Source organism: Boleophthalmus pectinirostris, unplaced genomic scaffold (genome assembly GCF_026225935.1).
Source record: "Boleophthalmus pectinirostris isolate CB_2022bp ecotype Guang Dong unplaced genomic scaffold, ASM2622593v1 HiC_scaffold_14, whole genome shotgun sequence".
NCBI lineage: Eukaryota > Metazoa > Chordata > Actinopteri > Gobiiformes > Gobiidae > Boleophthalmus > Boleophthalmus pectinirostris.
The window spans coordinates 32,982,067-33,054,155 of NW_026571047.1; the positions used below are offsets into that span (position 1 = coordinate 32,982,067).

The following is a 72,089-nucleotide window of genomic DNA, read 5'->3' on the forward strand; positions in this document are numbered from 1 at the left end:
ATCCATCCATCCATCCATTTTCTTCCGTTTATCCGGGCTGGGTCGTGGGGGCATCAGTCTAAGCAGAGACTCCCAGACTTTCCTCACCCCAAACACTTCCTCCAGCTCCTCTGGGGGGACCCCGAGGTGTTCCCAGCCCAGCTCAGAGACATTGTCCCTCCAGCGTGTCCTGGGTCTTCCCCGGGGCCTCCTCCCGGTGGGACATGCCCGGAACACCTCCTGAGGGAGATGCCCAGAAGGCAACCGGAACAGACGCCCGAGCCTCAGCTGCTCCTCTCAACGTGGAGGAGCAGCGGCTCTACTCCAAGCTCCTGCTGTGTGACTGAGCCCCTCACTCTGTCTCTAAGGTAGCGCCCAGACACTCTGTGGAGGAAACTCATTTCGATTGCTTGTATCCAGGATCTCGACAGGTCTCGCCTTCCACAGATCATAATTTAAATTTAATAAGTTTTATTTATATATTCCCATAGAAACAAGCAGCTCACAAACCCTCCAGCAGAAAAGTTCCATCGAGCACTTTTAATTTGATCAGTAAAGTTAGAAAGTTTTCATTTTAAATATTCATTCTGTTTATGTAAAAAGGTGAAACTAAGGTCACATCCTTTGACCTTAATGAAATCAATGTCTGTGAGGTTAAAATGAGCCTATGGACAAATCTGACATAATGCAGCAGCTCAATACAAAAGCATTAGGGAAGTAATGTTAACTACATCCTATGCAGTTATTGATTAGTACTACTACTGCTACTGCTACTAATAGTACTGCTGCTACTACTAGAGGAGTGAAAGTGCACACACACACTTCTCAGTCCCTCTGTGTGTCAATCAAAGGTCTTAGTTCAGTTTAAGAGGAGGACTGGTTGGGAGGGTGAGCAGATCTGTGTCAGAACAGTTTGAGGAGAGGAAGAGCCCTCTGGACAAAAGTGTCTCTCCTTTGTAAACACAACAGGAAAGGCCTCGTTCTCACTGTTGTGTTCGTTGGCGATGAAATCGTCTGTTCCCTCAGTGTATTTCCTCTGGAAGGTCTTCTACCACATTTGGTGTAAAAAGCCTGTAGAACCTCAAATGTCTATAGTTATCTCCTCAGCTCTTGTGTCTCTTGTGTATAAACTACTACTGGTACTGACTACTGTTACTACTACTTCTACTGCTGATACTACTACCACTCCAGAACCACCATTACTATTCCTACAACTACTACCCCTTAGCATCTACTGTTACTACTAGGGGTGCACAAAAATATCGTATTGTTTAATTTGATGATACAGTATCGATATCATGGCCTGTTGTATCGATATATAGCCAGAAGTATTTTTTGGTATATTTTACTAAATAATTTCATTACAACGCTACAGTTTTATTGCTTATTCAGGAGAAGGAAACTCATTTATGTGACACATTTGACATTTTCACTGTTTTGATGATTAAAATGGGTGTTTCATATGAACTTTACACAAGAAGCGGTTTAACAAAGACTTTTAGAGCCAATCCCATGTCTAATTTCTACCCTTTTCCCTTCCCGTATCCTTTGAAAATGAGCAACAAGGGGTAGGGGTTGAAGGTAAACCCCTACAAATTGGGACACCCCTTCAACATTCACTTACATCATCAGTAGTCTCCGCCAGATGCAACGAACTTTTGCCAGAAATCCAACATGCCGTCTGCAGCTTGTGAACTTCTTTGGCCTCTGTGGTTGTGGTAGAAGCCATTTTGCCGGTGATTCGCAAGGCATTCTGGGAAATCGCTCATACCTCTCCATCTGGACTGCGCCTCTGAAAAATCTTCGTTTGGAGGGGTATAGAGCCTTACCACTTTCCCCTACCCCTCTGCCATAACGGTAACTGGGACACCCCTACCTCAGTTAAGGGGTGTAATGGGATTCAGTCTTAGTATCACAGCTGTGATTTTGCCTTTTTTTTTTTTATTGAATCAATTTGAAATATATCCTATCGAATTGAAAGTGTACTGTATCGAGATATGTATCGTATCAGCAAATTCTTAATGATACCCAGCCCTAATTACTACTGCTACTACCCTACATCCAATACTACTGCTGCAACTCCAGAATTGCTGTACCACTCTTAGGCCAATTAATGTCAACTAAATTTTCTGTGATTAACCAGAAAAATTCTACTATTCTAAGATTCTTAAATTGTCTTTCAGACCAGTCCTGGACATTACCTGAAGCTTTAAGTCCATAAACCCTCCCTGTTCCTCCAGAGCACTTGTGTTTAACTCTCTGGTCGTAAATGTTTATAGAAATCATCTTTAATTTAATGTTATGTTTCTGTTTTTCCTGCATTGGTCCAGTGCTTTGGGGCGGTTTTACCATCGAGGCCGCAGATGATATTTCCTGGTCCGGTGATTAAGGTAAGTTTCAGAGTCTGTTTTCTCTTGGTTTTATCTCCCTACACTGTAAACATATGTGAGGAATGACTTGAACTGAATTTCGTGATTTTGCGCTTTTTCTCTTTCATATTATGATTATGTTATACTACCAAGCTATAAGAGTGACTCTTTGCCCGCACTTGTAAATAGTTCATATGGTTTGATGCAAAATGCCTGAAAAATGCAAAAGAAAGCTCATTGTGTTAGATTAAAAGAGTGAGGGTGGGATTAAATCAATTTTCTTCTTCCCACTTCTTTTTGGTCAAATTTTTTGTTGTGTATTTTCATTTCTATTATGATTTCACTTATGTTATATAATTCCATTGTATAAGAATGTAAATCTCTACTTAAATACAGAAATGATAATAATAAAAAAATAATGCTCTCAGAATAATTCATTGCAATAAACAGGGTTCCCACTCTCATTTCAAAAATGTTTCATGACTTTTCCATGACCTAAAGTACATTTTTCATGACTTTACGGCACCTACATGTATAGAACTGATCAGACTTTTAGGGCTAAATATGAAATGTTAACTCTTTCCACTCACTTTATAGTTTGGGATTATAGATTTTTAACTAATTCAAAATCCTGTCAGTGCATTTATTACCGTCTCTATTAAACAAAAGTCGCAGACGGTCAGAAATAATCAGAACAGCCTCATGAGAACTTAACAGAACGCTGGAGTTGCATGAAAGAGATACAAAAATTCCTTGACTTTCCCAAAACTTTCATTGAATTTACAATAATCCCACGACTTTTTCAGGATTTCCTTGATCGTGAGAGCCCTGAATAAACTTAAATAACTTGCACTGTGTAACTTTTATGGTGGAGGGTCTGTTTACCTTCTCGTCTCCATGGAGATGTTGTTGCTTTGTCCAGAATGCTCCACAGTATGGCATTAAACGTATCCATCTTGAAGGAGACAAAAAAGTGACACCACAAAGCCAAGTTCCACATCAGATCTTTTATAAGCTTTAATAAAGACACCTGTAGTTAAATAAATGCGAGATAAGATACGTTTAATGCCATATTGTGGGACATTTCAGGCAAAGCAATAACATCTCCATGGAGAAAAACATTTGACGGACCCTACACCAGAAAAGTTACATAATGGTGGAGGGTTCATCAAATGCTTTTCTTCTTGGAGCTTGTAGTTATTGCTTTGTCTGGAATGTTCCGCAGTATGGCATTAAACATTTCTATCTTCATGGAGACCAAACCAGGCCAAGTTACGGGTCAGATCTGTGGAGAGGCGACCCCGCTCACAGTCAGAATGTTGATTTTCTTGGTATTTTTGAGCTATAAAACCACCTGTAATCGAATAAATGTAAAGTAAAGATGTTTAAAGTCACACTGTGGAACATTCCAGGCAGAGCAATGACGTAGCCATGGAAACAAACAGGTGACGGACTTAAAAACAAACAATAAACAACAAAATTCATTCCAACCATAGTTTTTATTTCAACACAGATAAAAACATTCACTATAAAACACACTGATGCAAAACAGAACATGCTAAAAACATGACATCCTTTCCTCTTATTGTGAAGTTGGCTTGAAATCCCAAAGTGCTTTTATTTTGAAAGTCTCGTGCGTGGATGATGTTTCCTGAAGCCGAGCGTTCATTTCATTTCCTGCACTGAAAATTCCTGAGTCCTACATTCGATCACTGCAAAACTTATAATGATGTTACGAAAAATTGTTGTTTGAATTAAGAATAATCTGTGTGTCATTCGTTCATTTGTTTTTCAAAATAAAAGCAAAAATAAGACAGCAAAAAAAAACAACAAAACAACAATTTTCTTAAAAAAACAAACAGATAATGATTTGTATTTTTCAGTTTTTGATTTTGTGTTTAAATGAAAATGGAAAAAACAGATAACCAGGACTAAAACAGGACTGAACCAGGACTGAACCAAGTCGGGGACCAGACCAGAACCAGACCGGGACTAAGACCAGAACTGAGACCCGGATTTAGACTGGGACCAGGACCAGGACTGAGACCGGGACTGAGACTGGGACCAGACCAGGACTGAGACCAGGACCAGACCAGGACTGAGACTGTGACTGAGACCGTGACCAGACCGGGACCAGACCGAGACCAGACCAAGACCAGACTGGGACTGAAACCGGGACCAAACCAGGGCCAGACCGAGACTGAGACCGGGACCAGACCAGGACTGAGACTGGGACCAGACTGGGACTGAGACCGGGACTGAGACCCGGACTGAGAGTGGGACCAGACCAGGACTCAGACCGGGACTGAGACCAGAACCAGACCACAACTGAGATCGGGACTGAGACCGGGACCAGACCATAACTGAGACCAGGAATGAGACCTAGGAACAGGATCAGGACTGAGACAGGAACTGAGACTGGAACCAGACCGGGACAGAGACCGGGACCAGACCAGAACTGAGACTGGGACCAAGTCAAAGTCTCAAGTCCTAAAAATATTGACTCAAATCTGACTCGAGTCTAAATCATGACTTGCAAGTCCCATCCAGACTAAAAAAAGAGTTTATTATCAGATTTTTTGTTTTGTTTTAAGACTATTAAATACATAAAACTGCAATAGATTTTTATTTTTAAATTTTAAGCAGAAGTTTGTTCCAGCAACTGAACACAATTAAATATTTTTAGCCATAAAATACCAAAAATATCTTGTCAAAACGACTCAAATCGTTACTCTTAATTCAAGCCATTCTCTATTATTATTATTATTTTTTTCTTTATTGTTTGCAGTGAAAGAGCATTTGCTGCATTGACCTGCTTTGAAAAACGTAGAAAATTGTGCGTTTGAACGTGACATAAGACAGACCTGTTTCGCTCCAGGTAACGCGGGTAAACACGGCGAGCTTGAGTACGACATAATGCTGTTTCAGGTAGAAGAACTGCCACTCAGAGCGATAACATCTGGACGCGCGGCTTCTTCTATTACATTAACCAAGGCACTGGTACATGAGATCGGGCTAACCTCATTTGGGACGCCGCCAGACGCCGTAAACGCGATTGTTAGCTGTTAGCGTAGCTGCAGCAGCCCGCTAACTGACGCGGGACAGGCTAGCGCGCGGTTGATTAGCGCTAATGTTGTGCTAATTTGAATACGTTACAGTCTTCGTAAGTGTCGGAGGTTTTAATAAAGCTCTGTACAGTTTGAACGCGATCGGAAGAGTCCAGAAATCTTTTTACAGAACAGTTACACAAATCCAAACAAAACAGTTAAAGGTGCACTGTGGAACTTTTCTAGCGGAGAGTACGCTACATAATCTGTGAATCATTCGTTCATTTGTTTTTCAAAATAAAACCAAAAATAAGAAAACGAAAGAAAAAACAACAATTTTCTTCATTATTTGTCTCCAAAACCAAAATGAAAGAACAGATAATGATTTGTTTTTACAGTTTTCGATTTTGTGTTTAAATGAAAAATGGAAAAAAAATGGATAACGGACTAAAACAGGACTAAAACCTGACCACGACTGAGACCAGGACTTAGACCGGAACTGAGACCTGGAACAGGACCAGGACCGAGACCGGAACTGAGACCAGGACTTAGACCGGAACTGAGACCTGGAACAGGACCAGGACCGAGAACGGAACTGAGACCGGGACCAGACCAGAACTGACACCGAGAACGGGACCAGGACTGAGACTGGGACTGAGGCCGGGACCAGACCAGGACCAGACTGTGATTGAGACCGGAACTGAGACCGAGACAAGACCAGGACTGAAAACGGTTTAGTCCTGGTTTAGTTCTAGTTTAGTCCTGGTTTAGTTCTGGTTTAGTTCTGGTTTAGTCCTGGTTTAGTCCTGGTTTAGTTCTAGTTTAGTCCTGGTTTAGTTCTGGTTTAGTTCTGGTTTAGTCCTGGTTTAGTCCTGGTTTAGTTCTGGTTTAGTTCTGGTTTAGTCCTGGTTTAGTCCTGGTTCAGTTTTTTCCACTTTTCATTTAAACACAAAATCAAAAACTGAAAAAAACCCAAATCATTATTTGTTTTTTCATTTTGGTTTTGGAGACAAATAATGAAGAAAATTGTTGTTTTTTTTATTTTCTTATTTTTGAAAATGAACAAATGATACACAGATTCTCCACCAACAGTTTGTCTCCATGGAGATGTTGTTTTGCTTAAAATGTTACACAAAATGGCATTAAACTCTGGCATATCCATGTTTTTGACTTGCCTAAAATGTTCCTTAGTATCTCATTAAAATTATCTATCTCCATGGAGACAAGGTGATGCTATCAGGTCAAGTTACAGGTCAGATCTCCGGAGAGGCGACCCGGCTTACAGTAAAAATACAAGATTTTTGAGGTATATAAATCAATAAAAACATCTGCAACTGAAAAGCAAGTGGTGTACTACAAGCCAGAAAAGTTACGTAATGCATCTTTAAACAGCAAAATAACTGTAGAAATAAACATGGGCCTGCCATAAAAATACAAGACAAACTAAATATATATATATATATATATATATATATATATATATATATATATATATATATATATAATAAAAAGCTACTTTTGCAGGCCTTGTACAGAAAATGTCTCCTCTACTTAAAGTTTCATAACATTTGTATTTGACTATAATTCATTTTAAAGGGCCCAGATTAAACTATTTTCTGATGTTTTAATGTCGTTTCCTCGTCACAAACAGACCTGGAGTTGTGTTTTGTTTTGATTCACAGATGTTTAACACACAAACACATCCGCAGATTTAGCCTGAGTTCTTTTCTCAAACTGAAAACACTCTGTTCCAACTTGTGATGTCATGTGGTGATACAGGAAACTCTCCACTGTGATTTTAAACTCCACACACCTTCACTAGAATCATTTGGATGATTTTGACTCTGGGATTGCCAATCTCTGTTAACTTTAAAACTACAGCTTCATGACATCACAAGGTGGAACAGAGCATTTTGAGTTTTGGAGATGTACAGATGAAAGACTAATAATGGATTATGTTTTGTTTCATTTACACAAAAATGTGTAAATTAAACAAAACACAACTCCAGGTCTGTTTTTGAGGAGAAAACAACATGGTAATACTGGAAGTGCTCCACTGTGTTTTTAAACTCCATACATACACCTTCAGTAGAATCATTTGGATGATGACAATTCCAGGGCTCCAGGTCACACCTCCAAAGCTCAAACGCTCAAATGTTCCACTTTGTGATGTCATGAAAAGGTAGTTTTCAAGTGAACAGCTCATTTTACCTTTAGTTCAGTAGACAGGGTTCCCACTCTTTTCCATGTACAAAATTTCTAAAGTTTTCCATGACTTTTCCATGACCTAAAGTGAATTTTCCATGACTTTACAGCACCTACATGTGTAGAATTGATCAGACTTTAAGGACTAAATATGAAATGTGAACTCTTTCCAATCACCTTATGGTTTGGGATTATATTTTTTTTACATCAAAATACTGTCAGTGCATTTATTGTCGTCTCTTCTAAACAAGAAAAAAAAAAAAAGTCACTCAGAAATAATCATAACAGAACGCTGTAGTTGCGTGAAAGAGATACAAAAATTCCATGACTTTTCAAGGATTTCCAAGAACGTGGGAACCCTGAGTAGAGATTGGCAATTCCAGGGTTAAAAATCTACAAAACAAAAGGCAAAGAGGAGCTGTTAACTTGAAAACTACCACTTCATGTAGAACAGAGCATTCTGAGCTTTGCAGATATAGATAGACTAATAATAAAGAGTCACTCAAACGTGTGAATGAAAAAAAACACAAGTCCAGGTCTGTTTTTGAGGAGGAAACATTAAAACATCGATCAGAAAATGTCGTAATATGGACCCTTTAAGTTTTAAGCTCTTTACACATTAAAAAAAGAAATTACAAACATGAGTAAAAGGCACTTGAGGTGAAAAAATAAGATACCGTTTAAATAATTTTAGTGTTTCGATTTAGCGGAAACAAAAACACAAAATGAAAAACATACAAAATATTTGACTTTTTTTTTGGCTTTTCAAAACTCCAAAACAGACAATTTCTCATCTTTATAGTACAGTCCTTCATTATTAAACCATTCTGTCCGTTCCCTTTATCACATGATTCTAGTAAAAAAAAAAAAAAAAACACTGCAAAAATAGAAAGTAGAATCCACTTTAAGTTAAAACGAGTAAAATTAAGAAAATCGTTAGATAAGATCCGACAAATACAGAAAGTCATTTGGAAATACAGATGTAGATTTGACTTTACAATATTGTTTTCCTCTATTTAAAAGGTGCACAGTGTAACTTTTTTTTTGCTTGTCTCCATGGAGATGTTATTGCTTTGCCTGGAATGTTCCACAGTATGACTTTAAACATTTCCATCCAGCATTTATTCATTACGGGCGTTTCTGTCGCTCAAAAATACAACATTTCCTTCTGTGAATAGGGGCGCCTCTCCACAGATCTGACCTGTAATGTAGCCTAGTGCTATAACCTGCTTAGATAGGTTTACTCTACACTGCTTAACATTCTAGACAAAGCAAAGGCGTTTCCATGGAGACAAACAAGTGACGCAGTGAGTGAACCTTTAATGACCAAAAATGTTTGCGTCTTGATGATTAATTTCCTTTTTTAAGTACTTTAAGGAGGTTTTGTGTAACGTGGAGCCCTCTTGTCTTCATGGAGATGTTATTGCTTTGTCTAGAATGTTCCACAGTAGGGCATTAAACGTTTACATTTCACGGGAGACAAGCAGAAGACGGCACGATGCAAACGTACACGGCAGAACTATGGATAGGCAAGCTTGGTTTTTTGTTTGAATAACTGAATAAAAGAGGAGTTTAATGCCGTACAGTGGAACATTGCAGGCAAAACAATAACATTTGGTTCAGACCCTCTTCCAAAAAAGTTGCGTAATAAAACTTTTTTAAACCGACGTGTCAAAACTAAGATCAAATTCTTAAAGATGCAACTTTTTTGGTCACGTCAAACGCTTTTCTCCATGAAGATGTTATTGCGTTGTCTGGAATGTTCCGCAGTATGGCATTAACGCTTTCTATCTTCACGGAGCCCAAACCAGACCAAGTTACGGGTCAGATCTGTGGAGAGGCGACCCCGCTCACAGTCACAATGTTTGTTTTTCTTGGTATTTTTGAGCGATAAAACCACCTGTAATTGAAAAAAAAAAAAAAGTAAGGCAGAGCTGTTTAAAGTCACACTGTGGGACATTCCAGGCAGAGCAATGACGTATCCATAGAAACAAGAAGGTGACGGACCCTGAATCGAAAAGTTACACAGTGCACCTTTAAGTTTTGTCGTAAAATATTGATAGACTTTGCAGTAAACCGTGAGGCAGGTTGAATCCCTTCTTTGCTAAATTGCACACAGTAGTTTGTTTGTTTTTGTGTGTGTTTGTGTTTGTGTGTGTGTTTTGTGTGTGTGTGTGTGTTTGTGTGTGTGTTTGTGTGTGTGTTTATGTCTGTGTTTGTGTGTGTGTGTGTTTGTGTGTGTATACTGTGGTCAGATGCTGAGGGTGATGCTGTGTATGGTGGTCGCCGGGATCTTTGAGTCCGTCTCGTCCCCGCAGACTCTGAAGACGACGCAGGAGGACGAGGGGATGGAGGCGGTCGCGCTCACCGTCTTCCCCGACCAGAAACCCTGAGCTCCACGTTTGTACATCTTTACTGTCACCTGGAAAAGAGAGACGGAGGAGAGAGAGGGAATGAGGGGAGGAGGGAAGGGGAGGAAAAAAAAAAGAGAGTGAGAGGAGAGAGTGTGAGAGAGATAGAGAAAGAGAAAGAGAAGAGGGAGGCAGAGAGAGAGGAGAAAGGAAGGGACCAAGAGGAAGAGAAGAGAGAAAGGGTGAGAGAAGGAAAAAGAGAGGAGATAGAAAAGAAGGGAGGAAAAAGAGAGAGAGCGAGGGAGGAGCATTAGTCAAATACTGAGTGAATTACACAGATTCTCCGTTTGGCATGGTCCCTGTTAGTGGTGTGTGTGGTTCAGGTTCAGGTAAAAACAAGCAAAGTTAGGAAAGAATAGTTAGAGCAGATTGTTCCATTTATAAATCGATAAACACATTTTCCCAACCCCAGTATTTCAAAAGGTGCAACGCCCCTATCAAATTACTCACAATAATTAATCGTGCTATTTCCAAATTCATTCAAAATGTATCTGATAAATAATTTTAAAATCATAGTTTTTACAAACATGTTCTTGTGAAGACATGTAAAGATGTACTTGACTTAATATTGGAGTTAATTAGTGATAAATCAAAATATATGTCCTTTGTTTTAGTATCAGGATGCGACAGGCATATTGTGATATATGTCATATTGTTTCGTGGCAATGCACATCCCTACTGCCTGATTCATCAGCTGGTTTCACTTCGTAGAAACCGTCTGACCTCGCAGCATTAGGATTCGTTCGCTCGACAGTAGGTGGGTACTTTTTTATTTAACCGATCGCTGCTGTTTGGTCAGGACGTATGTAATGCTCCAAATCCCGTAGGAAGAAGGACAATAACGTCTTTCCCCTTGATAAAATTCACCAAACATTCTCTTTGTTCCAGCTTTAAATCCTCCACATACAAAATGTTCGCTGCAAACTCCGGATGATTTCTTAGGCAGTCAAGTTTCCTTTTTGGTCTTTCCTGTGGATCAGTCCTGCCTATCGCCTTCACCTTTCACTATTTTTCAATTCCGTTGGGAAGGGAAACAGTTTGAACGGAAGTTTGCAGTCACACACATCTGATTTCCTTTTGCAGTTATGGAGTTTGCAAACAAATTTCTCGAGCCATTTTCCGCTGTTAGGATCCAACAACCACACAATTGTGATGTCCGAATCCCAAAACTAAAATATGACAATATCAGAACCAGAAACAAAAGTGATATGGTTCAAAAGACTTGAAAAGATTGACTTTGTCAATAGACACATCCCACTGGGAAAACAAACATGGAGGTTTGATGCTCACTTTTTTGGAAAATCCGTCCCAGTATGGATTGTGCAATGACCGGAAGTCCGACATTCTTGATGCGTCTATTATACCTGTGTATATAATATATATTATAACTCTGCACATAATAGACATATATGTGTTGTTGTTAGATTTGTACTGAAATGCAGGTACTGTAAATTATAGCTTATATTGTACAGGAAATTAAAAGTCCATATGTTCTTAGTTAATTTGGGCAGGAGAAAAAGGGGTGAGGTTAAATAAGTATTTACTTCCTCCCACTCCTTTTTTCGGACACAAGTAAAACATTTATTTTCGCTTATTATTACAGAAAATAAATATTTACTTTATGTGTTATATCTAAGTATTTATGTTCTCCATGCATGTTCTATGTATTACTGTCCCAATAAACATTCATTCATTCATTCATTCTTGTGACTAAACTCACGTCTCTACATTATTTGCTAATTTCCTTTCTCATACCTGAGTGTTTTAAAACAGCTGTAGTTCATAATACATTTTAACATCCAAACCTGCTTCACACAAAAGCAGAATTTGGACATTTTTTGGTTCGACTTTTACATGAAAAAATATCTTGGTTTCCTTGTCGTATTTGTCCGAATAACAAAATACCTCCCTGGCTTCTCTATGCTCCCATTTTCTTCCAATTTAGCATTAGCCATTTTTTCAATTACCCCTTTTTTGTCCTCCTCTTTCATCCTTTCTTTCTCTTTTTTGTCCTAACGCTCTGGGCTTTTAGTTAATGCTTTTGACTATGTTTCTTGCCCATTTCGTTGTGTCATTGTAATATGATTTTCAATGCTGCTTTTCACATCAAAAAACGAGATTAGGTATTAGTGAAAAATACCCCCTCCTTTTGTGCGGGGCCATTGTAAGGAGGTATTTTAATAGCATGTAGCACCCCCGTTAGCGCAGCGGATGCTAAAGGGACGGCACTTGTGGCTAACCCAATTATATGACAACAAAAGGAGAAAGAGAGGGTTTAGGGCATCTTTGGAACCCTGTATTTTACTTATTATATTGAAAATAGAGCAGAAAAGGGGGGATAGTGCTGTGAAGAAGTATGTGACAGAGACAGGAGGGGACAATACACACTTCAGAAACAGAAGATGTGTTAATGTGTGGAGAAAATAAAAAAAATAACACATATTGGTGGTAAAACACGAGGGGAAAAAAGACAAAATAATAGAAAGGTAGGTTGGTAGAAAGTGTTATGTTAAAATGTTGATATAAATGTTATGATATAATATGTTAAAGTTGTATAATTAAAAATGGTATGATATAAATGTTATGATAAAATGTTAAGTTATAAATATTATGTTCAAATGTTATGTTATGATAAAATGTTATGACAAAATGTTAAGTCATAAATGTTATAATCAAATGTTATGTTATAAATGTTATGATAAAATGTTAAGTTATAAATATTATGTTCAAATGTTATGTTATGATAAAATGTTAAGTCATAAATGTTATAATAAAATGTTAAGTTATAAATATTATGTTCAAATGTTATGTTATGATAAAATGTTATGTTATAAATGTTATGATAAAATGTTAAGATATAAATGTTATCTTAAATTGTTGTTATAAATGTTATGTTAAATGTTGTTACAAATGTTATGATAAAATCTTATGATATAAATGTTATGATAAAATGTTGTTATAAATGTCATGATAAAATGTTATGATATAAATGTTGTGACAAAGTGATATGTTATAAATGTTATGTCATGTTATGTTAAAATGTTATGTTGTTACAAATGTTATGATATAAATGTTGTGTTAAAATGTTATGTTTAAATGTTATGTTACAAAGGTTATTGTTACGACCCGGGTGCATCAAACATATTAAAGAGGATACAGGAGGCGAAAAGGTTACAAAAGTAAAAGTTTTTATTTTTAAGTTAATTTTAATTTACTTTAAAACGCTAAAACCCCTCCCGTGCCCCAAAAACAAAGTAACAACTAAAAGGTGGACCTGGTGAACCATCCAAACAGAAGAAAATCATGCGGCGCTGGACCAACCCCGTACAGAAAAAACGTATCCCCAAAACTAACCTTACTAACAAAAGGTTAAAACAGGACAGCCGGTCCCACCAGGTCAAACACAAAAGGCTAACAGCAACTAACAGCCACGCCACAAAACATATATAATCCATATACAAACAATATATATCCATATATTAAAAAAGGGGCGCCAGTACGTAACAGTTATGATAAAATATTATGTTAAAATGTTGTTACAAATGTTATGTTACAATTGTTATGTTAAAATGCAGAATGTATTACCGTATTTTCCAGGCTATTAGACGCGCTCTTAAGCCTCTAACCGCATCAAAAAACGATAGCACCACAATCCAGAGCACCCTATACACGAATCCACTCGGGTGTCGCAGCACGACTTCAGTAAACTACAAAGGTGCACCACCCGCAGAACACACAAACACACACGGAGCAGACAGCGACCGCACAGCGAAACACACCCACGGACACACTCATCACTCCACGCCGACGAGGAACGGAACGGAGGAACGAACCGAAAAAGCGAGTGCAATGTGCCACTTCTAGACACAACTGAACAACTGAGTCACTGCGAACACGCCGACAATCCGTTGGTCCCAGACAGCACCCTCCCTACACGCCACAACTGAACAAAGCCCAGAGTCACCGTGAACGAACAAACAAACAAAACCACTCACCCATCACACTGTTGTGTTTCATTTAAAGTCCGGTGCGGTTTATTTGTGAAAAAAGTTCGAAAATAGGCCATTTAATGACAGTGCGTCTTATAATCCAGAGCGTCTAATAGCCTGTAAAATACGGTAAACATGCATTGTGTAACTTTTCAGGACACACCACCTGCTTGTCTCAACGGAGATGTTGAATAATAATTTTGCCTTCAGTGTTCCACAGTATGGCATTAAACTAACCTATCTGTCCTATACACTGAGGACTATTATTATGAAGCAAAGCAACAAAATCTCTCATGGAAACAGACAACAGATTATATTTATTCATGTTTTGTGAAGAGAAAGTGCACAGTCACAGATATGATTACTGTGGGATTCAAACCTCAAACCCTCGGGTTAGTGGACGACCGCCAGAAAACATTTGCGCTCTAGCCAACAATTTTAATTTCTTCTTTAATCTTTAACTCTTCACCTTGAGTTTATGATCTTGTTTTAATCTAACCGCACTTACACTTCGGAAACCATACACCATATACTCGTTTAATTCCCCTAAATGAGTCCTAAATATCAGGTATCGTGTAAATTCTTTCTGCGTTTTATCTCTGAGCGACTGTTCACATCAGCCCGACCCTCCTCTGACCTCAAACTGAACCTGACATTTACACTGCACTGACTGGAGTGACCGGAGTGACTGGAGTTTGAACCCTGACGATCGCAGCCTCGTTATTACAAGTTAATGTTTTTTTTTTTTTAGTAAAATGATTCGATCAGGAAGGAAGCTCAGACTGTTCAAAGTTCACGTGTGGGGTCCAGACCTGCTCACGGTAATGTCACTGTATTTGTTTTCATGGAAATAAGTCTGAAAATTATTATTATTTTATCTGTTCAAGTATTAAGATGTGTCAGAACATCACAATCTGTGTATCATTCGTTCATTTTTTTCAATATAAAACCCAAAATAAGAAAACGAAAAAACAACAGGTTTCTTCATTATTTGTCTTCAGAACCAAAATGAAAAAAAGGAAAACGATTTGTTTTTTCAGTTTTTGATTTTGTGTGTAAATGAAAAATGAAAAAAACATAACGACCGTTTCCTGTTTACGTGACTTAAATTGCAATGCCGGACTAAACCAGGCCTGAACCAGGACTAAAACAGGGCTAAACCAGGTCTGGGACCAGACCGGAACCAGGCTGGGACTGAGACCAGGACTTAGACCTGGACCAGACCAGGACTTAGGCTGGGGCCAGGCCGGAACTGAGACCGGGACGGAGACCGGGACGGAGACCGGGACGGAGACCGGGACGGAGACCGGGACGGAGACCGGGACGGAGACCGGGACCAGACCAGGACTGAAAACGGTTTAGTCCTGTTTTAGTCCTGGTTCAGTCCTGGTTCAGTCCTGTTTTAGTCCTGGTTCAGTTCTGTTTTAGTCCAGACTCAGTCCAGGTTCAGTCTTGGTTCAGTCTTGGTTCAGTCCTGGTTCAGTCCTGTTTTAGTACTGGTTCAGTCCTGGTTTAGTCCTGGTTCAGTCCTGGTTCAGTCCTGTTTTAGTACTGGTTCAGTCCTGGTTTAGTCCTGGTTCAGTCCTGGTTTAGTCCTGGTTCAGTCCTGGTTTAGTCCTGGTTCAGTCCTGGTTTAGTCCTGGTTCAGTCCTGGTTCAGTCCGGGTTCAGTCCGGCATCGCAGTTTAAGTCACGTAAACAGGAAACAGTCGTTATCAGTTTTTTCCATTATTCATTTAAGCACAAAATAAAAAACTGAAAAAATGAATCATTATCTGTTTTTTTTTTCATTTTGGTTTTGGAGACAAATAATGGCGTAAACAGTTGTTTTTTCGTTTTCTTATTTTTGGTTTTAAATTGAAAAACGAATGAACGAATGACACAGGGATTCATCACTGTTATTCATTTAATATATTTTATTTGTAAAAATGATTTACCTTTATGATGTGACCTTTTACTTTGCCCCAGAAAGTAATAATTAAGTAATATATTTAAAGCAACGCCGTATAACTTGGACGTGGCACTTCAGTTATACCGTTCTATTGAAACACGAAGTTAAAACTCTACTTCAGAGCATTCTACATGGGATAGATGCGTTTTACACCATATTTTGGAATATTATACGCATGCTTTTTGTAATAAAAGCATAAATAAAAGCTTTATTTTTGTCTATTTTTTGTCTAAAAAGTTACACAGTGGGGCTTTAAGGCTGACAAGCACAGGGTATAGTTCAATATTAAGGATGGGACGAGACACAATTTCCACAAGACTAAATGAGATACAAGTTTGGCTCCACAAAAACGAGACAAAACGAGATTTTAACATCATTCCTAATATAGAAATTTCACGATTCGGTTTCCAGTTTTGGCCTCACAATGTTGTATTTATTTTATTTCATATTTTTGTTTCCATTCTAGTGCTGCTTTCTGGAAACTGTTAAAAAGACGTAACTCACCAACACGTAACCCTTTTTTGTCCAATCCAGATGTAAACACTGGAAAAATCTCACAAGATAATTTTTCTCATGTGTGCACGATCTTGTGGCCAGTGAGGGTTGTTGAACTTCTGGTTATGTCCTTGTTGGTTGAAGATTTGATGATGGGGCACATTTATGAAGCTGGTGGAGAATACACGAGACATTTCCACAGATATTCTGCCCTTGAAAACCATTCATCGGAAGTTCTGCAACCCTACAGCGCGGCACTTCCTGTCAATTTTGTCTGATGAGATCTTGCACCATCCCTATTCAATATACAACACTAATGATACAAATAATACCACAATAAAGCAATATGCAGAAAAATAGCCTATGTAAATGTAAAAAAAAAGTCAAAACTAAAATTATGAAATGACCAAATTCACTCCTGCAAACTCATTTTTTGTAGTGTAAAGTCAGAGCCAGTTCAGATCTGGAGTCATGAACTTAAAGAGGAGGTCGTTCACAGGTTCAGATGTAACAGGATATTTTATAATTATTGTATTTTCACTAAAGTTTGTCAGAAGAAACCAAACTTGACTCCTGACAAGACGAGACAGGCCCCTGCTGTTTGAGAATGTCGTTTAACGCAGAGAACATTATGTCTGTATCTTAATAATTACAGCTTTTATGATTTTATAATTGTACCAACTCAACTTTGGTGTAGTTCTGGTTTTCCAACTATTTTTTTTTTTTTTTTTCTTGCTCTGGGACACTTCTCCATTTGCTCGTTTTCCGTGAATATTGGCTCTTGTCTCTTTCACTGCTGGATTTTCTAACTTTCTTTTGCATGAATCAACAATTTTGTAGAGATTTTGGGCTTTGGACGAAAATAGAATTGAGTAAAGATCAGATCTACTTCGACCTTCGAACATTTTCCGAGAGGGACAAAGTTGAAGAAAGTATTTTTACAGTTGGATAAACAGGAGCAGATCCCGAGGGCTTCAACTGGTGTCAAACTGAAGTATTTAGTCTCAGTTTCAAAGACTTCTACCTTTCCCCTCTTTCTCTCTCGTTTTCCGTTTCTTTCTCCTGTTCTCTCTCTCTTTTTCTGTCTCTTTCTATCTCTCCCGCTTATCTCCCCCTCTCTCTCACTCTCTCCTCACTCCTGCTCCTCTCTGTTTCTCTTGCTCTCTCACGTTCTCTTGTTTCTCTCTCTCTTTTCTGTCTATTTCTGTGTCTCCCTCTCTCCTGCTCATCCTCCCCTCTCTCTCACTCTCTCCTCATTCCTGCGCCTCTCTCTGTTTTTTTCTGTCTCTTTCTCTCTCTCCTGCTCATCTCTCTCTCTGCTGCTCCACTCTCTCATTCTGTCTCTAGCTGCTCTCTCTCTCCCCCTCTTTCTGCTCCTCTCGCTCTCTCCTCCTCTTTCTGCTACTCACTCTCTCCTGTTTCTGCTCTTCTCTCTTCTGCTCCTCTCTCTCTCTCTCTCTCTGTCCTGCTCCTCACTCTCTCTCCCCCTCTTTCTGCTCCTCTCTCCCTCACTCTCCCTGTTTCTGTTCCTCTCGCTCTCACTCTCCCCTGTTTCTGTCTCTCTCTCTTCTGCTCTCTCTCTCTCTCTCTCTCTCTCTCTCTCTCTGCTCCTCTCTCTCTCTCTTCTGCTCCTCTCTCTCTCTCTCTCTCTCTGCTCTCTCTCTCTCTCTCTCTGTTCTCTCTCTCTCTCTCTCTCTGCTCTCTCTCTCTCTCTCTCTCTCTCTCTCTGTCTCTCTCTCTCTCTCTCTCTCTCTCTCTGCTCTCTCTCTCTCTCTCTCTCTGTCTCTCTCTCTCTCTCTCTCTCTCTCTCTCCTGTCTCTCTCTCTCTCTCTCTCTCTCTCTCTCTGCTCTCTCTCTTCTGATCTCTCTCTCTCTCTCTCTCTCTGCTCTCTCTCTCTCTCTCTCTCTCTCTCTCTCTCTCTCTCTCTCTCTCTTCTGCTCTCTCTCTCTCTCTCTCTCTCTCTCTCTCTCTGCTCTCTCTCTCTCTCTCTCTGCTCTCTCTCTCTCTCTCTCTCTCTCTCTCTCTCTCTCTCCTGCTCTCTCTCTCTCTCTCTCTCTCTCTCCTGCTCTCTCTCTCTCTCTCTCTCTCTCTCTCTCTCTGTCTCTCTCTCTCTCTCTCTCTCTCTCTGCTCTCTCTCTCTCTCTCTCTCTGCTCTCTCTCTCTCTCTCTCTGCTCTCTCTCTCTCTCTCTCTCTCTCTCTCTCTCTCTCTCTCTCTCTCTCTTCTGCTCTCCTCTCTCTCTCTCTCTCTCTCTCTCTCTCTCTCTCTCTCTCTCTCTCTCTCTCTCTCTCTCTCTCTCTCTCTCTCTCTCTCTCTCTCTCTCTCTCTCTCTCTCTCTCTCTCTTCTGCTCCTCTCTCTCTCTCTCCTGCTCCTCTCTCTCTCTCTCTCTGCTCTCTCTCTCTCTCTCTCTCTCTCTCTCTCTCTCTCTCTCTCTCTTCTGCTCTCTCTCTCTCTCTCTCTTCTCTCTCTCTCTCTCTCTCTCTCTGCTCTCTCTCTCTCTCTCTCTCTCTCTCTCTCTCTCTGCTCTCTCTCTCTCTCTCTCTCTCTGCTCTCTCTCTCTCTCTCTCTCTCTCTCTCTCTGCTCCTCTCTCTCTCTCTCTCTGCTCTCTCTCTCTCTCTCTCTCTCTCTCCTCTCTCTCTCTCTGCTCTCTCTCTCTCTCTCTCTCTCTCTCTCTCTCTCTGCCTCTCTCTCTCTCTCTGCTCTCTCTCTCTCTCTGCTCTCTCTCTCTCTCTCTCTCTCTGCTCCTCTCTCTCTCTCTCTCTCTCTCTCTCTCTCCTGCTCCTCTCTCTCTCTCTCTCTTCTGCTCCTCTCTCTCTCTTCTGCTCCTCTCTCTCTCTCTCCTGCTCCTCTCTCTCTCTCTCTCTCTCTCTCTCTCTCTCTCCTACTCCTCTCTCTCTCCCTCCTAAACTTCTGTTGCTTTCTCTCCCTCCTGCTCCTGTCGCTTTCGCTCTCTCTTCTGCTCCTCTCTCTCTCACTCTCTCCTGTTTCTCTTCTGCTCCCCTCTCTCTCTCTTTCTCTCTCTCTCTGTCCTGCTCATCTGTCTCTTTCTCTGTCTGTCTGTCTGTCTCTCAGTCTCCTCTCTCTTTCTTTCTTCTTTTTTTGAAAAATGTCATGTTTCAGATTTCCCTCTTTCTCGCACTCTTTCTTCTGCTCCTCTTTCTCTCCCTCTTTTCTCCCTCTCTTCTCTCTTTCTCCATCTCTCTTCTTCTTTTTAAAAAATGTCATGTTTCAGATTTCATCTTCTCTGTGTGTAAAAACACGCCTCGGGATCCTGCTTCACCTTTTGGCCCCAAACCTCAACACTTCATTCATAAAAACGACTCTTTACAAACACGACAAAGTTAAAGTCACAACAGAGACGAAGAGTTCGGTGATCGTTTTCCTGTCGGGGAATTCACAGCACAGATTTGTGAAATAAAGTAACCTACATTTGGACAAAAGAGCGTTTTCTATTGTTTTCTACAGTCACACGAGTCTCACACTTTGTTTTAATTGATTGTTTTGACAGTGTGGGAAAAAACACGTTTCTTGCTGTTTTCATAAAGTAACAAGACCTGGGTTGGACCTGGTGAATTCCCGGTTTAGATTTGGTTTAGATCTTGTTAGTCCTGGTTATATCTCTATATTTTTTTGGCCTGTTCTGCTGTTTTACCCTCCACAAAAGTTACACAGTGCAACTTTACATTTATTTACTTGTGAGTTTAGTGTTTTGTTCAGTGATTCTGCTGAAATCTGTGATGTTTTTCAGTCCCATGTGATTTTTTTTTTCTTTCTTTCCTTTTTCCTCGTAAACAGTCGTATTTGTTTTGATGCAGATGAATCATGTTTGTCTCTGATTGGCTGATCCACCTGTCAATCATGCCCATGTGAACTCATGCCAGTCACATCTTCATAAACAACTGGAGAAGGGTCTAAACCAGGTCTAAACCTGGTCTAAACCATGTCTAAACCAGGTCTAAACCAGATCTGAACCAGGTCTGAAGCAGGTCTAAACCAGGCCTAAACCAGGACTAAACCAGGTCTAAACCAGGTCTAAACCAGGTCTAAACCAGATCTGAACCAGGTCTGAAGCAGGTCTAAACCAGGCCTAAACCAGGACTAAACCAGGTCTAAACCAGGTCTGAACCAGGTCTAAATCAAACCAGGTCTGAACAGGTCAAACCAGGTCTAAACCAGGTAAACCAGGACTAAACCAGGTCTAAACCAGGTCTAAACCAGGTCTGAACCAGGTCTGAACCAGGTCTGAACCAGGTATAAACCAGGTATAACCCAAGTCTAAATCAGGTCTTAACAAGGACCAACCCAGGTCTAAACCAGGTCTAAACCAGGTCTGAACCAGGTCTGAACCAGGACCAACCCAGGTCTAAACCAGTTCTAAACTAGGTCTAAACCAGAACCAACCCAGATTTAAACCAGGTCTAAACCAAGTCTTAACAAGGACCAACTCAGGTCTAATCCAGGTCTGAACCAGGTCTAACTCAGGACTAACTCGGGTCTGAACCAGCTCTTAACAAGGACCAACCCAGGTCTAACCCAGAGCTTTACCATGTCTGAACGAGGGTCTAAACCAGCTCTAACCCAAGTCTAAACCAGGTTTAATCTAAGTCTAAACCAGGTCTCACCCAGGTCTAACCCAGGTCTAAACAAGGTTTAACCCAAGTCTAAACCAAGTCTGAACCAGGGCTAACCCAAGTTCAAACCAGGTCTTAACAAGAACCAACTGGTCTAAACCAGGTCTGAATCAGGTCTAAACCAGGACTAAACCAGGCCTCTTGTAACAGGAAACCGCTGTGAGTAACTTTAAATACATTTCCCACTAGAGCATTAAAACATTAAAACATGAACGCACTGAGTCTCTTCTTCTCAACGGGTCTGGTCTGGTCTTAAAAGGTTACGATTTTCGCCTGATTAAATTTTTGTTTAACTTTATTAACCCCGAGGCGCACAGACTGAACAATGAGCGAGTGCATTACGGAGGGACGGGGGGGCTCTACATGGACGTGCTCCGCAGAATCACAGCCGCACAGACAATGGGACAAGTGTGTGATAAACAGTTTATGGACATTTAGGCCAAAGTGAAACAGATGGTATGACTCTCGAATATGAAGTGGAGCGGGTAATGGACCACACACAAGCCCAAAATCACATCTAGAAGAGTTTAAAATTCTATAGCTCCGTGAATATATGTCATAATTTAATAATAAAAAAGAAATCTTAAACAAAACTGACTTTTTTGAGCTTTCTACCATGTTATAGTGTTGTTTCCTCATCAAAAACATGTCTGAGTTGCCGATACGATACATACCTCGATGCAAAGGCCACGACACGTTAATAATCTTGATACAGTGCACTTTCGGTTCGATATGATATATTTCAAATTGATTTGTTATGGTTCAGTAAAAATAATAGCTATACCATGGCTGTGATACAAAAAGTCTTTGTTAAACCAGTTTAATCATCAAAAACACAGTTCCCTCTATCTTTTTTTTTTTTTTTTTTTTTTAGCTATACAAGCATCACGAATTTTGGACTTCTGGTCATTGTGGAATGCAGACTGGGAAGGATTTCCCGAAAAAAGTGAGCGCCATCAAAGCAAAATCCCGATCCCTCGCTCAACCTCGGTTATGAATTTAAAAAGTCAACGCCAAAGCGAAAGGCACCAGCTGTTCACCAAGAAACATCTTCCACTGCAAAGAGACCAAGACGTGATGTTGCTGTAAAGTCAGTCGAACAAGAAAGTGCAGCTCAGTCTGTTTGTCTTCTGCATCTTTCCATTAACAAACGGGATTTTGCTTTGTTGTCGCTCCACATACAAAATGTTCACTGCAAACTCAGGATGATTTAGGCAGTTAAAGTTTTCCTTTTTGGTCCTTCCTGTGTAGGAAACCTGCCCATCGCCTTCAATTTTCACTATTTTTAAATTCTGTTGGGAAGAGAAACAGTTTGAACGGAGGTTTGCAGTCACACACATCTGATTCACTTTTGCAGTTACGGAGTTCACAAACTTCCGAAGCCCATTTCTCGAGCTGTTTTCCGCTGTTAGGATCCAACAACCACACAATTACGATGTGCGAATCCCAAAACTAAAATATGACAATATCAGAACCAGAAACAAATGTGATATGGTTCAAAAGACTTGAAAAGATCGACTTTGACAATAGACGCATCCCACTGGGAAAACAAACACGGCGGTTTTATGCTCACTTTATCGTAAAATCCTTCCCAGTATGTATTGCGCAATGACCGGGAGTCTGAAATTCGTGACGCATGTATTGTTGCACCATAACTCTTAATTTAAGCAAAGACACTTATAATTCAATATATTGTGATGGTCCACGATACGATATCACGATATTTCGGTTATTGTTACACCCCTACTAATAAATGGATAATAGTTTTATGTTTTATAGACCTCTAACTGTACAACATCCAAGCCTTGCCTTCTTATATCGACTTGAATTTCTTGCGACCGCTAAAACGAGTAGCTCTCTGGCATTTTCGTTCTGTAAAGGAGGCTCTTTAAAGGCCGTGATGTAAACTCCTTTATTTGATTTAGTCTCTTTTCTTGTGTAAAAGTGAATTGCTCAGATGAACCGTGATAATAGAGATCCAGATTAAACTCATGAATAAAACACGGCGAGGGCAGACACTTCATTCTATCTGAAAAGCCATTGTGTTTAATTGAGGAGATTAAAACTGAACTGGACAAATTTAGACTCTCTCTGTGATAATGAACTCAGATTCAGCGACAAAAACAGCCGTGGACGTGATCGATTTGGGTTAAAATATGTCTTAAAGTTAAAATTTAAACACGTACAGAAACTTCAGAGACTGGAGCAGAGTCTAACGACGACTAGCATGCTAACGTGCACTTCCTGATTATCAGACATCACAGTATTTTGCAGTTAGACACACAAAACACAAAACTAAACGAATCCAATAATACGTTTGTAGTTTGTAGAGGTTAAACTACAGGGTTAGCAGCTTTGTTTATGTTACTTAAAGGTGCATTGTGTAACTTTTTTTTACTTATTTCCATGTTATTGTTTTGCCAGGAATGTTACACAGTGTGGCATTAAAGAGCGAGTACTTTGCTTTACTTTTTAAATCACCAGTGTTACATTTTATTGTTGAAAATGCTATAGTCGTATTAAAATGTTTACGTTTCACTTTCGTTTTTGGAGCTCCGAGTCTGTTCTCCTTTTGCTCTCAGCGCTAAGTCACTCCCCCTTCAGAGCGCCATCACAACGCAAATCAGCGTAAAGAGACTCCTGCACATCACATCAGGTTTGTGAAGTCGCAGTGTACAGTTTTGAGTCATGTTTTTGTATATTTACGGAGATTTATTGTCATGTGGGAGCGTGGGTGATGTAGGCTTGTGGGCGGAGCTTCGTACAGAACCATACAGCTAAACGTAAAGAGGGTTTGAATAGGGCCTGGGAGAGATCGCTATATTACTCAAACATGCATGGATGACTCTAATAATAATTTGAATAATAATTAACCCGAATAATTTTAACTGGATCTGATGCTGATGCTTGCGCCGTATATGGACTGAACCAGGACTAAACCAAAACTGAACCAGGATTAAACCAGGTCTAAACCAGGACTGAACCAGGACTGAACCAGGATTAAACCAGATCTAAACCAGGACTGAACCAGGACTAAACCAGAACTGAACCAGGATTAAACCAGGTCTAAACCAGGACTGAACCAGGACTGAACCAGAACTGAACCAGGACTGAACCAGAACTGAACCAGGATTAAACCAGGTCTAAACCAGGACTGAACCAGGACTAAACCAGACCTGAACCAGGATTAAACCAGGTCTAAACCAGGACTGAACCAGGACTAAACCAGAACTGAACCAGGATTAAACCAGGTCTAAACCAGGACTGAACCAGGACTAAACCAGACCTGAACCAGGATTAAACCAGGTCTAAACCAGGACTGAACCAGGACTGAACCAGAACTGAACCAGGACTGAACCAGAACTGAACCAGGATTAAACCAGGTCTAAACCAGGACTGAACCAGGACTAAACCAGACCTGAACCAGGATTAAACCAGGTCTAAACCAGGACTGAACCAGGACTAAACCAGAACTGAACCAGGATTAAACCAGGTCTAAACCAGGACTGAACCAGGACTAAACCAGACCTGAACCAGGATTAAACCAGGTCTAAACCAGGACTAAACCAGGACTGAACCAGGACTGAACCAGAACTGAACCAGGATTAAACCAGGTCTAAACCAGGACTGAACCAGGACTAAACCAGGATTAAACCAAGTCTAAACCAGGACTGAACCAGGACTAAACCAGAACTGAACCAGGATTAAACCAGGTCTAAACCAGGACTAAACCAGAACTGAACCAGGATTAAACCAGGTCTAAACCGAGGACTGAACCGAGGACTAAACTAGGACTAAACCAGAGCTGAACCAGGACTGAACCAGGTCAGAGCGGAGTTCTACGCCGGTCCTTTCGCCCGCGGTCACCCGACGGTCTACATGGGCGCTTCTCCGGCGTTTTACCGCAGCTGATTGATGTTGATATCGCGGTGATTTTAGCTAATTTGTATGAAGAAAAACTAAAAACCCACCACTTCAATCCAGGTTAAAAAAGCTTTGTGACGTGCGTTACTCACATTTGTACAGAGTAAAATATTATTATTTTTTTCCCTGTAATGCTGTAACATTACTGCGTTACAGCAAAAAGCAAAACATTACAGTAATTCATTACTTTTATAACATGTTACTCCCGACACAATAATCCAAAAAATAACAAAACATCATATCGAGGCACTTTGATATCGTTACATCCCTCGTTATACAGCATGTTGCAAATTCATAAAAGTTAATTCCCAGTGAAAACATATGCATGAGGTCCTCTTATTTACTCTTGGCAATATAACGATACAGCAGCCCATGATATCGATACTGTATCATCACATTAAACGATACGATATACTGATATTTCAGTATTTTTGCGCACTCCTACTGAAGAGGTTTTAGAGTCATCCATGAATCCGTGTATCAGTCGTTCATTTGTTTTTCATTATTTGTCTCCAAAACCAAAATTAAAAAACGGATAATGACCGTTTCCCATTTCTGTGACTTAAACTGTGATGCGCCACATAGGGACTGAACCAGGACTGAACCAGGTCCGAGACCAGACAGGAACCAGACTGGGACTGAGACCAGGACTGAGGCCGGGACCAGACCAGGACCAGACCGTGATTGCGACCGGGACTGAGACCGGAACCAGACCAGAACTGAAAATGGTTTAGTCCTGTTTTAGTCCTGGTTCAGTTCATATGCAGCACAATAGTTGCAGTTTAAGTCACGGAAATAAAATGCTTGCAACACAATAATCTGAAAAATAACAAAACATCGTATCGAGGCACTTTGATATTGTTACATCCCTCGTTATACAGCTTAGCGCTTGTTGCAAATTCATAAAAGTTAATTCCCAGTGAAAATATATGCATGAGGTCCTCTTATTTAACAAAATATTCAAATGCAGAGGCACCGTGTTTGCGCTATAGAGTTAAGTACACTGAACTGAATTAACAAAAGAGGAAGTGAAGAGCTCTCAGCGGTAACCAGGCGGCCATTTTACCTCCAAACTCACGTCCTGCGAGAGTCCTCCACCAAAACACGTCCAACACAACTAATCAAAGCTATTACACAACGCGGCGTACGAAATGTCTTCTCCAATTTAACGCGGATACTTGTGATGCTACGAGTGTCCGTTCCTTGTAATTGAATGGTTGGCGTCGCCGTTACACAAGCTCTTCTGGAAATTATTAGCGATTCCGGGCGTCTTTTTGAGAGCCGCATTACAATTACAGAAATCGAAGCAATTTTCAGCCGGAAAAATGGTCTCGTATGAATCAATTTGTGATAAAAAACTTTGCAGGACCAGCTTCATTTGGTTCGATTATTTTTCTATCAGCGTTAACGGGACTTTTGATGGAGCGAAATCGAGGAAATTTTCGAGTTTTGTGGGAAGGTTTGGGGTAATTGGAGAAGTTGGTTGGATTCGAGGGACATTACGTGAAATAAGACGGCAATTTGAGATAATCGTTATAGTTTAATAAAGTTAAATTAAAAGTAAAACGAGGCAGGAGACTCGAAAGTGCAAAGAACAGTACAATTCTGAATATTGGCCTTGAGTTGTGTAATTCTGAGTTATAGTTAAAGTCACAATATGTAACTTTTTTTTTTTTTTTTGCCAAAATTAGATGAAAATAAATGCTTTTAATTAGTTCTAGTTCAGTTCTGGTTCAGTCCTAGTTTAGTCTTGGTTTAGTTCTGGTTCAGTCTTGCTTTAATTTTGGTTTAGTCCTGGTTCAGTCTTGGTTCAGTCCTTGTTCAGTCCTGGTTTAGTCCTGGTTTAGTCCTTGTTTAGTCCAGGCTGAATCCTGGTTCAGTCATAGTTCAGTTCGGGTTCAGTTCTGGTTTAGTCCTTGTTCAGTCCTGGTTCGGTCCTGGTTTAGTTCTGGCTCAGGTCTGGTTTAGTTCTGGTTCAGTTCTGGTTCAGTGTTGGATCAGTCATGGTTCAGTCCTTGTTCAGTCTTGGTTTAGTCCTGGTTCATCCTGGTTCAGTCCTGGTTTAATCCTGGTTCCGCCATGGTTTAGTCCTGGTTTAGTCCTGGTTCAGTCTTGGTTCAGTCCTGGTTCAGTCCTGGTTTATTCCTGGTTCAGCCCTGGTTCAGCCCTGGTTCAGTCCTTGTTCAGTCCTGGTTTAGTCCTTGTTCAGTCCTGTTAGTCCTGGTTTAGTCCTGGTTTAGTCCTGGTTTAGTCCTGTTTAGTCCTGGTTCATTCTGATGCTGCAGTTCAGAATAAAAGACAAATGTTTGAACAAGAAGAGAGGAAGCCATTTTGAGAACAATGACCGATGTTACCGCGGCAACAAGTCTTATTATTACTATTATTATTATGAATGCTCATTTTTGGGATAACGGGTCAGACGGGTTTTAAATCAGATGGTAAAACTGGGACGTATTGTTGAAGTTATTGTAATTACGTAACATTAATTTCCTGCTTTTGAACTTGAAATGAAAACTCTCTCCTCCTGAAACATGTTCTTTTGTTCACTGGTTTAGTTCGTCCTGGTTTAGTCCTGGTTTAGACCTGGTTTTAATCTGGGTTAGGATTTGTTTAGTCCTAATTTAGTCCTGGTTCAATTCTGGTTTAATCCTGATTCAGTCATAGGTCAGTTCTGGTTCTGATTCAATTTTAGGTCAGTCTTCGTTCGGTCTTGGTTTAGTCCTGGTTCAGCCCTGGTTCAGTCCTGATTCAGTCCTGGTTCAGTCTTGGTTTAGTTCTGGATTAGTCCTGGTTCAATCCTTGTTCAGTTCTGGTTTAGTCCTAGTTTAGTCCTAGTTCAGTCCTGGTTTAGCCCTGGTTTAGTCCTGATTCAGTCCTGGTTTAGTCTTGGTTTAGTCCTGGTTTCGTCCTGGTTCTGTCCTAGTTCAGTCCTGATTTAGTCCTTATTTAGTCCTGGTTCAGTCCCGGTTTATTCCTGATTTAGTCCTGATTCAGTTCGCATTCAGTCCTGATTCAGTCCTGGTTCAGTCCTGGTTTAGTCCTGGTTTAGTCCTGGTTCAGACCTGGTGGTTCAGTCCTGGTTTAGTCCTTTTTCAGCCCTGGTTTAGTCCTGAATTATTCCTGGTTCAGTCCTGGTTTAGTCTTAACATAATCAGATGTTAAAACCTGAGCAGCAGTAATATTATATTCATTGTTTATTGGAGTAAAAATGAAAATACTCTCTATGTCTTACTTTCATGATTTTATGGAGGAGTGACAGTCAAACAAACACTACTGGTACTATGTATGACCAGTTACTGCCACCTGCTGGTTACTGATAGAAAAAATAGATGTGCAGTTAAATGTAAGTGTTTAAATGAGGTTAAAACAATATCTGCTGTTACAGTCCAAGAGTCACGAGCTGTTTTCAGATTTGTGCAATCTGAAAACCACCAATGGGTAGTTTGGTTTTATTGGTTCTAGACTGTGATAATAATCGTAGATGAGGGGCAAGGTCCAGATTTCCATATTGTTTATTGTATTTTGTATTGTGTATTGTATTTTACCATGAAATATTCAGAAGGTAAAGTTGAAAATTTTAAATTTCTATTACTGACTAGACCCACGAATTCACTATTACAACAGAAATCTGCATTTTAATAAAATTCAACTCACCTGTTACCAGAGGAGGGACCAAGACATTGTTTTGCGAGTCTCAAGTGAGTCTCGAGTCTTTGACCTCAAGTCTGAGTCAAGTCCCAAGTCAAATACAGGCAAGTCCAAGTCGAGTCTCGAGTCACTGGCCCATAAGTCCAAGTCAAGTCCAGGTCGTCTGCTTTGAGCTTCAAGTCATTTCAAGTCTTTAAACCAAAGTACCAAATATAGATTGGATTTTTGCAATTTATATGAAGTTTAAACTAAATTGTACTTAAAAGTCATGGTATATTTATATATAAGTGTTGTAGAAAATGCAAATTTTTCCTTTTTAAATGTCTTGACAAGATCTTAGTGTGAATCATTATGGTCGGAATAGAATTAATTAAGATTTAAAAGTGCTAATTATCAGTTATTTTGTCATGAAGGATCATGTTCTGTGTAGTTCCCTCTGTTTTACTGTATTGTACTGTATATTACTGTAGTACTTTTGAGGATACCGCATCACAGTACTTCAGTTTCATCCAAAGTAACAAAGAGAAGTGGGAGGGACATGTTCCAGTTTGTTCCTTTAAAATTAATCACCACATTTATCAACTGTAAAGAGAAAAGTATTTTCTAAAAACATATATTTTTTTTAGCAGAAGCATCAAGTTTTCTCAAGTTGAAGGGCTCAAGTCCGAGTCAAGTCCCAAGTCACTGACCTTCAAGTCTAAGTTGAGTCCCAAGTCTTAATCCATTTTATCAAGTCAAGTCTCAAGTCCTAAAAATAGTGACTCAAGTCTGACTCGAGTCAAGTCACTCTGCCTGTTGCCCATTTATATTAATTAATACTAATTACTGGCCTAGTACAGCATGTTGTGACGTCATCTGAAAACCAGCAGTTAATTCTACCTCCACGTTCCTCTCGAGTTCTCACCTGCGGCGTGTGCCCGAGCAGAGCCCACAGAGAGTCCGCAGACAGGGCCTTGTTTCGGCTGAACTCGATGCTTTGAGTCTGGGTCCGGTCCAGAGCGATGAAGGGACAGTCCTGGAAGTCGCCCCTCAGCTCCTCTCCGCTCTGCAGCTTCAGCAGGTCCCAGGTCCCCACACGAGACAGAACCGAGCGCACGGAGCCCAGCTGGGAGTAAGACAGGTGACCTAGACGAGAGAGGAACGACATTATGAGATCAGACTTTAAAGACGCACTATTTTATGTGACCCAGTAATCAACACAGATGGGTGCAGTTATAATGTAGATGTATACAGTAAGTTCTTGGGTCTAGTCAGTAAGAGCTTGTAAATAATGTGTGAATTTGGATATTTCATGGCAAACTACAACATAATTAATAGAGGGTATGATGTAAAAAAAACACCACAAAATTACATAGTGCACCTTTAAGTCTTAATTCTAGCTATTGCATCTAATTTAAAATGTTGTTTACTTATTTTATTTTATTTATCTCCATCGTACCAGAGATCCATGATGGCGTGAGAGCGTCTGAAATCCAGCCCACGTATCCCTCTCTGAAGGAGCAGAGGAAGTCCTGGACCCGGGTCTGGACCAGGATCTCGGTCTGGTTCTGCAGAGTCTGGTCCAGGTCCAGGTCTGAGGACAGGAAGAGGACACGAGGGAAAAACAGACGATCACGGACAGAGACGCCGCTGCGCCTCAGGTGAGCGACGAGGGACTGAGTCTTCTTCTGCGGGGACACAAGAGGACATGAGCGTGAGATTTAAGGCGCATTGTGTAAGAGTTTTGATTGGAGGTCCATCACCTGTTTGTTTCTATGGATACGTCCTCGCTCTGCCTGAAATGTTCCACAGTGTGACATTAAACAGCTCTACTTTACATTTATGCAATTACAGGTGGTTTTATAGCTCAAAAATACCTAAAAAAAACAGACATTCTGACTGTGAGCGGGGTCGCCTCTCCACAGATCTGATCTGTAACTTGGTCTGGTTTGGTCTCTATGAAAATAGAAATGTTTAATGCCATACTGTGAAACATTCCAGACCAAGCAATAAAATCTCCATGGAGACAACCAGAAAAGTTACACAATGTACTAAAAAAAAAACAAAAAAAACCCCCACAGAAACTACTACTACTACAACTACTACTACCACTCCTACTATAACTACTACTACAACAACTACTACTACCACTACTCCTACTACTCCTACTACTCCTACTACTACTACTACTACTACAACTACTACTACTACTACTACTACTACTACCTACTCCTACTACTCCTACTACTCCTACTACTACCTACTACTACTACTACTACAACAACTACTACTACTACTACTCTACTACTCCTACTACTACTACTATAACCACTACTACTATAACTACTAATACAAATACTAATCAATAATCCAAAATACAGGGAAAAAATCTATTTTTTTTGGGATTGCACTATTCTGAAATCTTATTGGTCACAGATTTGGAGTCATATAAATCATGTTTTTGGGTCTAAACTGATGTTTACTTTTGAGTGTTTATACTTGGGAGATGTTAATGTCCAGAATTGGAGAAATGATGATACAAAGTTATTGGCAACCCTGTTTGTAGCAAGCAAAAAAAAAAAAAAAACATGACAAGAAAACAGCAAAGGGTGGATCCTCCATCAATAGAGGAGTAGAGAGAAAGAGTCTATGAAATCTACGTGATGGAAAAGAAAAGCTGCGTTTCACCCTTCGGACCCAAAGAGACTCTTTTTACGAAATGGACCGAGTATGTGAAACTTATTAGATTGGACTTTTTCTGAAAACTAATAAACACATCTCGATCGATATTTCAATGAACGACTGTAACAGCACTCTTTGTATTATTGAAAAATGTAAAAAATTAAAAATTACAAAATACAGGGAATAATACAATTTACACATAAGGAAGGCATTTTAAACCTTCATTTAACAGAATCAAGGTGTTCAGCAGATTTCTGAAGGATTATTTAAAAAAAAAGATTTATTTTTGTAATAATTTGGGACAATATTACCCTCTCATTTTTAATTTTAGAAAGTAGAAATGTAGCTTTTCAAAAAGTGAGATAAAAAAGTATTAATTCAATGCCTGAGCTTTTTAAAACTGCTTTATTTGACTCGTGTTTGGTTTTTGGTTTTATCATCAGGTCAAATCTATAAGAGAGAAAAGTCAGTGTGTCCCGTATGGAGACAGCTGTGTTTATGCACCTGCTCCTCCCCCAGGAACATTTAAAGAACATCAGACTTTCAAATTAAGAGCCCCGTTTAACACAATCACACTCTTTCAAATTAAGAGCCCCACTTTAGCTTTAGGAAATGGGATTAAATTTACATAAAAATGACAGAAATTACACAGTTCAGTTTAGTCCTGGTTTAGTCCTGGTTCGGTTCTGGTTAAGTCCTGGTTTAGCCCTGCTTTAGTCCTGCTTCAGTCCTAAATTAGTCCTAGTCCAGTCCTGGTTCAGTCTCGCTTTAGACCTGCTTTAGTCCTGGTTTGGTCCTACTTTAGTTCTGATTCAGTCCTGCTTTAGTCCTAAATTAGTCCTGGTTCAGTCCTGCTTTCAGTCCTAGTCCTTCAGTCCTTTAGTCCTGAATTAGCTTTAGTCCTTTAGTCCTGCTTTAGTCCTGGTTCAGTCCCAGTTCAGTCCTGGTTTAGTCCTGATTTAGTTTAGTCCTTAGCTTTACCTGCTTTAGTCCTGCTTTAGTCCTAGTTGCTTTAGTCCTGGTTTAGTCCTAGTCCTTTAGTCCTAGTTTTCAGTCCTGGTTTAGTCCTTTAGTCCTGGTTTGTTTAGTCCTGTTTAGTCCTTTAGTCCTTTAGTTTTCCTTTGTCCTTTAGTCCTGGTTTAGTCCTGCTTTAGTCCTGTTTAGTCCTGTTTATTTAGCTTTAGTCCTGGTTTAGTCCTGCTTTAGTCCTGGTTTGGTCCTGGTTAGTCTCTGTATTCACCTTTATGGCTCTGACTGGATCTTCCGTCTGTTCGATTCTCGTGTTGGTGAAGTTCGTTTCTTCTTCTCTGACTTGAATTTGCCATTTTGAGTTTTGCACCGAGACTTTTCCGCTCCACGTTTTCACATCGATGCAGAAGATCCCATGACCTAAAAGAGAGTAAACCGAAAATAATAATAATCTGAAATGTTAAAAGTGCAGCGTGTAATTTTTCTGATGTAGGGTCTGCTGCCTGCTCGTCTCCTTGGATGTTCCACAGTGTTGCATTAAACATTTATCCAGCATTTATTTAATAACAGGTGTTTACATGTCTGTCTCCATGGAGATAAATAAGTTTAATGTCGCACTGTGGAACATTCCAGGCAAAGCAATAACATCAGGTGGCGGGTCCTACACCAGTAAAGTTATGCAATGTGCCTTTAATCTTATTCAAACTAATTTTAGAAGTATTTTAATATAAAAACCTGTACATATAATCACTTCAATGGACTAAAAAAAACATACATATTACAATTATTGCTCCAGAGACTTGAAATTGTGAGATAAATAAATTAATTAATTCCATCCAAACAAAGGAAAAATTTACACACAAGGAATTTCTGACAGTTTAAACTAATTTTTGAAAATAATGGGACTCGGTGATCTGGCCAAAAAATAAAATGTTGATTAGTTGGAACAAACTGGCCGATTATTTTATTTTATTTTTTTTACATTTATACATAATCTTATCCACACACATTTTTTTTCTTTTTTTTTAATACATATTTTTATATTCGATGATGAAAAACACAAAATAATTTGATAAAGTGCCCATCCCTAAATAACTTTACAAATAAATGTAAATGTAAAATGTAAATCAATGTTAATTTGACTATGTCTGGTCCTTGTTTTCAACAGTTATGGAATTAGATTTAGATGAACTTTATTGATCCACAGGAGAAATAATATTCACATAGTAGATCACACATCAAGATATATTATAATAAATATAAAATAAATATAAATATAAAAAATAGTAATAAAAACTTCTAAATAAGTAGCAATAAAAAAAATAGGAAGAGGCTGGTGTCAAATAAGTCCTAATTATATAAATGTAAATTATAAAAAATAAGCATATAATAATAAATAATAAATATATACATGTAAATATCAATAAATAATAAATATATACATGTAAATTAACTCTGCTTATGTCGTATGTTAAAGATCTGATTCAGTCTGGGAACTGAACCTGGGACATTCTTGCTTTAAGTCGACCACAGAATTAACCACTGAACCACTATGTTTTATTTGCTGTTTACTCGTGTTTTGTAAGTTTATTATTGCACATTTCAACTACTGTATAGTATAAAAACCTGTAAATAAAATTAGTTCAAACAACTGAAAAAAAAAATAATTGTGAAAAATAATGGGACTCGACGATCTGGTCAAAAAATAAAATCTTGATTATCTGGAAAAAACTGGACGATTAATTGCTGTTTACTCTTGTTTTGTAAGTTTATTATTGTACATTTGAACAACTGTGTCTCTGTACTTTCCTTTGTTGGCTGTTTCTAAACACAAACCAGACCAGCTGACTCTGCTGTGTGAATAGTTCTTCAGGTCGTGCATATTTTCCTGTGCGAGTCCTTTGAAGTTCAGAGTGTTTTGTGGTGTTTATGTGGGGGCTGGAGTTAAACAGGTTTAGAGGCACAGAGTTTGAGCAGCTGTCTGGAGCGGCTGCTGTCACCGACTCATCAGTGACACTCTGGTATTCTCCTCTGTTGCTGCTTTTGTCCTTGTAAACTTTCTACTTTAAAAGGTGCACTTGGCGAGGGTTAATGCTTTGGTTTAAATTGTCCACTGTATGGCGCTGTATAGATGATCTGTGTTGCATTTACTCAATTACAAGGCGGCAAAGGAGAAATTCAGTTTGTCAACTGGACAAAGTTAGTTTGGTTGAAGACGTTTCGTGACTCATCCAAGTTGCTTCTTCAGTTCTGGTCAGACTGTGGTGGACACTTAAAACGCAATCGGGCGATGGCTGTGTTTACCTCCGTGAGGTGCGGAGCTGAGCCGGTCCTTTCTTCTGCGGTCACCTTCGAGCCCGTCCCGACAGTGAGTCCTGTTTCAGTCCTGGTTTAGTCCTGGTTTACTGCTGTTTAATCCCGTTTTAGTCCTAGTTCAGTCCTGGTTTAGTCTTCTTGTTCAGTCCTGGAATCAGTCCTAAGTTAGTCCTGGTTCAGTCCTGGTTTAGTACTGGTTTAATCCTAGTTCAGTCCTGTTTTAGTCCTGTTATAGTCCTAGTTCAAAAGTTTGATATAATCTCAGGTTAACGGGCGAGTGCGGTGCTGTACTGCGCTGCTGCGAGTCTCCAAAGATGGACCCGTGCAGGACTCTGCGCTGTTGGGCTCCATTACGGAATTAATGAATCTTCAGTTTACGAGGACAAAAATAACACATAAGGACGACAGCAGCAATAAGTTTTAAGAAGGATGCAAAAAGGGTTGTAACTGTCCTGTGTGAGAAAAGTGTATAAAGTGTGTGGTGACGGGTTTTACAGAGATAAACCTGCGATAAACGAGGGACCACTGTACTTTCTTTACGTTACCATGAGTTCTTAGACTTGTTAAGCTAAAGCTCAAATGGTAGAATAAGTTTCGTGCCTCATCCAAGCTGCTTCTTCAGTTCTGGTCAGACTCTGGTGGACACATCCATATATCTGTCTGCCGGGAGGAGCTAAGTACACTGAAACTACTCTGAAACTAACACATCTACTTGTTTACAGTTTTTGTTTGCTATTGGGACTACTGAACTTTCACTGTGGGGTCATATTAGCAGAATCATTCAGGGCCATAATGGAGCTTTCACACCTCTGGCCTTGATCTGGCTACAGCTATTGTTCTCTTGTTTGTTTTGCTTTGGGTTTGAGGATAGAGTTGTAACTAGGAGACAGGCGGTTTTCTGTTTAGAGAAGGATTATTTTTCTTAACACAAATATATTTTCTTTAACTCCCCTCTCAAACCAGTTCTCAGTTTCTCTGGCTCAGATCTGTACCTCACTGTCCTCAAAGGAGTGGCCCGTGGCTTTTAGGTGGAGATGTACAGCAGACTGAGGTCCTGTGTTGCTCTCTCGTCTCTTTCTGAAAAACTACAGAGGATTTTCAGACAACATGAAATCTCAGTCTATTTCAAACCTACAAACACTTTACGACAGAAACTGGTCCACCCAAAGGGCAAAACACCGAGCCACGGGCCAGTCCTTTGAGGATAGTGAGGTACAGGACAGGACTAAAACAAGACTGGACCAGGAACTAAACCAGGACTAAACCATGACTTGATGAGGCCCAAAACAGTTCTGTATCAGGACTAAACGAAGACCACACCAAGATGAGTGTGAACACAACTGTTTTCCGTCTTTTAATCGTGTTCTGTTTTTGGTTCCTGTACTCCACTCTGTAATAGTTTGTGGTACCGACCTGTGAGTAGAACTACACCGATGTCGTCTTTGGAGAACTGATCCTTCTCTGGGACTCGTAAATTACAGAACACATCCTCTTTCTTCAGACCGGTCACTCTCCTGCAGAAAAACAAAACAAGAGAAGAATCAGGTTAAGAAATGAAATGTAATGCTACCAGTGTTAATAACCGTCTCAGGTCCAATCCAGAAAACAATAATGATATAATATTGGTTCAGAATATCTAGTCAGGTCAGGGGTCTACAATTAAATTCCCTTGAGGGCCAGAACTATCATTTTTATAGCATTTTAAAACTATTTATCTTGTAAAAAAGTACAATCACGTATACTACTTTCCTCGTTTCTTTTCATTAGTTTGCCTTTTTTTTTTATATACAAAGGTGCGAACAATCATTTTGATACTTTTCGGACTATAAGTCACACTTTTTTTCATGGTTTGGGTGTTTCCTGCGACTTATACTCCGGTGAGACTTATATATTAAAATTTTGAAAAAAAAAAAAAAAAAATTTTGAGACTGACAGCCGCGAGAGGCTCTAGTCTTCTGTGTCAGTATCTTGCACTCCTGTAAGAAAAAGCCGCTGTCCCGCTGCAAATAGTGTAATATTCCACCGAAAATTGTAATCGAGCAGCAGAAAGAAAATTTGGAGTGAGCGAGAAACTTGTGAGGGACTGGCGTAAAGCGAGGATAGAAAACACAGCTTCACGGCAACTGGGAGGATGCACCATGAAACTTTCCTGAAGTCACTGGATGGATGGACAAAGCCTGGACTTCAATGACACCGAAACCATCCTGTCAGGATTCAGAAAGACCCGAATAATTCTAACTGGAACTGATGCTGAGTCTGACGACAGCGACACAGAAGAGGAAGCAGCGCTCTGTTTACCTCATGGATCTACGGTTTATCTCCGGAGGTTGTGCACCGAGGACGAAGAATTCAGTGGATTTAGTGATTTGGAGTGAGAATGTGAGATTGGTAAACTTATGTTATGTTGTTTATGCTATAGTTATCTGAATAACTGTTAATACGTGATGTTAATTTATTAACACCTATTCAGTCTGTTGTTCTCTGTTCTATTGTTATTGCTAGAACTTGCCTTTCAACATGAATTGTCGGTTCCCGGTCTCTGATTTTATAAAATATGTTTCCCCAAAAAGTGTGACTTATATGTTTTTTTTCTTCTTCATTACGCATTTTTTGGCTGCTGCGACTTATAGTCCGGAAAATACAGTATTTGAATACCGTTTATGATACCACAATGATAAAAAAATCCTTCTTTTTAATTAACAGAATGTAAATTTCAACCCAAAATAATACTTTCTTTATGTTACCATGAGTTCTTATACTTGTTCTGATAAAGCTCAAATGCATACTACAACTTTTTTTTGCAGTATTGATACCTCAATCAATGCTCAAATGATGAATCTAGTTTCGATATTAGTTTTAGTATCGATATGTATCTCATTTCCGATACTTTTGACAACCCTACTCACATCGTATGGAACTGCTGACATGACATTTCAATAATCTGAGAACTCCAGAAATCAGATAACAATCAGATTTTGCTGTACATGTAAATATAAACATTGAGAGAAGCTGTCAGAGCAGATCCAAAATGTCCGCCGGCGTACAGTGCATACCTCAGTCTCTGTACGAACTCCGCTGGTGTCTCTGTTTGTTGTTGGTTTAAATCTTTGGGGGAGGAACTTTCTGAAGCCTTGAAGCCGAGAGGAAACTGGGTGAACAGGCTCCCGAACTGCAGCACTGAAGTCATGGTCTGAAACACATTTAAGAAAGAGATAAGATTTGTTTCAAAGCAGCACTATGCAACTTCACTGGTAGGAGGGGTCCGCCAATTGCTTATTTTCATGGAGATATTACTGAGTTGCCTGGAATGTTGCAAAGTATGGCATTATAAACATATCCATCTTGCATTCTATTGTTTAAAAATACCTTGAAAACATCGATTCTTACTTTGAGCGGGGTTGACTAGTCTCCACAGATCTGACCTGTAACTTGGCCTGGTGTTTGTCTCCATGTATATTGAGAATTTTAATGTGAGACTATGGAAAATCTTAGGCCTAGCAATATGTCTGGCTGCTCAATTATGGAACAAAATCAAATCAGGCTTATTTATGTCAAATTGAAATCATGTTATCTGTAGCAGTTGATACTTTGCAGCTGATGTCATTTACTTAGGCTACGTTTACACTGACGTACGTATCACCGCATCAGAAATGATTTGCCTACAGACACGTCATTTCTGTGTCCACAATCAAAGCTTTCCCTATCCACATAGTAACACAAAACTGCCTGAAACGCTCGTCATATGACTAGGCTGGCGTCACATTCGTCATGATGTCAATTGGGCGGTAAAAACAAGGAAGTGGAGCACCGTGGCTGAAGCTGCAGCAGCCGATTTCGGGCCGAGGAAGATGACAAGTGTGAAAACTTTCATGGACTGAAGACGAGGTTCAGTTGTTACTGAACGTAACACTGGATTTTAAGACGAGCGTGGAGGCTCAGAGTGTGGATGACCGATGACACGAACCCAATGTATCAGGAAGGCGCAAGTCACAGTGATGTGGTCCAATAAGGAGGCAACTAGAGCTCCTACGTCAGTGTATCAGCGTTTTCAGGCGTCCACACAGTGCCGGATCAGATCAGTACTCGGATGAATTCGTGGAAGCTGGCGGCACCGGATCATTCCGTCTCTGGACCCATTTTCCATCAGATTAGTGTGGACGAACACTGCATCCACAACAAAAACGACTCAAATACGTACTAGTGTGGACAGGGCCTTTGGGTGACCAGATTTTCAAAATAAAAAACTGGGACACCTCCGATTTGTGGTGGTTGGTAATAATAAAACTGTCAATCGAGTGCATAGTAGGCTCTATTCACGCTTCACAAACCAGGAAGACATTTGGAAACATCCAATAACAGCATCCGGTGTAGTCCTAACACTGGACTCGTGATCAAAGCCACTGAAGTAAATGTCATGAGCGGTAAAATGAAGACTGCAGACGTATGTGCTGTTTGGAATCATCTTGAATTTGGCGCCTCGTCTATTCTAATCGCATGTTCACAGTGCGCTCGGAGTTGTGCGTCAGTGGGGAAATTATGAAAACTGAGGGATGGTTGGAATTGTTGATTAGCCGAACATAACGGAACACTACAACGACATGGAGATGAAGAAAACTGGGACATTTTCTAATTTTTCTACATTTTTTCAGACTTACTACTGCGAACAGAAACCCGCTGCAAGTTGTTATTGCATGTTTTCAAACGTCTTCCTGGTCTGTGATGTAAACCTGAATAGAGCCTATTAAGGAGAATTCTGCACTCGGCCCATTCGTGCCTAACGTAAATCAGTATAGTCACATTTTCTTCTTCTGTTTTGGTCATTTTTAAGCAGCTTTTCAGTATTTTACCTAAACAAATGACAATTTATGCTTTTCTTTACTGGACACCTGGGGCATTTCTTGTATAAAACTGTTTTTGGATAAATCTGCTGGGACAGGGGACACAGGGCTCAAAACTGGGACTGTCCTGGGTAAACAGGGACGTCTGGTCTGGTCACCCCACATTGACATTCCCTGGGAGTCTGATGCTAACTGTAGGTTCTGCTCTGTCTGAGGCTTTGTTAGACATTAATCTGATCTTTGTTTTAAAACAACCTGACCTCAAAGAACTGACTTAGCTGGAACTACAAGAGTTGAGCTGATCTGTGCTGTTAAACAAGTCCCTCTCGAATAACATTACAGTCACGAGCTATCTAGCATTAGCATTAGCATTAGCCAACAGTTTTTCAGTTTGTCACTCTCACATTTTAGTTAAAAATCAAACTCCAAAACAGAACCATGAATGCTTAGACTGATCACAGGCCCCTGAAAATATACTTTTTAAATCCATTTTGTATATTTTATTGATTTTTTCAGACAATTTTAAATCGTTTTTGTCAGTGTTTGCTAATGTGAGCGTTGTGTCACCATGGTAACTGCTATAACATTCTGCTATACACATACATAAACATTTGATTAGCTGCAGTTCTAACTATTATTGTAAATTCCTCTGTACTTTCGCAGGAGTGATAAAAATAAGTGTACAGACATAAAGTTTCTTGTCACTTCAAAATCTGTTCACAGAAAAAAAACAACAAAAAAAAACTTTACAAACCGACAACTGGAACTACAAGAAAAAAATTATGCCAAACGTGTCTTGATTTGTTTTGGCTTTCACTGCGTTTACAGCTGTTATCTCGTGTCTGAGCAGTGATTGGGATTTTGGGCTTGGTAGACTTTTTGAACCAGATGCCCTCCCTGATAAAACTTGAAACAAACACAAATACATTGATTTAGCGTTACAAAAGCACACTTTCAGTAGATTTTCTTCTCTTTAAGTTGGATCAGAGTCAGTATTTTGTCATTTTGTTGTATTATTTATAAGAAATTACCAGGAATTTCATAAATATTTTCCCTGCCTGAATTGGTACTACTACTACTACTACTATTACTAGTACTACTACTACTACTACACCTACAACTACACTTTTAGTAGTTTTTCCTTTCTTTAAGTTGGATCAGAATCAGTATTTTTGTCTCATTGAATAAATAAAATATCAGACAAAGTCTCAAAAAATTCCATAAATGTTTTCCCTGAACTGGTGGTACTAGTACTACTACTACTACTACTACTACTACTACACTTTTAGTAGTTTTTCATCTCTGTCAGATGAAACAGGAGTCAGTATTTTTTCTCATTGTCTGGTATTAATTATACGAAATCTCCAGAAATTCCATAAATATTTTCCCTGCCTGAATTGGTACTACTGCTACTGCTAATACTACTACTACTACTACTATTTTGGTTGCTTTTTCTCTTTCAGTTGGAGCAGGAGTCAGTATTTTATCTCATTTTCTGGCATATTTTATAAGAAATTTCCAGGAATTCCATAAACGTTTTCCATAAATTGGCATTGCTAATACTACTACTACTACTACTACTACTACTACTACACTTGGTAGTAGTAGTTTTTCCTTTCTCAGTTGGATCAATCAGATCTTCAGATATTCCATAAATGTTTCCCCTGAATTGGCACTACTACTACTACTACTACTACTACTACACTTTTGGTAGTTTTGTTCTCTTTCAGACGCATCAGAGTCAGTATTTTGTCTCATTGTCTGTTATTTTATTTATTCAAAACCTCAAAAAATTCCATAAACCTTTTCCCTGAATTAGTGATACTAGTACTACTAGTACTACTAGTACTACTACTACTACCACCACTAATACCACTACTACTTCTACTACACGTCTGGTAGTTTTTCCTCTTTCAGCTGGATCAGAGTCAGTATTTTGTCTAATTTTCCAGTATTATTTATAAGAAATCTTCAGAAATTTTACCTAAATTGGTACTGCTACTACTGCAACAACTATAACTACTACCACTACTACTACTGCACTTTTGGTAGTTTTTCCTCTCTCAGTTAGAGCAGGAGTCCGTATTTTGTCTCATTTTCTGGTATTATTTAGAAGAAATCTCCAGAAATCCCATAAATATTTTCCCTGAAACTGGTACTGGTACTGGTACTACTACTACTACTACACTTTTGTAGTTTTCTTCTCTTTCAGTTGGATCGGAGTCAATATTTTGTCTCATTTTCTAGTATTATGTATAAGAAATCTCCAGAAAGTCCATAAATATGTTCCCTGAATTGGTGGTACTGCTATTAGTACTACTACTATTACTTCAAAATAGTACCTTGTCCCTTTAAGAGCCCCTGATTGCATCTTTATAAATCAAATACCGGATTATATTTGTTGGTTTACGCGGTCAGATCGTTCCTAAAATGCGATAATAACGCGCAAAAACAGGACATTGGCGGAGTTTTTACGCTTGTTTGCGACAGATTAGCGGCATAATTTGCAGCGTGAGAGGACAAAGAAAGGACAAAACACAACAAGCTTTTACAGGGACAGACTGTACCTACTTCGCTTCGCTTTGGCGCAAAAAACAGCTCCGACTGCTCCGGTTTGCGCTTTATTTCGGCATCTGCGGCGTGTTTTTGGTCTGATTTGCGTTATTCCTCGTGCGCGGACGTAACTCTACCCCGAAAAGCGCTTTCTCAACACCGCGGAGCCTCTCTCCTCCTCCTCTCTCCCCTCTTCTCTCCTCTTCTCTTTTCCTGCGGATCGTTCCTGGAAGAAGTAAACAACAGACCACGTGCGCGCAGCTGCAGCGTCAGATTACGCGCACACAGACGCACTCTACGTCACCGTGCGTAAAAATATTGGGCATGTGAGGGTCGGGATGACATCTGAGACTGGAAAATAGTGGTTTTATATTTAGGCAGATGTTAATCACTCTGCGATCTTTCCATGTTGTTCTGTTTACTGTTCTGTTTGATCACAGGCTTAGGCTACGCTCCTGGATTTTTATTTTTAATTTTTTCTTACTGGCTGAAAAAAATGTGCGTCCACACACGTGTCGGATCAATAAATATTCACGACAACAGAGCACTGAGTGAAAACGATGTAATACATATGCCACACCTGTATGTGGCGCTGTAAACAATGATAATAATTTTTAAACGTTAACGTAATTTAGCCGGTTTTAGATGTATCCCAGAAATATCACCGTTTTGTTTTAGCAGAAGTTTAACATAAGTTTTCGTTTTTAGCCATAAGATTTGGATGAAAATTATTAGAATAACTTGGTACCAAAATCGTAATCTTTGTCACTGATCCGTGTGTGTTGTTAGCATTAGCGTTAGCAGCGTGTCTCGGTTGCTGGGCGACACGAGCGGCTCTGTGGGCTACACCTGTCACTTTTCGGCAACACTCTTGCGGTCTATGGAGGCTAGTTCGCGGGCTGTGACGGGGTCGCGACAACATCATTTTCCAAATTGTGCGGTTTGCTCGTCCACATGACAACGCAACGCTGGTGTTCTCAGATTTCTCCACTCTGGAACCCGTTCTCAAAAAACACAGTTTTTGCCACCACCTGAAACGCCGGCTCCGTGTGGACGAAAGACCAAAACGAATACAAACTTCATCGTTTTGACCAAAACACATTGTCATGTGGACAGGTCCTTAATCTAAAATCTGAACAAAATATAAGATTAAAGATGGACTACGTAACTTTATCTCCTTGGAAATGTTTTTGCTTTGTTTGGAATGTTTCACAGTGTGGCATTAAATCACCAGGTCCAGATACAGTTCAGATCTGTGGAGAAGTGAACCAATGAGAATGAATGTTTTTCAAGATATTTTTGAGCAATAAAAACACTTAGTCAGGCTGGTGCCACCTAGTGCCTTCGCTCAATTTCATTTCTCTCCAGCCACTAGATCAGGAATCAGAATACACTAGACGGTTCGCAAAAACCCCGGAGTCACTGGCCCATAGGTTCAAGTCAAGTCTAGCAGCAGTCTAAGCAGGGACTCCCAGACTTCCCTCACCCCAGACACTTCCTCCAGCTCCTTCGGGGGGACCCCAAGGCGTTCCCAGGCCAGCCCAGAGACATGTCCTGGGTCTTTCCTGGGGCCTCCTTCCGGTGGGACATGCCCAGAACACCTCCCAAGGTAGACACCCAGGAGGCATCCGGAACAGATGCCCGAGCTGCTCCTCTCAACGTGAAGGAGCAGCGGCTCTACTCCGAGCTCCTCCCATGTGACTGAACTCCTCACCCTATCTCTAAGGGAGCACCCAGCCACCCTGCGGAGGAAAGTCATTTCGAGCGCTTGTATCCGCGATTGTCCTTTCAGTCATTACCCAGGGCTCATGACCATAGGCCAAAGAACTAAATATAGTTTAGATTTTTGCTATTTATATGAATTTTAAACTAAACTACATAAAAAGTGATGGTATATTTATGTATGAGTATTTATATAAGAGTTGTAGAAATGCAATTTTTTCCTTTTTAAATGTTTTGACAAAATTTTTGTGTGAATCATTACAGTCAGAACAGAAAGAATTCAGATTTTAAAATGCTGAATAACAGTTATTTTGTCATGAAAGATCATGGTCTGTGTAGTTCCCTCTGTTTTACTGTATTGTACTGTATATTACTGTAGTACTTTTGAGGATACCACATCACAGTACTTCAGCTTCATCCAAAGTAACAAACAGAGACGTTGGAGGGACATGTTCCAGTTTGTTCCTGTAAAATTAATCACTGCATTTATCAACGGTAAAGAGAAAAGTATTTTATAAAACACATATTTTTTTAGGAGAAGCATCAAGTCTTCTCAAGTCACTGCCCTTCAAGTCCAAGTCGAGTCCAAAGTCTTAATCAAGTCTCAAGTCCTAAAAATAGTGACTCAAGTCTGACTCAAGTCCAAGTCTCGACCTCTGCCTGGGCTGAAATGATCCAAATGTTTCTAGTGAAGGTGTGTGGAGTTTAAAAAGCACTTTCTGTATCACCACATGACATCACAAGGTGGAACAGAGTGTTTTCAGTTGGCGTAGAAGAACTCAGCTTAAATATGCAGTTTGGTTTGTGCGTTAAACTTGTGTGAACGAAACAAAACACAACTCCGGGTCTGTTTGTGACGAGGAAACTACCATTAAAACATCGGACAAAAACGTAAAATGAGTCTTTACGAGTTACTAATTTTGTCCTTTCAAATTACGATTTCTCTTCCAAATGTACATCGCTATCTGAACGTAAATACTTAATTTGAAACTTAACCTTTACATTTCAACTTTCCCATAATGCATTTCCAATAACTTGACAAAACCCGATCTGTATCTCTACGTTTATAAGCTCCAGGTCAAACAATAAGACTTCACGTTTCACACAAAACAAGGGTCGCGGCTCGCACTAACGCACAAACGCATCGCCATTTATTTTAGGCTAAAGATAACGTTTATTTAGCTTAGACAGAGGATATTAGAACTCCCATAATGCAACGGTAAATACGCAAAGAACACAATATCCGTACGCGGGACAAAATACAAGTTTAATATCTGCCGCCGATACCCAAATCATATCAAATAAAAGGCAATATGGAGCTTTGACCTGCACTTTGGGTTCAGATGCGGCGATAACTCGGGTCACCTCAATATAGACGGAACAATGGACTCAAATACGCGATATTAAACGAGAGTGACGCGACAAAAGAGGGGAAAAAAAAAAAAAAAACGAGTCATAAGTCCGGTATCTGTGCATAGGCCTTATCTGCTTTTCATTTCGCGGCGTAAAGGAACTTGCAAATGTTATGAAATGTGATCCCGGTTTAATCTTTTTTTTATTATAACGGGGAATTGTGGTGAAGTTTACAGTGTCAGATATGCAGATGGCAGAGTGGTTAGCCCTATCTCCGCCTCTTTAGAACGGAGGTTGTGGGTTCAATTCCGCATTTTTATCAGCCCCAGAGCAGCTGTTTCTACAAAAGTTTTATGATTAATTGTTTGTTTTTTTATGTTTTACTGAATAATATTAAAGCCGTACTATGTAACTTTTCAGGTTGGGGGTCCGTCACCTGCTTGTTTCTATGGATACGTCATTGCTCTGCCTGGAATGTTCCACAGTGAGACTTTAAACAGCTCTACTTTACATTTATTCAATTACAATTATTGGTTTTATAGCTCAAAAATACCAAGAAAAACAGGTGTTCTGACTGTGAGCGGGTCGCCTCTCCATAGATCTGACCTGTAACTTGGTGTTGTTTGGTCTCCATGAAGATAGAAAGGTTTAATGCTGTACTGTGAAACATTTAAGACAAAATAAATAAATAAATAAATAACATGTCCAAAAAAAAAAAGCGTTTGACGGACTTGACTCAGAAGTTACCACGCCAAGTTACAGGTCAGATCTGTGGAGAGGCGAGTTAACTCACAGTAAGAATGCATTTTTTCTCCAACCAACCTCTCTTCACAAAGCGTCATGGGAGACCACGTTAGACAAACAAACGCTAAAGCAAAATCACTGTCAACCCCACAGAGCGATAATAAAAACTGGATAAGCTCCTCCCCCTCTGTCCTGGCCCCAGACCGACTAGTGGCCACTCCAGGTACTGCAGCTCCCTGGAGCTTGGGCCCAGAAAGAAATCTCTCACAGAGCGCAGAGTATTTTTTGGGAATTCAAACTGTCCATGTTCGGCTGACAGTTTTAGTTTAGTTTAGAAAATTTTATTCATCTCCAAGGGGCTATTTTTTTGCGGTCACAGACCTCAGTAAAAAAAACAAAACAAAAAAAATACAGTATAAAAAAACACACGCACATGCATTTCACACAGGTCAGGTGCTCATACAATTATGAGCGTCAGTGCAAATGTGGTACAAAGTGCAAAGGTCAGGTAAGAAACAGGATAACAACATTAGAGCCATAAAAAAAAGAATAAAAAAGACACTTGGCTCAGCCCATTTCACCTTTGTGTTTAGGAGACGAATGGTGGAGGGAATAAAGGAATTAGCAAATCTATTTGTTTTCCTGCTGGGGGCAGCTGGAGGTTGAATGGAATGGATGGATCCCTACAAAATCCATTTTCTTCTGCTTATCCAGGGCCGGGTTGCAGGGGCAGCAGTTTAAGCAGTGATTTTGTAGGGATTTTGTAGGATTCTTTTCTATTTTCACAATATGAACTTAAAATGTTTAAATCCTCAAAACACCTAAAAGTTTGATTTGTAACACTTAGCCTTGCTCCACTCTAGCTGCTCTCGCTCTGATTGGTCCAAACGCTCCACGTCGTGCAGGTTACAGACGTCACACGGGTGGGAGGAGCTCGCCCGGATTGAGTAAGAAAATTATTTTTGGGCCCGTGAGCCAATGAACACAACATGATGCATCTTGGGTTCATCTTCAGATTTTATTACAGTTCTATGTTCTGCTTCTCATTTCCAGTTAAACATTCAGTAACATTGTTTATCCTGACTCAATTTAGAATGCGTGCTATGCGTGTATTGAACGCCAAACTAAACACAACTTCAGATGTTTTAAATGAAAAAATATAGCTGCAAAATAGCAGCATTTAAAAAAAAAATCTTTAAAAAATGAGTTTATAGCCTATGTATAAGACCTTAAAACTACAGAGTTAAACCTTGTCTCCAAAACCGCAAAGTGGCGGTGACCTTTGACCCTCTTCTCTGCTCTGTAATTACCCGCGTGAAGAGCTCATTTACATATTTGTGCTAAAGTTTAATTGGACCATTATCAGCGGCCATTTTGTCCCATCGTCAAACAACGTCCAGGCCCCTGAGAGCGAAGACGAGAGCAGACGAGAGCAGACACAAGAGCGGACGAGAGGAGACGAGAGGAGACGAGAGGAGACGCGAGGGCTCTGAGAACGAGGGATGAGAGGGGGAGGAGAGCAGAGGAGAGAGAGAGAGAGAGTGGAGAGGGGGAGGAGCACAGTGACTGAGGGAGGTAATGTTAGGAGAGGAGAGAAAAGGCGAGAGGAGAGGAGAGAAGAGGAAAGAGGCGAGAGAGATGGAGAGAGGAGAGGAGAAGAGAAGAGAGAGGAGAGGAAGAGAGGAGAAGAGCACACTGAACGAGGGATGTGGTGTTAAGAGAAGGAGAGGGGAGGGAGAGAGGAGAGAAAGAGGAGAGGGGAGAGAGGGAGAGGAGAGGGGGAGGAGCACACTGAACGAGGGATGTAGTGTTAGGAGAGAGGGAGGGAGAGTTCAGAAGTAGGAAGGAGAGAGGTAGAGAGAGGAGTAAGAAAGAGAGGAGGACGGAGTGAGGAAGGAGGAGAAGAGGAAATAGAGAGAAAGAATCAGCAAAAGAAAAAAAACAGCGACAGAGAGAGGGAGGGAGAGAGACAGAAAGAAAGAGAGAGGGGGGCGGCAAAAAGGAGAGAAAATGGGAGAGGAACAGGACAAGGAGAGGAAAGGAGAAGAGAGTGTTGAGAAAGAAAGAGACACGGGAGAAGAGGAAAGTGCGAGAGAGAAGAAAGGAGAGATAGAGAGATAGATAGAGTGATAGAGAGAGAGAGATAAGTAGCGAGTGAATAAACAGTGAAATTATGATGAGGAAATAAACAACTTGTGCGACGAAGGTTCAGAGATCAAAACACTGAAACTGTTTGTGGAGTCAATCAGAGAAGAGAGCGAACAGACTCACACCAAACACCAGCAAACGAGCGTTAAAGACACACTGTGTAACTTTTCTGCCTTTGTCTGGAATGTTCCACAGTTTGGCATTCAAGCTGTTTTTTTTTTTTTTATGTGTTCTATTTTGTTTGTTATTACTGTGAAAAATAACAAAAATAGAAAAAAACATTTGTTCTGTTTTGAGTGAGAGGCAGAATGAGAGAGAAAAAAGATAGAGAGAAACAGAGAGAGAGGGAGGAAAAAGGAGGTGAGAGGAAAGGAGGAGAGAGGGGGAAGAAGAGAGGAGGAGAGTAGGAAGGAGAGAGGAGGAGAGAGGAAAGAGGAGGATAGGAGGATAGAGAGAGAAGGAAGGAGAGAGAAGAGGTGGAAGGAGAGAGGAAAGAGGAGGAAAGAGAGAAAGAGAAAGAGGGGGTAGGAGAGAGAAGAGAGGAAGGAAAGAGGAGCAGAGCGGAAAGAGGAGGAGAGAAAGGGACGGAGAAAGAAAATGGGGAAGGAGAGAAGAGAGAGGAAAAAGGAGGATAGAGGGAGAGAGTGGGAAGGAGAGAAAAGAGGAGGAAGGAGAGAGGAAAGAGGAGGAGAGAGAGAGATGGAAGGAGAGAGAAGAGGGAGAAGTAGAGAGGAGGAGAGAGGAAAGAGGAGGAGAGAAAAGGAGAGAGGAAAGGGGAGAAGAGAGCAAGAGGGAAGGAGAGAGCGAGAGGGAAGGAGAAAGAAGAGGAGGAAGGAGAGAGAAAGAGGAGGAGAGAGAAGAAGAGAGGAAAGAGGAGGAGAGAAAAGGAGAGAGGAAAGAGGAGAAGAGAGCGAGAGGGAAGGAGAAAGAAGAGGAGGAAGGAGAGAGAAAGAGGAGGAGAGAGAAGAAGAGAGGAAAAGGGAGGAGAGAGGAAAGAGGAGGAGAGCGAAAGAGAGAGAAGAATGGGAGAGAACACGTGGCCAGAGGGAAGAGAGAGAATGGGAAGATTTAGAGGGGCAGCAAAAGAAGAGAGAGAGAGAGAGAGAGAGAGAGATGGGGGAGAAAAAGAAGAGACTGAGAGGGAAAGAGAAAGAGAGAAAGAGGGAGAGATAAACGAGAAGAACATCCACATTGTTCATAATAAAAAACGATTTGGACCAAAAGTTGTGGTGTTTGCAAAATGAAATCATAATTGTTCTTTCTTTCTTTCTCTCTCTTTTTCTTTCTCTTTCTTTTTCTCTTCCCTCTCTCCAGGTGAGACGACCACCCTCCCGTCCGACCTCTGACCCCTCCCTCCTCCGCTCGTCGACCCGTCACGACCCGAAACCGGCCGCCCGACGACTCGCTCGCCTCTTCAGGTCTAAAGTGCGTGAAATGTTCCGCACTCGGGCTTTAATAATGCAGTGGACGGAGCGCGGGGGTGACGGCGGAGAGAGGCGAAAATTGAAAATGTCGTTCGGGAGGAAAAATGGAGGATAATTTGCGTGATAAATTTGAACATTATCTTTGAAGAGGACGATTAGAGCCCGGCGAGCTCATTAAGACTCCGCTGTTTCATTTAACCTGAAATGTAAAAGTGTAAAAGGGTTTTTCAGACGTTCAGACGAAGAGAAAACCTGAAATCGCCTCAAAAAATGTCATATTATCATCTTCAAAAAGTCTGCCTCAGCTCATTTTCATACACGTTTAATTAAAGCCACAGTATGTAACTTTTCAGTGCCAAAAATAGACTATGGTAAATGGTAAGTGGTCACGTTTTTATACAGCGCTTTTCAAACTTTTAAGACACTCACGTCGCTTTATATCAAGGAACCTGGGGGTGAGGGGGGTTAAGTGTCTTGCCCAAGGACACAACGACAGCATTCATCTGTGGGAGGTGGAATCGCACCTCCAGCCTGTGTGGATCTGACCGCTCAGTGTTGAGAGTGGGATTCAAACCACCAACCTTCGGATCAGTGGACAAAAGCTCGAACAACTAAACCACTGCTGCCCTAATGTAATAAAAACATGTTTTGTTTTTATTGCACTGAAAACAGAAAAACATGTGTCCTTTCTGTAAGTTTGCTCGCATCTCCACAAACCTGACTCTCACTGGGCCTGGAGGGGGGCCTCTTCCGTGGAATACCATGATTTGGAAAACCACACTCCACCTGCCTTTGGATTAAGGACTTTCTGACAGTCGGCACTCACTGGTTTCACCGCAGGGCTGAGTGTGAGTCCTCCGCTCTACTCCCTCTACACCAGGACTGTCAAACTCAAACTCACAGAGAAAGTAAAAACTGGGGCAAAGTCTTGGGCCAAACTAAATATTAATAGAAAAATTTCAACATCTGCATGTTTTCTCTTCTTTCTACATATGTAATGTTGAACTTTTTCAACTATTATTAAACTATTTTTATTATTGAACTATTTTTCAACTATTATTAAACATTTATTTTAATAAATAAATGTTTATTAATAGTGTTTCTTAAACATTGAATACAGAACAAGCAGAATGTAAAATAATAACATTTTAAATAAATAATGTCTCTATAGTCGATCTGTAGCCAGCAGGCAGCTCTAATACATGTTTGATCTCGTGGGCCAAATATAATTCTATCATGGGCCAAATTTGGCCCCCGGGCCTGAGTTTGACATGTCTGTTCTACACCCATGACTGCACCTCTGCCTCTCTCAGCAACATCACAGTCAAATTTGCCGAAGACACCACAGTAGTTGGACTTATCTCAAGGGAGGATGAGAGCGCTCACAGAGACGAGGTGGAGTCTTTGGTGCAGCGTTTGGTGGAGTCTTTGGTGCAGCGTTTGGTGGAGTTTGGTGGTGGGTGGTGCAGAGCGAACAACTTGCTCCTCAACACTACCAACACCAAGGAGCTTGTTGTGGATTTTAGGAGGAAAAGACAGTGATCTCTTTTCTGGGAGTTCACATGAGGGACGACCTGACCTGGGTCATCAACACCACTGAGTGAGTGAAAAAGACCCAGCACAGGCTTTACTTCTCGAGATTTCTCAGGAAGAACAACATCTGTGAAAAGCTGCTGGTGTCATTCGATTGGTGTTTAATTGAGAGCATCCTGACACACTCCAGGGGGTCATAAAAGCAGCACAGAAAGTTGTCGGCTGCCTTTTTCCTTCTCTGGAAGATCTGCACAGTTCCCGTTGCTTCAAAAAGTCCAACTCCATCCTGAAAGATCCATCACCCCAGTCACAAACTGTTTGAACTGCAGCCATCAGGCGGGAGATAAATAAACAAGACAAACAGACGACAAAACAGTTTTATTTATTTCACTAATAATTTGGTTCTACCAAAGCATATTTATTTACATTTTACATGTGTGAATGTGGATGTGTGTGTGGGATCTGTGTGAGGTTTTTATGCACTTTTAAAAAATGTCCATAGAGACTGCTTTTGCACTGAACAAGGACTGCACTTAATTCTGTATCTGTTACCATGACAATAAAGATATTCTATTCTATTCCACCGCCAGAATGTTACAGACTGTAGCTTTAGAGTTAATGTTTTTGGACTTCAGTTCATGAAAGCCTTAAAAATGCACTTTGATTCTGCTTGTCTCCATGTTATGAGACGTTATTGCTCTGGAATATTCCACAGTATGGCATTAAACCCGTTCCCACCAGGCCAGGTTACATGTCAGATCTCTGGAGAGGCGACGCTTCTTACAGGAAGTTTTTCAAGATATTTTTCCAGCATTAAAAACACTTACAGCTGATTAAAAGCAAAATAAGTTTAATGACAAAAGCAACGGCATCTCCACGGAAACAAGCAGGTGCCAGACTCTCTCTCTCACCAGGAAAGTTACATATGTGCCTTTAATTCAACTTTTACCTTAGAGTACGGTTCCTTTTGTAGTTTCAGAGGCTCAAATGCAGTTCTGCTCTGCCCCCTGCTGGACACGAGTGGAATTGTCAAAGGTTTGTGTTTATTTAATTTCAGTCACCAATAATTCTGCTTAAAACAAAAAAAAAAAAAAAACATTTTAAAGGCACATTGTGTAACTTTTCTAGTAGAAGGTCCACCACAAGCTTGTCTCATGATGTTCTCTTGCCGTTAATGTTCCACAGTACGGCATTAGACTGATATTTCTTGTGTTCTTTTCATTATGACAGCTGTTTTTATTGCTATTAAAATACTTTATACTGAATTTTTACTGTAAGAGAACTCGCCTCTCCACAGATCTGACTTCATACCCCCTTGTCTGGAAGCTTTATGCAATACTGAGGAACATTTCTGGCAAAACAATGACATCTCCATGGAGACAAACCCCAGTTATATAAGATATTTTTAGTGCTTTTTCCCATTACCCTTCAAACATAATGAAGATAATTTGATCAGTGTGTTTTAATTAAATTTATTTTAGATCAAATTCGGGGTCACCTTTGTCATGGATTCATAAGTGCGATGTTTTTTTTGTTTTTTTTTGTTTGTTTTTTTTTTAAATACAGATTTGATTGACAGCTCATTTACTAGCGCCGTTCAAATGTCCCGGAGTGGCTTTAATGTCTGTGAGTTATTATAGTCTGGAACTGCACTGACGGAAAGTGGCCACAAGGAGGAGACATCTCACCGTTTGGTACAGAGGAAGAGGGAGAGTGAATATGTGGAGCAGAGGAGGAGAGGATGAAGAGGATGAAGACGAGAGGGTCAGAGGAGCAGAGGATGCAGAGGAGAAGGTCAGAAGATGAAGACGAGAGGTGGTCAGAGGAGCAAAAAAAGAGGTTCAGAGGAGGAGAGGATGAAGATGAGAGGGTCAGAGGAGGAGAAGATGAAGATGAGAGGGTCAGAGGAGCAGAGGATGAAGATGAAAGGGTCGGAGGAGGAGAAGATGAAGATGAGCGGGTCAGAGGATGCAGAGGAAAGGGTCAGAAGCCCAAAGAAGAGGAGCAGAGAAGCAGAGGATGAAGACGAGGGGGTCAGATAGAGCAGAAGAGATGGTCAGATGGAGCAAAGGAGAGGAACAGAGAGTCAGAGGACAGGACCGGAGGAGCAGAGGATGAAGACGAGAGGGTCAGAGGAGGAGAGGATGAAGAGGAAAGATGGTCATAGGATGAAGAGGAGAGGGTCAGATGGAGCAGAAGAGAGGTTTAGAGGGTCAGAGGAGCAGAGAATGAAAGATGAGAGGGTCAGAGGAGGTGAAGGTGAAGAGGGTCAGATGGACAGAGGAGCAGAGGAAAGGGTCAGGAGCTCAGAGGAGAGGGTCAGAGGAGCAGAGGATGAAGACGAGAAGGTCAGAGGAGGAGAGAAGAGGAACAGAGGAGCAGAGGATGAAGCGGAGAGGGTTAGAGGGACAGAGGATGAAGATGGAGAAGGAGGAGGAGGAACAGAAGGTCAGAGGAGCAAAAAAGAGGGACAGAAAGTCAGAGGAGAAGGTCAGAGGAGCAAAGGATGAAGATGAGAAGGTCAGAGGAGGAAGAGGATGAAGAGGAGAGAGACAGAGGAGCAAAGGAACAAAAGAGAGGGTCAGAGGAGGAGAGGGTCAGACAGAAAGAGGAGCAGAGGATGAAGAGAGTGTCAGAGGAGTAGAGGAAAGGGTCAGCAGCTCAGAGGAGAGGGTCAGACGGATAAAGGAGCTGAGGAGAAGGTCAGAGGAGCAGCGGAGCAGAGGAAAGGAAAGGGTCAGAAGCTCAGAGGAGAGGGTCAGAGGAGCAGAGGATATAGAGGAGAAGATCAGAGGAGGAGAGGAGGGAGTTAGAGGAGCAGACGAGCAGAGGATGAAGATGAGAGGGTCAGAGGAGCAGAGGAAAGGAAATGGTCAGAAGCTTAGAGGGGAGGGACAGAGGAGCAGAGGAGGAAGATGAGAAGGTCAGAGGAGCAGAAGATGAAGAGGAGAGGATCAGAAAAGCAAAGGATGATGAGAAGAGGGTCAGAGGAGCAGAGGATGAAAACCTGAGGGTCAGAAGAGTAGAGGATGAATAGGAGAGAGTCAGAAGGAGCAGACGAGAGGATCAGAAGCTCAGAGGATGCAGATTAGCAGAAGAGAAGGTCAGATGGAGCAGAGGGAAGAGTCAGAGGAGCAGAGGATGAAGAGGAGAGGTTCAGAAGTAGCAGATGAGAGGTCAGAAGCTCAGAAGAGAGAATCAGAGGAGGAGAAGAGAAGGTCGGAAGCTCAGAAGAGTTTGTCAAAGGAGCAGAGGAGAAGGTTGGAGGAGCAGAGGGTCAGAGGAGCAGAGGATGAGGAGGAGATGGTCGGATGAAGCAGAGGAGAGAGTCAGTAGCTCAGAGGAGAGGATCAGAGGAGAGGATCAGGCGGAGTTATTGGAGGCGACCTGAGCAAACATGTGGATATTACAAACACCCACCTCATAATAAAACAGGGCTGGTTTAAATGTCATGATTATGTAAGCGCCAAATCTGTCTACGGTGGCCCTGAAGGACAAAACACTGTGGATTTCAGGTGTCATTCTTAACGCCACATTATGTAACTTTTTTCAGCCAAAATTAAACTAAAATAAAACCTTTTTGTTGTTCTTTTGGCTATAATATTCCACAATATTGGGTAAAACGTATCTACCTCTGTGGAAAATGTTCCGAAGTATGATTTAAAATTTTTTCAAGTATGCAAATGACGTGCCTCTTCCAGAAAGTTACATACTGTACCTTTAATTTCCATGTTTTTAAACAAACATAGCCTATACATGTTTGAACTGTCATCACTTTAAACAGAACTGTAATCCTCTTTTCTTTTTTTTCTTCTTTTTTTTATTGTAATGGTGAAATAAATGTGAATTAAAACGCCATGAGAGGAAGTGTCTGGGGAGAGGGAAGTCTGAAAACCTGTGTTTAGACCCTCCAGCTCCACAAAGAGAGAGATTTTTTCATTAGTTTTTTTTTTTTTTTATTAGATTAGGATTAGGTTATGAGGTTTTTTATTAAATATGAAAGAAAAAAAAAGCTTATCAAGAAATTCAAAGGGTTTGTCTCTATGGAGATATTGTTGTTTTGCCTGAAATGTTCCACAATATGCAGTGTTGGGGAGTAACAGATTACATGTACCGGAGTTATGTAATCAGAGTACAAATTATGAGTAACTGTATTCAGTTACAGTTACTGTTTCAGTGAGTGGTAATTGGATTACAGTTACTTTGTTGAAATAAATGGATTACACAGAGGATTTTCCTGTTTTCACATTTTCGGACTTTTTTTTTTTTTTTTTCGGTAATTCCACTCATTGCCGGAAATTAAACCAGGTCTGAACTAGATCAAAACCAGGACTAAACCAGGACTAAACTAGAACTTAATCAGGGCTAAAACCAAATCTAAACTAGATCTAAACTAGATCTAAACCAGGTCTAACCCAGATCTAATTCAGGTCTAAACCAGATCTAATTCAGGTCTAAAGCAGGTCTAAACCAGGTCTAAACCAGGTCTAAACCAGGTCTAAACCAGGTCTAAACCAGGTCTAAAACCAGGTCTAAACCAGGTCTAAACCAGGTCTAAACCAGGTATAAACCGGGTCTAAAACCGGATCTAAAACCAGGTCTAAACCAGGTCTAAACCAGGTCTAAAACCAGGTCTAAACCAGGTCTAAACCGGGTCTAAAACCGGGTCTAAAACCAGGTCTAAACCAGGTCTAAACCAGGTCTAAAACCAGGTCTAAACCAGGTCTAAACCAGGTCTAAAACCAGGTCTAAACCAGGTCTAAACCAGGTCTAAAACAGGTCTAAAACCGGGTCTAAACCAGGTCTAAATCCGGGTCTAAAACCAGGTCTAAACCAGGTCTAAACCAGGTCTAAACCAGGTATAAACCAGGTCTAAACTAGGTCTAAACCAGGTCTAAACTAGGACTAAACCAGGTCTAAAACCAGGTCTAAACCAGGTCAAACCAGGACTAAACCAGGACTAAATCAGGATTTAACAAGATTTAACAGGACTAAATCCTGCTGCGTGGACGTGTCTCCTCTTCTTCTATCAATAATATGTTTAATTTGGTTGAGTAAAGTCTGGGCTTTTTATTTTCTTTTAGCAAACAAAACATCTTATGTGAAGATTTCCTCGTCTTTGCTTCTCTGCAGTATAAGTATTCAGATTACATTACTCACTTTAAATAATTTAGTGGATTCTGTTACAAACTACATTTTGGGGTATGTAATCTGTAATCTGTAGGGGATTACATTTTAAAAGTCACCTTCCCAACACTGACGATATGGCATTAAACACCTGTTGTCAAGGAGAAAACGACTCTACAGTGTTACTACCAAGTTTCAAAAGCAACGAGATCGCCATGGAAACAAGCAGGTGCCAGACTGTCCACCAGGAAAGTTACATAGTGTGCCTTTAATTCATCTTTTACCTTACACTACCTTTTGAGGTTTCAATGGTTCAAATGCAGTTCTGCAGATTTTGGAGAATGTTCCGTTTTATGGCTTTAACTTTCTGTTTCCGTGGAAACATGAAGGTGCCATGCCCCTCCAGAACATTACGTAGTTTTAAACAGAAGTATCTTGTTTGTCATCACTTTAAACAGAACTGTAAGACTTTTCAAAAAAAAAAACATTTTTTATTGCAATGGTAAAATAAGAGGAGGAGTCTGGGGAGTGGGAAGTCCGAGAACCTGTGTTTAGACCGTGCAGCTCCACAGAAGAGAGAGAATTTTTATTAAGTTTTTTATGAAATTAAGATTAGGTTACAAGTTTTTTAAATTAAATATGAAAGAAAAAGTAATTCAAAGGGTTTGTTTCCAAGGAGATGTTGTTATTTTGCCTGAAATGTTCCAAAGTATGGCATTAAACAAAACTATTTTCAAGGAGAAAACAAGTCTGCACCACCTCGCAAGGTTACTGCCAAATTTCACGTCAGATCTGCGGAGAGGCAAGCGACACGCTAGAACAAGAACACATTTAATGCCATACTGTGGAACATTCCGGGCAAAGCAGCAACATCTCCATGGAGACAAGCGCAGAAGAGTGTGCGCCAGAAAAGTTACGCAACACAGCTTTAACGGTGAACAATGCCGAAGAGTCTTAGAGCGAAAACCAGCCCCGAATCTCGTCTCTTTTTGTCGTGGACGTTGATGTAAAATTCAGAAACGGATTGGCTTTTGTTTAAATCCTCGTTCACCTCGTTAAAATGCCGTAAAAGACTAATTAGCGTTTTTAATTAAGGTGATGAAGGTGATCACGGGAGCTCGTTTGAGGATTTGTCAAATTACTGTGAAATTAAATTAGACCTGGATTAATCTGTCGGGGTGGAGATTATTATTAGTGTGATGGAATCAACTGCTGTGGAAATGAGAGAGAAAGGCGTAAAGAGTTATTTCACTGAAGGTTGTTGGTTCAATTCCTGCTACTTACACTAGGTACTGTTGGTGTGTCATTGGGCAAGACATTAGTGAAAAAAAGTGATTGAGGGTACAAGACGTCGAAATGGCTGGGTGCTCCCTTAGGCCTGTTCAGACCGCGGTTTCAGAAAATGCCCTGGAAGCCTCCGTTTTGACGCATTTGAGTTTTTTAAAGTTTGTTTGACACCGTGGATGACCAGGAGAAAAATACCAGATGCGTGTCCAGGACGTCCATTGCTCTGGAAACAAGTGTCATTTTTGTGCCGGTCTTTTCCCGGAACGATGGCAGACCAGGTTAAGAGAGTGACTTTTGTGAATTTGTGTGTATTTATCAAATAAAACCATCAGCGGAGGCGATCGGCTCGGTGTGGTGTGAATATATTTATACTCCAATAATGGCACTGGTTTTGTCTTGATATAGTCCTAGTCTAGTCCTGGTTTAGTCCTGGTCCAGTCCTGGTACAGTCCTGGTGTAGTCCTGGCGATCAGCTCAGCGGCTCTAGTGTGAATATATTTATAACCAACTAATGACACTGGTGTAGTCCTGGTGTAGTCCTGGTGTAGTCCTGGTGTAGTCCTGGTGTAGTCCTGGCAATCGGCTCGGTGGCTGCGCCATGAATATATTCATACTCCACTGACACTGGTTGAGTCCTAATCTAGTTCTGGTCTAGTCTTGATCTAGTCCTGGTCCAATCCTGGTCTGATCATGGTCCAGTCCTGGTCTGATCATGGTCCAGTCCTGGTCCGGTCCTGGTCCAGTCCTGGTCCGGTCTTGGTGTAGTCCTGGTGATCGGCTTGGCGGTTGCGGTGTGTATATATTTATACTCCACTAATGTTTGTGGCTCCTAGCCCCGGTTCCCAGGTCTTTTCTATTTCGTCTCCTTCCAGACAATAACGTCACTACGTCACTGGACACTGATTGGTTGACGCGACGCATTCAAAGCAAAAGTTCAGCATTTTCAACTTCTAACGCCGACGTCCTGGACACATGTGTAGAGCGTCGACACCAGAACGCTCAAGACACGAGACTCGCCCCGCAAAAACGCAGGACACCCGAGACCACAGGTGTCAAACATAAGGCCCGGGGGCCAGATCCGGCCCCCCAAGACCTTTAATGTGGCCCTTGGGTGATTTTCTACTAAAATATTTTTATTATATTTTCTATTAAAATATTGGTAATTTTCTGCGGTGTTTATCACAGCAGCGTCTCCAGTGTCTCTGTACATGGCCCCTCCCACCAGAGCAGCACAAATGAAGACTTGTCTCTTTCCAAACGCTCTTAAAGGACGATCGTTTTGACTGTTGACCGTGACACCCTCATCAACAAAATGTCCAAAATGAGAAAAGTGGAGCCGAGTGCAGGATTTTCCAAGAAAAATTGGCTTATTCCAATTTATATACAAGTTCATGTTAAAACATTGTGTTGAAATTGAATTTTTCTTAAAGTTTCAGATTGTTCATAATAATATAATATTATAATAAGAAAGAGTTCATCAATTAAAAATGATGTCTGTAAAAGATTTGCGTTTCTCTGCACAAATATTTGAACTTATTCTTATTTTTGGGGTTTATATGACATGAGTTTTCTGATCCGGCCCCTTTGGGATCAAAGTAGGTTGGATACGACCCCCGAACCAAAATGAGTTTGACACCCCTGCTTTAGTCCAGCGATCGGTCAGTGGTGTCCTTAGTCGGCCAACACTTTTATTTGTCACTTGTCATTTTATCTGGGAGAGAATCATGACTTTAGATCTGCTTAATAGTTTTTTGTTTTAACTTTCATGCAGGGTCATATACATGATCAGATCATAATAGTTTTGAATGTTGTGGCCACGCCCCTTTTTAATTGGCTAATTGATTGTGAGGACACGTCTTTAGTCGAGCAAGAATGATTTTGTGGACCTATACTAGTACATTTAAGCTTTTGTAGTTTGTTGAATATTTAGTTTAACTCTTACCCCATGAAGACGACATTTGACGACCCTCCCTTGTTTCCTTAATGACGTCTTTTGACACCTCTGCTGTATCACTAAAGACGTGATTTGACGACCATTACAAATGGCTCAGTTTTTCACATGGGCCCGGTCAAGCAGAAGTATACAGCAAGGCCACAAATTCAAGTTAATGCATCTGACATAAAAATGTATTCAACAGATACATATGTACTCTAGCTGATGAAAGTGTTTACCTTTTTTCTGTATCATTTTTGGTTCTAAAGTTACATACATTTTAAACATACTATGTTTAACAAAATTTTGTTCCCAAATTTCACAGACCTGCAAATCATGTAAATAAATTGATGTATTTCATCATATCTTGTGTTATTCGATCTTTGAACTGTTGATGAAGGGACATGATTTAAAAAAAAAAAAAAAAGTATTTAAAATGATTTGCTTGGAAGGACTGACATATTTTATAGAGATAGTTTCCTATTATTAAAGTATTCAGAAGAAAAAAGTTGACAAATTATGCAAAATCCTGCACCTTCTACTTGCTTGCACAGTTTTCCCTCTGTTACTTTTCCCTCCGTTACCATGACCTTTCTTCATAAAAAATCTCATTACTCAAAAAGTAAGAGGTTTTTCAACCTAATCTTGTACCATATGGTAGAAAACTATATGAAGCAAATATTCAAACCAGTTTGTTAAGGATATGTAAGTGAGAACCAAGAGTTATCGCTGTTTGAATTTATTGCCCAAAAAGTGCTGCATATTTCATTCCCTCCGTTACCGACATGAGTTTTTAAATTTTTGTCAACAACTTGAAAGAATATCACAGGTTTAACTTTACCCTGTTGGAGTGTAACTCTTTCCTACATTCTGATACTTTACTTATTTCAATAGTCCCTCTAGTTTCTGAATAAGAGACATTTGAATGTAAAAAATCTGCCCGTTTCCCTCCGTTACGGCTTGAGCAGACCCACATGTAATCAGAGGCTGTGATTGGTGGGGGCCACTACAACCCATACATACTAATATATGTATGGGTTGTTCCAAGTAGGCGTCCAAGGGAAAAAGAGTTAAAAAGGTAAACAAATGGTTAATTAATTTGTTATTACAGAGTTAAAATTAGAGTTTGATAAATAAATATATTCAGATTGAATTCATTACAAGACTACAATAAGTTAATGTTTAAAAGGCTATATAATAGCTTTATTTGTTTTATTTAAAACCAGAAAAGGATTATTTTCCTTCAGTTGTAGCACCAGATATTTTCACCCATAGATGGCGCTGGTTCTCTGTATTGCAAAGGAGGATGTTGTTCTTTGAAAACCTCAGCTGAAGAAGTTATAAACAGTTATAAACATGTTCGCTCGTCAGATAGAACATCGCGAGTTGTTACAGAAATATGAATGATTTGACACTGGCAAAATTTTTTCAGTAAAGCCATTTTAAACTGAAGTTATCGCTCGGACATTTTTTTTTCATTGTAGTTGTAGCCGAATCCACAACACAGAGAACAACAGACTGTTAACGTCACATATGAACAGTTCTTCAGATAAACTATAGCATATAAACAACAGAACAAGTTGAACAAACTCTCTATCTCACTCCAAATCACTAAATCCATTCAATTCTTCATCCTCGGTGTCACTTCTGAACAACTCCACGACCTCCGGAGGTAAACAGAGCGCCGCTTCCTTTTCTGTGTAGCTGTCGTCAGACTCAGCATCAGTTACAGTTAGAATTATTTCGGTCTTTCTGAATCCCGACAGGATGGTTTCGGTGTCACTGAAGTCCAGGCATTGTTCATCCATCCAGTGACTTCCGGAAAGTTGCATGAAACTGTTGAAGTTGTGTTTTCCATCCCCACTTTCCGCCAGTCCTTCACAAGTCTCTTTCTGCTGCTCGATTACCGTTTTCGGCTGAATATTTCACTACTTACAGCAGGACAGAGGCTTTTTCTGCAGGAGACATGCTCAGTAGAGTGAAGTGACAGTGGTACAGGAGGAACAGATACTGACACACAAGACGAGAGCCTGTCGCGGCTTCAGTGTGAAAATGTTAATATATAAGTCACACCTGAGTATAAGTCACAGGAAAGACCCAAACTAAGGCTACGTTCACACTGCAGCCTGAAGTGACTCAAATCCAATTTTTTGGCCCCTGTGTGACCTGTATCTGATCTTTTAATGACAGTCTGAACGACACAGATACGATTTTTTCAAATGTGATCCAGGCCACTTGGATATGTGCTCCTAAAACCGATACATATCCGATCCTAAAACCGATACATATCCGATCTGACACGCAACTTCAGTCTGAACGGCCAGGTCGCATTCAGCTGACCTACACGTTATCAACAAGCCACAAATGTACACAAACATTCTTCTCGTCATACAAAAATATTTAATGAACTCCGTGTCACTGAAGCGAAGCATATCACACTCCAACCACTCTTGACTACGTCTCCACATCCACACGTTCCTTTCAACGGACAACAAATAAGTTGTACATGTTTCTGGCTCCGGTACGAGAGGAACTTTAAAATCTATTAATCTTTTTTTTTTTTTTTAAATCACATACGAAAATATGTTTCCAAAGACTATTCATAAAAAGATCCAGATCTTGGCAGGAGAACTCTCTCTTTGTGTGGTGTCGGTCATATTGTAAGGTTGGTTGTCTGCACAGAGAAAAGCACGTGGAGACGACAGACGCTTCAAACACCACAAAAATACATATTTAACCTTTAAAAACACTTTCAAATAAATCTGTGATATACTGGAACTCATATGTAACTATGGCAACTATGGAATCACCTAACCTGACCTGATCACATGACAGCACCTGGCAACACCTGGCGTCACCTGGCAACACATTCCATCCACATTCTATTTCTATTTTATGACATCATAAAGCTTCACTTGTTGATTTATGTAATTGTAGCACAAGTTCCATTGTAAAATCACTTCTATTCAGACTTCGACTGAGACACAGAGACTCACCACAGACAAACATGCCCAAAGACTGGTGCGATTACACAAGTGAGGACGATGAACTCCTGTACAGCCAGGAGTTCAACCTGATGGAGGCGTTGGGATTAACACCTACCAACCCACATCAGGCCTCTGGACCACCAGAACAGGTGGTCCACACCTTTCAAAATCCTCAAGAGTTTCTAACTCTTGAGGAGTTAGAACGGGAGCAGCTTGGACCTCAACACCACCAGAGGTCCAAGGAGGACGAGGAGAAGGGCATGGCTTTAGTCATGTCTCGACTCCAGGCAGCCTCAGCTGCTCAGGCCAGAGCCAGAGAAGATCTGTTCATCCAACCAGATGAACTGAACAACCAGCCTCAGTCCCGAGATATTGAGGGACTGGAGAAACAGGTCGCTGACCTGACAGCGCTGTTGCAGCAACACGTAGACGATTCCTGCAGAAAATCAGCAGAGTGGAAAACGGAAAAGCAGAGACTCCAGCAGGACTCTGCTGATCTGAATTCTAAACTCCAGGAAAAGTCTTTGGAAAATACTGCTCTGAGAGAACGCAACTCTCACCTGGAGCGTATTCTGGCCCAACTTGAAACAGACAGGTCATCTCTGGAGCTCAGACACCAAAAGGAGGCTGAGCTGAAGGCCCAGAAGCTCCAGGAACTCGAGAACATGCAGACACAGGTCCAAAACATTGTGCAGACCCGTGAGAAGCTGCAGGACTGCCTGAGGAGGTCTCAGGAAGAGCACTCCATCCTCAAAAAAAGGTACGGGGCTCTGAAGAAGGATCTTGTGCAGGAGGTGGAACAGGAGAAAAACAACAGTGCTGCGCTCCAGAAAGAAAATGCCACCATTTCTGAAGTCCTGCCAAGAGCTAAGCATAGAGCGCTCCCTGCTGGAGGAGAAGTGCAGTGGACTAGAGGAGCTACTCAGAAACTCAGAGAAAGAGTGCTCCCTGCTAGTGACAAAGACCACTGCACTCCAACAGCAGGTCGAGCAGGACAAACTGAACAGNTATTCAGAAGAAAAAAGTTGACAAATTATGCAAAATCCTGCACCTTCTACTTGCTTGCACAGTTTTCCCTCTGTTACTTTTCCCTCCGTTACCATGACCTTTCTTCATAAAAAATCTCATTACTCAAAAAGTAAGAGGTTTTTCAACCTAATCTTGTACCATATGGTAGAAAACTATATGAAGCAAATATTCAAACCAGTTTGTTAAGGATATGTAAGTGAGAACCAAGAGTTATCGCTGTTTGAATTTATTGCCCAAAAAGTGCTGCATATTTCATTCCCCTCGTTACCGACATGAGTTTTTAAATTTTTGTCAACAACTTGAAAGAATATCACAGGTTTAACTTTACCCTGTTGGAGTGTAACTCTTTCCTACATTCTGATACTTTACTTATTTCAATAGTCCCTCTAGTTTCTGAATAAGAGACATTTGAATGTAAAAAATCTGCCCGTTTCCCTCCGTTACGGCTTGAGCAGACCCACATGTAATCAGAGGCTGTGATTGGTGGGGGCCACTACAACCCATACATACTAATATATGTATGGGTTGTTCCAAGTAGGCGTCCAAGGGAAAAAGAGTTAAAAAGGTAAACAAATGGTTAATTAATTTGTTATTACAGAGTTAAAATTAGAGTTTGATAAATAAATATATTCAGATTGAATTCATTACAAGACTACAATAAGTTAATGTTTAAAAGGCTATATAATAGCTTTATTTGTTTTATTTAAAACCAGAAAAGGATTATTTTCCTTCAGTTGTAGCACCAGATATTTTCACCCATAGATGGCGCTGGTTCTCTGTATTGCAAAGGAGGATGTTGTTCTTTGAAAACCTCAGCTGAAGAAGTTATAAACAGTTATAAACATGTTCGCTCGTCAGATAGAAACATCGCGAGTTGTTACAGAAATATGAATGATTTGACACTGGCAAAATTTTTTCAGTAAAGCCATTTTAAACTGAAGTTATCGCTCGGACATTTTTTTTTCATTGTAGTTGTAGCCGAATCCACAACACAGAGAACAACAGACTGTTAACGTCACATATGAACAGTTCTTCAGATAAACTATAGCATAAACAACAGAACAAGTTGAACAAACTCTCTATCTCACTCCAAATCACTAAATCCATTCAATTCTTCATCCTCGGTGTCACTTCTGAACAACTCCACGACCTCCGGAGGTAAACAGAGCGCCGCTTCCTTTTCTGTGTAGCTGTCGTCAGACTCAGCATCAGTTCCAGTTAGAATTATTTCGGTCTTTCTGAATCCCGACAGGATGGTTTCGGTGTCACTGAAGTCCAGGCATTGTTCATCCATCCAGTGACTTCCGGAAAGTTGCATGAAACTGTTGAAGTTGTGTTTTCCATCCCCACTTTCCGCCAGTCCTTCACAAGTCTCTTTCTGCTGCTCGATTACCGTTTTCGGCTGAATATTTCACTACTTACAGCAGGACAGAGGCTTTTTCTGCAGGAGACATGCTCAGTAGAGTGAAGTGACAGTGGTACAGGAGGAACAGATACTGACACACAAGACGAGAGCCTGTCGCGGCTTCAGTGTGAAAATGTTAATATATAAGTCACACCTGAGTATAAGTCACAGGAAAGACCCAAACTAAGGCTACGTTCACACTGCAGCCTGAAGTGACTCAAATCCAATTTTTTGGCCCCTGTGTGACCTGTATCTGATCTTTTAATGACAGTCTGAACGACACAGATACGATTTTTTCAAATGTGATCCAGGCCACTTGGATATGTGCTCCTAAAACCGATACATATCCGATCCTAAAACCGATACATATCCGATCTGACACGCAACTTCAGTCTGAACGGCCAGGTCGCATTCAGCTGACCTACACGTTATCAACAAGCCACAAATGTACACAAACATTCTTCTCGTCATACAAAAATATTTAATGAACTCCGTGTCACTGAAGCGAAGCATATCACACTCCAACCACTCTTGACTACGTCTCCACATCCACACGTTCCTTTCAACGGACAACAAATAAGTTGTACATGTTCTGGCTCCGGTACGAGAGGAACTTTAAAATCTATTAATCTTTTTTTTTTTTTTAAATCACATACGAAAATATGTTTCCAAAGACTATTCATAAAAAGATCCAGATCTTGGCAGGAGAACTCTCTTTGTGTGGTGTCGGTCATATTGTAAGGTTGGTTGTCTGCACAGAGAAAAGCACGTGGAGACGACAGACGCTTCAAACACCACAAAAATACATATTTAACCTTTAAAAACACTTTCAAATAAATCTGTGATATACTGGAACTCATATGTAACTATGGCAACTATGGAATCACCTAACCTGACCTGATCACATGACAGCACCTGGCAACACCTGGCGTCACCTGGCAACACATTCCATCCACATTCTATTTCTATTTTATGACATCATAAAGCTTCACTTGTTGATTTATGTAATTGTAGCACAAGTTCCATTGTAAAATCACTTCTATTCAGACTTCGACTGAGACACAGAGACTCACCACAGACAAACATGCCCAAAGACTGGTGCGATTACACAAGTGAGGACGATGAACTCCTGTACAGCCAGGAGTTCAACCTGATGGAGGCGTTGGGATTAACACCTACCAACCCACATCAGGCCTCTGGACCACCAGAACAGGTGGTCCACACCTTTCAAAATCCTCAAGAGTTTCTAACTCTTGAGGAGTTAGAACGGGAGCAGCTTGGACCTCAACACCACCAGAGGTCCAAGGAGGACGAGGAGAAGGGCATGGCTTTAGTCATGTCTCGACTCCAGGCAGCCTCAGCTGCTCAGGCCAGAGCCAGAGAAGATCTGTTCATCCAACCAGATGAACTGAACAACCAGCCTCAGTCCCGAGATATTGAGGGACTGGAGAAACAGGTCGCTGACCTGACAGCGCTGTTGCAGCAACACGTAGACGATTCCTGCAGAAAATCAGCAGAGTGGAAAACGGAAAAGCAGAGACTCCAGCAGGACTCTGCTGATCTGAATTCTAAACTCCAGGAAAAGTCTTTGGAAAATACTGCTCTGAGAGAACGCAACTCTCACCTGGAGCGTATTCTGGCCCAACTTGAAACAGACAGGTCATCTCTGGAGCTCAGACACCAAAAGGAGGCTGAGCTGAAGGCCCAGAAGCTCCAGGAACTCGAGAACATGCAGACACAGGTCCAAAACATTGTGCAGACCCGTGAGAAGCTGCAGGACTGCCTGAGGAGGTCTCAGGAAGAGCACTCCATCCTCAAAAAAAGGTACGGGGCTCTGAAGAAGGATCTTGTGCAGGAGGTGGAACAGGAGAAAAACAACAGTGCTGCGCTCCAGAAAGAAAATGCCACCATTCTGAAGTCCTGCCAAGAGCTAAGCATAGAGCGCTCCCTGCTGGAGGAGAAGTGCAGTGGACTAGAGGAGCTACTCAGAAACTCAGAGAAAGAGTGCTCCCTGCTAGTGACAAAGACCACTGCACTCCAACAGCAGGTCGAGCAGGACAAACTGAACAGAGACGACCTGCTAAATGAAAAGGCCGCCCTGTTGAGGACCTGCGATGAGCTAAAATTACAGCTCTCGGTGCAGGTCGAGACATGTGATGCGGTGCAGGAAAAACTGAGGAGGTGTGAGGAAAAGAACTTCCTGCTCATTGCAAATAACTGTGCTCTAGAGCAGGAAGTGAAAGAGGAAAAACATGGCAGAGCACAGTTAGAAAATGAGAAGGCCACCATGTTGAGCACCAGTAAAGACCTCGAGGCAGAGCGCTCCCTGCTGGTGGACAGGTGCGGCGCACTGGACCACACCCTGAATACAACTCAGGAAGAGCTCTCCCTGCTGATTGTAAAGAACAGGGCTCTACACCAGCAGGTAGAGCAGGAACATCACATGAAAACTGCTTTAGAGGAAGAGAAAATAGCTCTGGTAAACACCCATGAGAAGCTGAACACAGAGCTCTCCCTACTGCTCCAAAGATTCAGTGCCTTGGAGGAAAAGCAGAGGAGCACAGAAAGACAGCGCTCCCTGCTGGAGGAGGTGAGCACAACGCTGGAGCAGGAGCTGGAGATGGAACGGAAGAAGAAAAAGAGGAGGTGGTACAGGAGGCTCCTGGGCATGTAGAGCCTCTCTCACCCCCCTCACTGTTCTGCACTTGAACAATAAAACATAACAAAAAAAAACTTCATGTTGTATTTGTCTTTGTAAACTGTAGTAATAGTAATAGTAATAATATTAGTAAACAGACAGATGTCGTTTGCAGAATATATTTTCAAACACATTCCCTTTTCCACATTTTGATTTAAGAATTTTAACATATGCATTGATAAATACATGTATGTGGCTTGTAATCCTTTAGTCCAGAGGTGTCAAACATAAGGCCCGGGGGCCAAATCCGGCCCCCCAAGACCTTTAATGTGGCCCATGGGTGATTTTCTACTAAAATATTTTAATTATATTTTCTATTAAAATATTGGTAATTTTCTGCAGTGCTTAGCATAGCAGCGTCTCCAGCATCTCTGTACGTGGCCCCTCCCACCAGAGCAGCACAAATGAAGACTTGTCTCTTTCCAAACGCTCTTAAAGGACGATCGTTTTGACTGTTGACCGTGACACCCTCATCAACAAAATGTCCAAAGTGGAGCCGAGTGCAGGATTTTCCAAGAAAAATTGACTTATTCCTGTTTGCATACAAGTTCATGTTAAAACATTGTGTTGAAATTGAATTTTTTCTTAAATTTCAGATTGTTCATAATATTATAATATTATAATAAGAAAGAGTTCATCAATTAAAAAAGATGTCTGTGATAGATTTGCGTTTCTCTGCACAAATATTTGAACTTATTGTTATTTTTGGGGTTTATATGACATGAGTTTTCTGATCCGGCCCCTTTGGGATCAAAGTAGGTTGGATACGGCCCCCGGACCAAAATGAGTTTGACACCCCTGCCCTAGACGCACGTCCTCATAGACTTTACACATGAACTGAACGCTTTGACGCTGCGGTCTGAACGGAGCTTTAGTGACAAGGGGAGGAGCTCAGTCACATGGGAGGAGTTGGAGTCGAGCCGCTGCTCCTCCATGCCGACATCCCACCGGGAGGAGGCCCCAGGAAAGAGCCAGGACACGCTGGAGGGACTGTGTCACTGTGGACTGAGAACACCTCAGGATCCCCCCAGATGAGCTGCAGGAAGTGTCTGGGGAGGAGGAAGTCTAGTCAGCTCTACTACCACCACTACTACTACTACCTTTACCACCATTACTACTACTACTACCACCCCCTACTACCATTATTATTACTACTGCTGCTGCATACATTTGAGTGACAGGTTTACTTTGTTATATTCTTTTCTTCCTCTTCTGTTTTTTTCTGGTTTGATCCATGAACTCTTTTTAATTAAATTTGTCACTAATTAAATGTCAGACGCGCCTCACATCACATGACCACGAGAGGAGGAAATGTCAGCACCAAGAATAGACCTGTGTGTCAGATGCCCTCCCATCCCCCTCCTCCCGTGTCCCTGTGTGTCAGATGCCCTCCCGTCCCACACTCTCTTCAACAAACATCATAATTAGCCTTGTTCCACAATAAATGTGATGAGTCAGATGTGTGGAAAGATGAGCCTCCTCATTCTATATTATAAAATGTGATTCTTGTGAGCTTTAAGTCATGTTATAATGTTGTTTCCTCATCAAAAACAGACCTGGAGTTGTGTTTTGTTTCATTTACATGCTTTTTTAGAGCTGCTCAATTATGGAAAAAATCATTATCACGATTATTTTTGGCAAATATTGAAATCACGATGATTCAAATTATTATTTTTTACTTACATGATGCATTTATTCAGCATTTTTCTCTCAAAAAACAAAACAAAACACTTTGCTATTGATAATTTATGCAAATTGGAAATAAATATAGGCTACAAATATGTTGCCTAATATTTATTTTATTTCTATAAAAAATATCCCAAAATAAACTTTGTTAAGCTTTAAATCCTTTCAACTTGATTATATGAGTTTGGAAATCATTTGACACACAAATCGAAATCACGAAATCAATCAATCAGTCAATCAATTGCACAGACTTATCCTTTATTATTAGTCTGTTTACATCTCCAAACCTCAAAACACTCTGTTCCACCTTGTAAACGTGAAAACTACAGCTTTGTGACATCACATCTCCTTCTACCTTTAGCCCAGTACAGCTTGACAATTCCAGGTCTGAAATGATCCAAATGATTTTAGTGAAGGCGTGTGGAGTTTAAAAACACTGTGGAGCACTTCCTGTATCAACGCGTGACATCACAAGGTGGAACAGAGAACTCAGCTTAAAGGGTTTGTGTGTTAAACGTGTGAATGAAACAAAACAAAACACAACTCCGGGTCTGTTTGTGACGAGGAAACGACATTATTAAGAAGTACTTCATCTAAATATATAGTAGTAGTAGTTGTAGTAGTAGTAGTAGTAGTACTTTGGTGTATTTTTCACTCCTCTATACTGTTGTCCTGTGCTGTGTTGGATGTATGTTGCAGTGGTTATAACTCTTCCTCCGCCCACGCCTCTCCTCCTCCTCCTCCTCCTCCTCTCCCTCCGTCTCTCTCTCTCTCTCCACTCGCTGTCAGCCCCTCCTCTCTTCTCTTCTTTCTTCTTCTTCTTTTTTTTCTGGTCTCTTAATGACCACCGCTCTCTGTCCACCCTCTCCTCCGTCCTTCTTCCTCTCATACTTCCTCTCTCTCTCTCTCTCTCTCCTTTCATCTATCCCCCACTGACTGTCAACAAACGCACGCTCCTCTTTCTCCTCTTTCTCTATCTTTCTTTTCCCACTCTCCTCCTCTCTCTCTTTATCTCTCGCTCCTCTCTCATCCACCTTGCGATGTCTTCTCTTTTTCCGTAAGCTCGCTCTCACCCTTAGATGCGCAGATTCTCTCTCTCTCTTTCCTCTTTCTCTCTCCTCCTTACCTGTGCAGTGTCCCTTTCTCTCTCGCTCTATTCTCTCTTTTCCCATCTCCCTTCAATGTCTCTCTTTCTCTCTCTCCGATCGGTCCCCCTTACAAAAGTAGTGTCCCTCGCTCCTCTCTCTCTTTCCCCTCTTCCCCTCTCTCTCCCTTTCATATGCAGTGTCTCTCTTTCTCCTTCCTTTCTCTCTCCCCTCTTCCTCTCTCTCTCTCACACACACATCACACATACAGTCTCCCTCTTCCCCTCTCTCTCTCCTCTCTTTCTCTTTCACATGGTTTCCTCTCTCGCTTCTCCTCCCTCTCTCTTCCTCTTTCACATACAGTGTCCCTCTCTCGCTTCTCCTCCCTCTCACCCTCTCTAAACATACAGTACCCCTCTCTCTCCCCTCCTCCGCCTCTCTCCCCTTCACATACAGAATCCCCCTCTCTCTCTTCTCTCCTCCCTCTTTCACATACAGTGTCCTTCTCTCTCTCCCCCCCCCCCCCACACACATTGTATCCGTCTTCCCTCCTCTCTCTCCTCTCCTCTCTGTTTCTTTTTCACAAAGTTTCCTCTCTCTCTTCTCCTCCCTCTATCTTCCTGTCTGACAAAGTGTCCCTCTCTCCCTTCTCTTCTCCTCTCTTCTCCTCTCTCCCTCTTTCACATAACGTGTTCCCCTCTCTCTCCTTCCTCTCTCTCTCCTCTCTCTTCCTTTCTCACACACAGTATCCTTCTCTCCTCTCCTCCCTCTCCTCCCTCTTTCACTTACAGTGTCCCTTTTTCTCCTTTCTCCCCTTTTCTCTCCCCCTCCCCCTCTTTCTCTCCTCTATCCCACTCTCTCCTCTCTCTCTCTTCCTCTCACACACAGTGTCCCTCTCTCCTTTCTCCCCTCTCCTCTTTCTTTCACATACAGCGTCCCTCTTCCTCTCTCTCTCCTCTCCTCCCTCCCTCTCCTCCTCTCACATACAGTATCCCTCTCTCTCTCTCTTCTCCTCCCTCTCTCCATCCTCTCCCTCACTCTCTCTAACCCGTCTCATATGCAGTGTCACTCTCATGTCTCTCTCCTGTGTCCTCTCTCTCTTTCTCTCTTTCCTCCTTCTTTCTCTCCCCCACATACAGTGTCCCTCTTCCTCTCTCTCTCCTCTGTCCCCCTCTCTCCGTCCTCTCTCTCTTTCACATACAGTGTTCTCTCTCTCTCTCTCTCTCCCTCTCCCTCTCTCTCTGTTAGTCTTTCTTTCTTTCTTCAGGTCAGATCGACTCTGACTCTAACTCAGAAATCAACATGAAAATCAATACAGACCCAGAGTCTGACCCGCTCCACATAAACACACAAACACCAACTCCAACGGGAAAAATAAAAATAAATATAAAACTATTCTAACTATTCATCTGTGTTCTAATGAATTTTCCTCCTGGAGTTGTGTTTTGATTCATTCACACACACACTTTTGCTCTGCACATTTAGGCTGAGTTCTTCTCTCAAACAAAAAAACACACTGTACATTTTCACGATTCTTTAACTGTTTATTCCACGTAATAACTGACACTTCATGACATCACAAGGTGGAACAGAGCGTTTTGAGCTTCGGAGATGTAGACAGACTAATAATAAAGTGTGTGACTGAAACAAAACACAACTCCAGGTCTGATTTTGAGAACGTAAAACTTATTTTTACGAAGAAATTATCTGTTTAAAGCGTAATCGTCGACAAAAACGTTGATAGAAAAATACGAAATTGATTATTGTCGCTGCGTTTTTATCACAGATGCCCTCCCACAAATCATTTTTATCAGTTTTATGTCATGCCAAAATGTTTTCCTTTTCTTTTCTAATATTTTAACTCATTGCTTTAAAATGGTCTGGAATGTTCCGTAGTATGGCATTAAACGTATCTGTGTCTACGGAGGCGAGCAGGAAGCA

At 40.8% G+C, this 72,089-nt stretch overlaps 1 protein-coding gene across 1 annotated transcript; it reads right to left on the reverse strand.

Moving 5' to 3' along the window:
- Positions 1 to 8,620: 8,620 nt before the first annotated feature.
- On the reverse strand, positions 8,621 to 42,177 carry si:zfos-911d5.4 (uncharacterized). Its single transcript, XM_055150359.1, has 7 exons — positions 42,006 to 42,177; positions 37,650 to 37,786; positions 36,010 to 36,110; positions 32,552 to 32,700; positions 30,089 to 30,317; positions 29,555 to 29,775; positions 8,621 to 10,022 (listed from the first exon to the last, which is right to left on the reverse strand). Exons 2-7 carry the CDS (start codon positions 37,781 to 37,783, stop codon positions 9,852 to 9,854), a joined length of 1,005 nt encoding a protein of 334 aa, XP_055006334.1. The 5' UTR covers positions 37,784 to 37,786; positions 42,006 to 42,177; the 3' UTR covers positions 8,621 to 9,851.
- Between the last annotated feature and the right edge of the window lie 29,912 nt (positions 42,178 to 72,089).

What these genes read in the sequence shown, in the direction of transcription:
- si:zfos-911d5.4 (XM_055150359.1), bottom strand. Translation starts at nt 37,783, where the DNA reads ATGACTTCAGTGCTGCAGTTCGGGAGCCTGTTCACCCAGTTTCCTCTC. An exon ending in GAGTTCGTACAGAGACTGAG is followed by an intron (nt 36,111 to 37,649) that starts GTATGCACTGTA and finishes GTTTTTCTGCAG; the next exon opens with GAGAGTGACCGGTCTGAAGA. An exon ending in ATCCAGTCAGAGCCATAAAG is followed by an intron (nt 30,318 to 32,551) that starts GTGAATACAGAG and finishes GTGTCCCCGCAG; the next exon opens with AAGAAGACTCAGTCCCTCGT.